This window comes from Anastrepha ludens, chromosome 6 (assembly GCF_028408465.1).
Source record: "Anastrepha ludens isolate Willacy chromosome 6, idAnaLude1.1, whole genome shotgun sequence".
In the NCBI taxonomy this organism is placed as follows: Eukaryota; Metazoa; Arthropoda; class Insecta; order Diptera; family Tephritidae; genus Anastrepha; species Anastrepha ludens.
In genome coordinates, this window is record NC_071502.1 from 101,175,703 (window position 1) to 101,227,782 (window position 52,080).

General features: G+C 35.2%; 4 protein-coding genes across 15 annotated transcripts in view; 2 read left to right on the top strand and 2 right to left on the bottom strand.

Moving 5' to 3' along the window:
- LOC128867723 (mucin-2) overlaps nucleotides 1-1,189 on the top strand; it is a 19,350-nt gene extending 18,161 nt beyond the window's left edge. For both annotated transcript variants that reach the window (XM_054109173.1, XM_054109174.1), the window contains exon 6: nucleotides 16-1,189. In XM_054109173.1, coding sequence (XP_053965148.1) covers nucleotides 16-966 — 951 coding nt within the window. In that variant the 3' untranslated portion in view covers nucleotides 967-1,189. The remainder of the gene's footprint in view (nucleotides 1-15) is intronic.
- Nucleotides 1,190-4,021: 2,832 nt separating this feature from the next.
- Nucleotides 4,022-24,795, bottom strand: LOC128865951 (G protein-coupled receptor kinase 1). 3 transcript variants are annotated; one of them, XM_054106396.1, is made up of 16 exons: nucleotides 24,505-24,795; nucleotides 24,266-24,429; nucleotides 12,866-12,942; nucleotides 12,726-12,799; nucleotides 8,894-8,995; nucleotides 8,753-8,827; nucleotides 8,619-8,680; nucleotides 8,495-8,546; nucleotides 8,224-8,415; nucleotides 7,455-7,610; nucleotides 7,055-7,381; nucleotides 6,013-6,113; nucleotides 5,712-5,930; nucleotides 5,434-5,640; nucleotides 5,208-5,370; nucleotides 4,022-5,129 (listed from the first exon to the last, which is right to left on the bottom strand). In XM_054106396.1, exons 2-16 carry the CDS (start codon nucleotides 24,376-24,378, stop codon nucleotides 4,944-4,946), a joined length of 2,106 nt encoding a protein of 701 aa, XP_053962371.1. In that variant the 5' UTR covers nucleotides 24,379-24,429; nucleotides 24,505-24,795; the 3' UTR covers nucleotides 4,022-4,943. The 3 variants fall into 3 exon arrangements, with proteins under 3 accessions (XP_053962371.1, XP_053962370.1, XP_053962372.1); XM_054106395.1 differs by having other exon boundaries at nucleotides 24,266-24,795; XM_054106397.1 differs by lacking the exons at nucleotides 12,726-12,799; nucleotides 12,866-12,942; nucleotides 24,505-24,795 and having other exon boundaries at nucleotides 24,266-24,337.
- Nucleotides 24,796-30,941: 6,146 nt separating this feature from the next.
- On the bottom strand, nucleotides 30,942-39,393 carry LOC128866170 (helicase ARIP4). Of its 5 annotated transcripts, XM_054106696.1 has the most exons (11): nucleotides 39,157-39,393; nucleotides 35,887-38,288; nucleotides 34,987-35,681; nucleotides 33,827-34,025; nucleotides 33,273-33,756; nucleotides 33,064-33,193; nucleotides 32,724-32,996; nucleotides 32,043-32,539; nucleotides 31,850-31,985; nucleotides 31,475-31,736; nucleotides 30,942-31,411 (listed from the first exon to the last, which is right to left on the bottom strand). In XM_054106696.1, the coding sequence occupies exons 2-11, from the start codon at nucleotides 38,277-38,279 to the stop codon at nucleotides 31,057-31,059; spliced, it is 5,424 nt and encodes a 1,807-aa protein (XP_053962671.1). In that variant the 5' UTR covers nucleotides 38,280-38,288; nucleotides 39,157-39,393; the 3' UTR covers nucleotides 30,942-31,056. The 5 variants fall into 5 exon arrangements, with proteins under 5 accessions (XP_053962671.1, XP_053962670.1, XP_053962669.1 ...); XM_054106695.1 differs by having other exon boundaries at nucleotides 30,942-31,736; nucleotides 33,315-33,756; XM_054106694.1 differs by having other exon boundaries at nucleotides 30,943-31,736; nucleotides 31,850-31,982.
- A 1,714-nt stretch (nucleotides 39,394-41,107) lies between these two features.
- On the top strand, nucleotides 41,108-51,523 carry LOC128868903 (uncharacterized). Of its 5 annotated transcripts, none has more exons than XM_054111476.1 (8): nucleotides 41,108-41,207; nucleotides 42,116-42,666; nucleotides 42,737-43,065; nucleotides 43,130-43,210; nucleotides 43,521-44,794; nucleotides 44,916-45,138; nucleotides 45,210-49,686; nucleotides 50,029-51,523. In XM_054111476.1, exons 2-8 carry the CDS (start codon nucleotides 42,133-42,135, stop codon nucleotides 51,355-51,357), a joined length of 8,247 nt encoding a protein of 2,748 aa, XP_053967451.1. In that variant the 5' UTR covers nucleotides 41,108-41,207; nucleotides 42,116-42,132; the 3' UTR covers nucleotides 51,358-51,523. The 5 variants fall into 5 exon arrangements, with proteins under 5 accessions (XP_053967451.1, XP_053967456.1, XP_053967453.1 ...); XM_054111481.1 differs by having other exon boundaries at nucleotides 42,126-42,666; XM_054111478.1 differs by lacking the exon at nucleotides 41,108-41,207 and adding an exon at nucleotides 41,243-41,412.
- The last annotated feature ends 557 nt before the right edge of the window (nucleotides 51,524-52,080 follow it).

Consider the following 52,080-nt stretch of genomic DNA (forward strand, 5'->3'; position numbering starts at 1 on the left):
TAATCACACTTTCAGGTTGGTGGTTTAAAGAAAACCCGCTTCATTACCGTCACCTCAACCATAGAAAAAACACTGACGCCTGACCCAACTGAAGTACAAATACCAGATGGACCTCTAACCGAAAACATTTTGGCAACGTCAACGAGGGAGCCAAACTTCCTCCGCGATTCCGGCGTCACAACTCTCAAAGCATTACACATTTCAGAGAATGCAGAAACGCCAAGTTTAGAAACTGTGGTGGATTCGTTTAGTACCACTTTAAAGAAATTACGCACTCAAGTTTTACCCATTGTCTATGATATCAACAATGAAACATCGTACGTCACACTCACACAAACTTACGACATCACAAGCCTTATAACCGTGACGAAAACTCTGTCGCCCTTGGAAACGGATATACCGCTCAGGAGTTTTACCGATTTTGGTGCTAATCTAGATGAGGCTGGTTCAGAAATAAACCTAGAATTAGAATTTGGCGATGAGGATAATGCAGAAAATTCTAAAGATGATAAGCCATATCGCGCCAAATTCTCAGACATTGCAGATCTCTTCGGCAAGTCGTCGAATCTTACCTCCGAGGAAATTCAAAGATTAGCGCTGTGGAAATTGCAAAACGGTTCACAACAATTCTCTTCACTCAATGTGCCCAGCATACCGCAATTCACGCCAGAGAGCACACTACCATTCCCCTCGATTGCGCCATCTATAAATCCATTCTTACTGCCATTGCAGCAATTCCAAACGATAACCTCTAGTATTGTGCATGAAACTATTGCGACTCAAACCAATAGTAAAGTTTTAAAATTAACCTTCGGTGCACGAACGGCCTACACGACGATTTTCTCTAGTGAAGTAGTGCCGACACGGGCCACCAGTTACATCATCACATCCATTCCCGTTCAGCCGACACCACCAGCATTCCCCGGCTACTTTCCACCACCGTACCCACAATATTATCTCGGATAAGTTTAGAAATACAAATAGCAGTGGCACTCAGGTGCCCGCTTTTATTTTTGTATGTATGTATATAGTGTTAGCATCATTATTTTGTTTTCATTTGGTCCTCTATAAAAATCCTAATAGATATTCGTCCATTTATACCTTCACAAACAAATCGAATTTAGAAACTATGAGATTCAATGTTATTATATTAAAATTTTTGTGTAATTTAATTCATTTCGTTTCATAATAAAAATTAAAACAAAATTATAATAAATATTTTAATTACTTGTGTATGTTTGTAGTGAAGTGGGCAAATCGAGGGACTACTCCAAGTTACTTACAAGATGAGGATTTACCACTTTCAAGAAAATCCCAAAATTTATCAAATATATTAAAAAGTTTGAGAGTGAATCAAATATGATTCCCAATTTCGAGTGAACAAGCGGTTAACTCCCATGCCGAGCAAAGCATTATATCAAAATTTCTCATACGTCTTAATATATACATTTTGTCAAAAAAGTACCGGGAATTGTTCAATAAAACGCAAAATAATTGTTTAATTATCAAAATTTATTTTGTCGCCTTCAAAATAGGCTCCATTCGAAGCAATAAACATGTGCCAACGATTAGTCCAGTCATCACAGCACCTTTTAAACGCGTTTGAATAGATCTTCTTCAGCTCCTTCAGCGAATTCTCCTTAATGGCCTCTATCGACTCAAAGCGACGTCCGCGGAGTGGCAATTTAAGTTTTGAGAAAAGGAAAAAGTTTCAGGGGGCTATATCCGGTGAATACGATGGTTATTCGATAACATTTGTCGAGTTTTTGGTCAAAAAAGTGTTAACAATATGTTGTGCGGCGGTGCGTTATCATGGTGCAAGATCCAAGAGTTTTCTTTCCACAAATTGGGCTTTTTCCTACTCACATTCTCTCTCAAACGTCGCATAACTTCCAAATAATATTCTTCATTCACCGTAAAACCATTTGAAACGAATTCCGAGTGCACAACACCATGATAATCAAAGAAATCGAGTAGCATGACTTTCTCTTTTGAACGACTTTGACGTGGTTTTTTGGGTTGCGGCTCATGTGAATAGTGCCATTTAGCCGCCTGTTGACTGGTTTGCATGTCAAACTCATATACCCACGTCTCATCACCTGTTATGATGCGCGGGATAAACGTTGGGTCCGAATTCACCTGCTCAATCATGACTTCAGCCACCTTCTTCCGACGAGTCGATCAGCCACACCCTCTCATGCTCAATTGATGGTGTAAGAGTTTGCGAATTGTCAGACACGCTGAGGTCACAAGTTATCTCCCTCAAACTTAAATGATGGTTTTCCAATATCATTAAAGTACAGTTGAAGACGTGAAGATCGGGGCAAATCTTCCACGACTTCTCGGCCCTCTCCAAAAGCCTTATACCACTCGTAGACCCATGTTTTTGATAAAGCACACTGGCCTGCGGTTGACTGATGTAATTTAATGCCAAATGCTTGCGACTATATTTTGAAAACTGGAAATATCGTTAAGAAAATAGCAATCACAGGTAAAAACTAAGATACAGAAAACTTGAGGATCTAAAAATGAAAACATGTAGATTAAAAAAAAAAATAGTTTCTAATAGCGGTCGCGCCTCGGCAGGCAATGGCAAACCTCTGATTGTATTTCCGCCATGTAAAAGCTACTGATAAAAAACCATTTGCAGTTCGGAGTCGCCTTAAAACTGTAGATGCCTGCATTTGTGGAACAACATAAAGACGCACAAAAATAGGAGGAGTTCGGCCAAACATCTAGCTGAAGTATACGCATCAATTATTTACTAGTTTTTATTGTAATTTTTAGTATTTCGTAATAAAACTTTTTTTTTTTTTTTTTTTTTGAAGAGTGCAAAGTGAGTACGTAGTTGGTTATAAATTTTGGTTTAAGTTTTGGTCGTGTGAGCACCGGAAGAGCTGTACAGTTACCCACATTCTCCGCGCCGTCTCACTTTTATCCACCTTGTATTGAAATGATTAGCAAAACCTAATTTGAATAATTCGAGGGAAAGGAAAATTTTCAAGTACAGTTTGGTCGTACGAGTAGTCATTAAATTACGAGTGTCCCGGCTCGTCCCTTATTTTTTATATTTCATACTCCCATTTTGGCTACAAACTTAATGGGTTATATACAGTTAAAAGAAAAAAAGCGAGTTTTCCAGAATTTTTTCTGAGAAAACTTTTAAAAACGTCTCAAAAAAGACGTTTTGCGGTGACCACTATATCTCTGAACTGTTGAAATTGAAAAACCAAACAGATTTCGTTGAAGTAATGTTAAATCTAGTAATTAATCGATGGAATAAGCAAAATAAATTTTTTTTACAAAATGGCGGTTTCTCAAAAAACAAAAGAATCGATTTTTGACCAAAATTTCGGCCTTAAATTGTTTATAAAAAAACATATTTATCGGTGAGAAAAAATCTTCGATTAATTGTAAAAATATATTTAAGAAGCTCGGGTTAAAATTTGAGACTAATCGGTTTAGCCGTTTTCGAGTGACCAACAGTACCGATTTTGAAAACACCACTTTGAGAAAAACGCTCCGCCGCTCCGGCCTTGTACTTTCAAGCACTCTGAAACGCCTTTTCAAATTTGCGTATAACTTCGAAAATATTCACCGGAACTATATTAAATTTTCTGTGTGTATTCTTAAATATACATATGTGCATTAAGAAACTAAAATAAAAAATCGATTTTTTTGAAAATTCTAACTGTACATAACCCTTAAGACAAATTGTATAAACTTTTCTTTCTAGTCAATGTCAATCAAATGAATTATGCAGTTACTAAATTTTACAGTTGTTATTAAATTTCTCGGTGGAAATATATATATGTGTATGTATGTATATATATTGTATGAAGGCATGTTGCATGTAGTAAGTAAGCAAATTACCACTTGTAAACTCTTTAGAACCCAACGATTTTTATACCACCTCTAAAACGCATTGCAAAAATAGTATATTTGCAAATTTTAATAGATTTTCCTTGATGAGAATTGGTAATGGAGAATATTGAATCATAACAAAAACCAGTTTTTCATATTCTTTGAAGATTTTCATTTAGTTAACAAATAATTACACAAATACAATAAAAATAACAACAACTTAAAACACAAATGTACGATTTACAGCAAAATTATGATAAGTTTACATATGTATGTATGTATCATCTACTACTTCTATGATAGGCGTGATTTCGAATAACATTGCAATTGCACATCAACCGGCTGCTAAGCCCAGTACACTTAGGTAAGTGTGTTTGTATGCATGTATTTATATATGCAGATATTAAACCCGCTCAAATGGTGGTTCAACTATAACTACACGACCAGCGGTCAATTTACCATTGATTGTTCTAATAATTGATTTTTTTTTTTTGGTTTTTGTTTTTGTTGTCAAATGCAAATTCGTACTTTTGTTATTACCAACGTTGGGCTATTGCGTCACAAAAGTGTTCAATTAATTAACATTAATCACTTTGATATGCCCAATTCGAATGTACTCGTATGTAAGTGTGTGTAAGTATGTAAGTATGATTTGGCAAGTCAAATTTGGGTTTTGACGCAGTTGCGTTGTTGTTTCCATTTATACGGTTGTTCATAATTTTCAGTCGTGGTATACGTCAGAGTCCTTTGCGCTTTTGTGCAACAATAGTTTCTTATGATATATTTTCTAATATATGTATGTACGTATGTTACGCTTGTTAGATTTTAGTACTCTCTATTTATTTACTCCCGAAACATTAGTTAAAAGTATATTAAACCAATCATGAAAAAATAGTCTAAAAATGTTAAACATTATAATAAAAAAGCGTTTGCTTAATAAACTGAAATACGAGTTGGAGCTTATGCTGGTGTTTCTTCTTTTGCTTCTGCTGATGTTTCTTCTTTTTCTCCTTCAACAACACCATCATCATCAATATCACCTTCTGTCCTAACTTTTCTTTGTGTTCTTCATGTATCTGCTAGTTGGATCCATTTGAAACTTTGGAAATTGGATTACTTCCCGTTAATATATACAAAGATTTATTTGCATCACGTTCGCTGCCATAGATTTTCCCTGCTTTTCGTGCCATAGAACCCAAGAGCTCTTGCGACTTTTTATGAGCTGATCGTAGAGAAAATGCCCACTCCTTTAAGCCGATTTCATCCTGCGCAGCAAAGGGTTATTATGAAAGATGTATAAATAATGGAAAAATTAAGCGAATGTCAATTTTTGTTTTACTCACAGAATTTGTAAGAATTATTCTGCCATCACGAGATCCATCGTTAACGCGAATTTGAATGCACTGTTCCCCTTTGTAATGTACGAAATCAGAGGAAATGTCCTCAATTTGGTCCATAAATATTAGCTCTGGCTTATTGGTACCGCTCTCTGAATACATCTCTAATCTGTAAAGATATTTCTTATTAATCACGAAAATGTTGTGTACATTCAAGTACCCCCCTGCTTACCGATTTGGATAAAGTTTAGCGTATTTTGTTTGCCAGAGTGAGGCAAATGAGCCGCCTAATTTTTTTATGTAACCATGTAAAATGCAGTCCGATTCTTTTTCGTCTGCATCGAAATGCTGCTTTTGCTTGGCTTTTTTCTTTTGTTCTATTTTATCTGTTTCATTGTTAACACTTTCGAATACTGTTTCGGAGATTTCTTGCTGCCACCTACAGGAATTGGAAATATTAATATAGTACATATATTATTAAAAGCATATATCTAATATGTGTGTATTCACCTTTCGGAAATTGTAAGTGGAAAGAATTTGTATAGCTCCTGATCACTATCGGTTAGCTTAATGCCTTTCGTATCCTCTTCATCAAAGGAGCCTATATCAAAAGCATCAGCGGCATTAACTTCGCCTCTCGGTGGTATTAATGGTGGTGTATATTTTTGAACATAGACCTGGTGCCAATCTATACCCGAGAAGAATGGATGCATCTTCACTTCGTCCGCACTTTTTTGTTTTAAGAACAGGGGTTAAAATGATTAAATTTTCAAATTTAATTTACTAAAGTATAATTTCAACAGCTCTTTACCCATTTCCCATGCATCCCAGTCGTTTATCTACCTCTCTCTGTAGCAATGAATCCAAAAGGCTTCTCAGTTCGGGCGTAAAACAGTCGGGTAATTCAACGTTCTATTAAAAAAAAACAATAAACAAAAATGTACTTATATATATATACATATGTATATTCACAATTCAATTACAAGGAGTGTTTGTTTAGCTGCATGAGAACTATCGATATCGATAACGATCGTTTAACAGCTGATAATGGCAAACTGTAAGGTTTCGCAAGTCATCATGAATCGCTTAACCCCAAATACTGGCGGCTTCAACGGTTCCTATTTCTTTCGAAATAAGGAAGGAGCTGCCGTTACGCGTAATTGCGACCGCTATCGAGCTATGGTGACGGACTTTTTGTTTCCAAAAATTAATGAGTTAAACATCGGCGACATTTGGTTCCACCAACGCGGTGCAACTAGCCACACAAATCAATGTGCCTTACAAAACAAGATCAATTTGATGACAACTTTAATTCCAGAAGTACGATTTAACGCCTCTGGACTACTTTTTATGGGGCTATGTTAAGTCATTGGTTAATGCCGAAAAACTAGCAACTCTTGAAGCATTGGAAGTAAATATTACAGCCACCATTAACGCCATACGGTCAGATTTATTAGAAGAAGTAGTCACAAAGTCCTCTGCGTTGGACTCAGATCAGGTGGAGAAGGACTTGGCTTCCATTGGTGTGTCCAATTGGCGCCGGTTAGCACGAGAAAGAAACGACTGACGCGCTTTGTTAATCTCGGCCAAAAATCGTGTAAGCGGTTATCACGCCAATTAAGAAGAAGAAGAAGCCACAAATTGGACTGGTCGAGTAGCGGCGGACATATGCCAGATATCATATTCAAAATATAACTTCCATGAAATTATCTAGCAGAGTATAATAAAAATAAATTCCAACACTATTTCCATTTTGTATTATCATTTTAAGTTCTCAAGCTCTTAAAAAACACCAGAAATTTCACAAATAAAAACAAAACCTACGCAATAATTGCGTTGCAATTAAAACTCACCATCGTCAAGGTCATTCGATCGATTTCGTGTTTATCTTTTGTTTTGTGCTGTCTGAACGGTGAATGGCCCTTAAGCAATTTGTACAGCATACAGCCGAAACTAAACCAATCGGCACATGAGTCATAGGCAGTGCCTTTCGAAAGCACTTCTGGCGCCATGTAGCCGTGTGTGCCTACTGAAGCATGTGGCTTTTTTCGCGAAAAATCACATGCCAAACCCAAGTCCGATATACGAATGTGACCATTCTCATCGAGTAAAATATTTGCTGGCTTTAGATCCCTATAGACTATGAAGCGTTTATGCATGTGTTCCAAGCCCAAAATTACCTAAAATGGCAGGTGGCAATGTTTCGAAAATATGTAAATTCGTGAATGCAAATGCAATAGCCATCAATATTACCTCTGCGGCATAAAACTTCATCTCATCTTCGTTGAAGACACCGTGTTGTGATAGATGATAATGTAAATCGCCGCCATTCATTAAATCAAGTATGAAGCACAGCTTGTCGGGTGTATGAAATGCATAGGTCATGCAAACAATGAAGGGACAGTCCATCTGTGAGAAAAGAAATGCATGAAATTAATAAGAGTTTGATCACAAAATAAAATTATTATTTATAACAAATGGCGCAAAATTAATCATACAATTTTGTTTTGCAATATCTTTTTTACTAAATAAAAACAAAATTATTCTGAATGCAGAAATCTTTAATTTGAACTTAATGGGCTCCATTGCTTGTCTGTTTATATACTACAGCTTACCAGTTTACAAGTCTCAAATATGATTGACATACGATGTCATTTGTAAAAATTATAAATCTTCGGATAGGGTGATTAATTTTGCGCCGCCTTATATGTATTGTTGTTAAACTTGTAAAAACTCATAAAACATTCACCACACACTTTGAGAGAAGATTGCTGAACCGTTCTTATTCGGGTCTACTCTTACATATATAAATATCTTATAGGACTAAAACGAAATAAAATCGCGACACTCAGCATTTAATGAAAGTCGATTCAATTTCTGGTATCACTTCACTCGCTGACGAGCGTATTAAAACAATTGAAAATTTAATTTGAAAATAATATAATATGCAATTATTTTCATATATTTCGGGTACCTTGATTTGATCACTGGTCGAAAACTGTTTGTTTCTATATTCACTTACCCCTGTGCTCACAGCTTGCAACATAGTTCGTTCGTTTAACGCCAGCATTTCGCCCTGTTTCATTTTGATACGCTTTTTATCCAAGCATTTCATGGCATACATTTTGCCAGTGTCAGCTTTTCGACAGCCATACACTTCGCCAAAGCCACCACGACCAATTATTCGGTGAACACTAAAATCGTTCATGGTCAACTGAGAAAAGAGAAATTTGAAATTTTAAAGCAATACTCCTTTCACAGTAGAAGGAATAGAGAAAGATATAGACTGTTACCTGGATGTTAAGCTCTAAATTCTTCCATTGGCAAAATCGTGTGAATTTATCGCTGCAAATTATAAAAATTGAGTATTAGTAAATGCGGAAATATGAATTTTATTTAGCACCAATAATAATTTACCTTTCCAAGAATTTTTTAAATGGCTTTCCCTTCAGGTGGTTAAAAATTTCCTCGATATAAGGCTATGGATATATTTTGAAATAAACACGTAGTAATATTTATTTAAACAACTGTGATTTGAAGACTACACTTACCTCAAACAAATTAACGGGGACTTCATTTTTTAAAAGATATTTTTGTACACTGGCTACGGCTTCCTTGGAATATTCCTAAATGAACACATAGAAAAATTATGCATGGAATTGAGTTTAAAATAATAAAATTTCATCACTTACGTATGTGTGAGAGAGCATTTCTTCCATAATAAAATTGTCATATATTTCTCGAGCCAAATCTTTACGCTCTTCATAACTTTCGGTTTTCTCAAAACTTTTTATCTGCATACAAAAAAAAAAAATAATAATTAAAATTATTTGACTAAAAATATATGCAAGTAGTATAACTTTTAATACGTTTTTTTCTGCGGTAACAAGCAATATCACCTGAGTCGACTTAAGCATGAATTCAGTCTATTGCTCGTGATCATAATTCTTTATTTCATTAAGATTCTATTTCTTCGCTATGAAAAGCCCTCAAATGTAAATGGTATTTCAAAAGTGAACGATAGACGTCAGTAGCGAATAATTCTTAAACGGTTCCTTTTTTATGTCATTTTACACGATAGAACAACGAGTTAAAATTATTGAAATTTATTATAAAAATGGTCGATCTTTAAACGGAAATAAACGTCCGAACGAGTCGACATTTCAAAGATTGAAGAGACATTTCTATCTGGGATAGAAAAAGTACTGATAGACCAAACACTGGGAGTTCTGTTGATAATATTGCTGCTGTAGCGCAAACTGTTGCTGAACAACTTTCAACATCGATATCTCTACGTTCTGAACAATTAGGCATTCATGAATTGTATATTTGGCGGATTTTACCTGTAGACGTGCTCACGGATGACATTTATTATTATTATTCTTTATTAAAATATAATTAATATTATAGATTAATCTAATATAAAAGCTCTAGCTACCAGGGCTATCGGCTCAGTCAAATAATAGTAAATGTAAGTAAATATAAATTATAAGACTAAATAAGTTGAGAGATATTTATAGCTTTAAGAAGATTTGACATTTTTATTATATTTGCTTCAGAAGGAATGGAGAGAATGTTGATTGGATTGTTATGCAGTGTTGTGGTCCGTAAGACGGAGATAGATGGACAATATAGTAGAATGTGGCGTATGGTTAAGCGATAAGTCACACATTGGCTGCGGACTCTTTATCAAATGGTATTGGTGTGTTAAGAGGGTACGGCCTAGCCTTAAACCTACAAAACATCGGTTCATCCAACTAGTAGTCGAAGTTCGCAGTATGGTAGCGGAACCGTGTGGATTTACTTCTTTGTATTCATGCTGGAAGATATACCAATTGGCGCCTAGCTGAGGCTTTATAGCTCTGGACAACATGGTTTTAATAGATTTTGTACTAAGGGGGTTATAAAAGTGCAAACACGATTTTAAGGCAGGATTTGTGGCATAGTCAGCATAATGATTGCCGAGTATGCCCGAATGTCCAGGTATCCACATTAGTTTTGTGGTTGGCGCTTTCTTAATTAAAAATTGTTCATGTGATATATTGGGCATACATCCATTCGAATTATTTCTTTCTTGCAGCATTGAACGCCGATTGGCTATCGGTGCATATTAAAACCTTGTGTTTATTCTTTACAAGATTATACTGGCGTCCTGCGGTAGTAGTCTGTGAGAAAGGGTTTGCCCAGCTTCATTTGTAACAGCAAATGCGATGCCATTGACTTGCTTGGTGCCATCAGTGAAAAGGGGATTCCAACCACTTCGTTTCAGAGGGTGCACTATGCTCCAGAAAATTTGCCGCTATGTTGTGTGGTTGGTGCACTGTTTTCATAAAGCTTTCAGAGTTTAGAGGCCAGGGTGGTAGCTTGGTTTGAGGTATTCTCCTTGGAGATGTCTTCTTGAAAGACCGCATTACTTTCTGTATTCTCTTGTACACGAGTTGAAAAAGAACACTCGAGTAAATGTGGATTTATGTGCAAAGCAACAATATAACTCCTATAAATAATATTAACCCAGTAGAATCCAACTCATAAATCCAATTGATATGAGTTCAATTATGGCACAATCAGCACTGTGATAAATCATGGAAGAGCTTGGAAAATTTCTATCTAATTTTCTTTTTGTTCTCTGCATTTTGCTCTCCGTTTACTTATTGTAATTTTGTGAGTCAAAGATAGTTTATATTAGTACTGCCATGGCTGAGTTAACCAAGTTGGAATGTTCTTTTGCAACTCGTGCACAAAAGAATACGGGAATAATAACAAAACTTAAAATTTCTCTGAAGTACTGAATAATAACTAAATAAATAATAAAACTAAAAACTAGTAAGTTGTTACAAAAACAATAAAAACAACAACTGTAATAGTTTTTTATTAAATTAAACGTTTGTAAGAACTCTCCAACTCAAATAATGTTAATAAAATATACTCGTATACATGTAATATTAAAAAAAAATGTATTGCAGATAAAAATAAAATTAAAGTAGGTACACTGACTCATTTTTCCTAATTAATAATAATTAATAATTGAAGTTTTCTACTTAACATAGGTGAATCAACCTAACCTAAAAGTAAGTTAAGCTTGAGGGATTCCATACGGCCAGAATTTTCAAACAAATCGATTTTTTTACAGATTATTATTCTTTATAGTTTAAGGCGTATTTCTGTGGAAGTCGATTGTAAAAATTCCCCATTGATTCAAAGTTATGGTAGAAAAGTAACTGCCCGACGAGAGTTTGATGCGCACACTTGTTTTTCTCGTTTAAACAGTTTTCAATATTTTTTGATGGTTTTTTTTTAATACTCGCACTGGATTTTTGATATTTTTATTCAAAAATTTTATAAACATACTTAAAGAGTGCCATGTGTAACGTAAAACGCATACTTTTTTTTTAAATGCCGTAAATTGCAAAATTTTTCGAAATTCAAAAATCCGGCTCAACAGACTATAACTACAACTTTATTTTACAACATTTTTTTTACTTTTTATAGATCCATTAACATTTTAAGGAGAAATGATGCAGACCGTGGAGCAACTTTTTTTCATTCTACTTTGGGTCACGTGAATTTTTATAGCCTAATTTTTGTAAAGAAAAATTGAAATACATTTTTTTATAAAGCTTAAGTACCAATAAACAATGTATACATTTTTTTTATATTTATTTCTGTTGTTATTCCTTCTAAGAACAGTTTTTCCTTTAGCGCATTTTTGGCGTTGCTGGACCTACTATGTAACCCCTTCAGAATGCTTCAATTAAAAACTTTAAAATACTGCTGTTTTCGTCACGTCTCCTTTTTTGATGCATTCTTGCTTAATTGAACTTGAAGATTTAAAACACAATTTTCACAATTTTTACAAGACTATTGTATTTTTCGAACTCGCTTGGTTTTGGAGTTATCGAAATCAACTAAAAAAAGTGTGAATTCGTTTAAGTTCAGAAACCGTTGCAAGGAACGCACTCCAGGTATAGCTCCAGCATAGCTTTCGCTCCATTTACGCATTTGATTTGTTCATAAAATATTTTATTTGAATTAATACAATTATTTTGAATTAATTTATGGATACAAAATTGTTTTGAATTATGTCGGAGACTAAAATATATCGCAAACCTGTAGTCTCATCTCATTTAATTTAACTGTTAATATTGGAAAATAAGCTGGCAGTTTAGCACAACTTTTTTAAACAAACGATTTTGTGCTCTATCGAAAAGTGTGGATTTAATCTTTAAAATCCAAAAATGTTTAAATATGAAATAGATATACATTCATATAATATACGAATTTGACCGATCGTGACTAACATTTGAAAGTTCGTCTCAATCAATTCATGTTTACGGCGTTAATCGTGATTAAAGATACAGAAATAAGCAAAAAGTGATTCACTTCGCTCATACGTATCGCCTTTAAAGTTTATATTAAATGGAAGATGACAGATAATCCAATTTTATATACATACTACATATATACAAATGTATATAAATGCATTCCTAAAAACAATAATCATGACCAGAATTAAGTACAACTAACCTGTTCGTAAAATTTAAGCTGCTGTATGGGTTCCTCAGAGTCATTTTCGCAAAAGTCCTTGAAAAGCAAATATCCTAGAAAATATAAAAATATTGGAGCCATTCATCGTTTTAACACAAAAATAAAAATTATATACGCACCTAATATTTGATTGAATATTTTGTGGAAATTCAAATCGCTCTCCTTTTCTAAATACTTATACATAACACTCCGGACGCTATTTAATATAATTTATGAAAATTAATGAAATATGATTAAATATTTTTTGTTTTTTGTTTTTCGAATATACATACATATGCAAACCACACTTCAGACTCAGTCACTATTTATAATTTATAATAATTTCATTGATAGTAAACGAGAAAATTGGGCAACGGCGCACATAAAGGGTTTTCCAATAACAGGTGTTACAGGTGAATGGACTGCGCTATCGAGAGATGATTAACGATTTTTTATGGCCAGAATTAGATGGTATTAATCTGGACAACGTTTATTTTCAAAAAGACGGCGCTACGTGCCACAAAAGCAACGAAACCATTACGGGAAAAGTTTCTGGACCGTGTTATCTCTCGAAGAGGTGATCACAATTGGCCACCGAGATCTTGCGATTTAACACCTTGTGACTATTTTCTTTGGGGTCACGTGAAAGAGAAGGTCTACGCCAACAGCCTAGGGTCGATTCCAGATCTCAAAGATGGAATTCGTAAGGCTATCGAGGTCATAGGGCAGCCAGTTTGCAATTCGGTTATGGAAAATTTCATGAAAAGGATATTATCCTATAAGCGTGGCCGTGGTCTTTATTTGCCTGATGTTATTTTCCACTATTAACGGCATACCTTCCTCTTTGTAATGAAATAAACATGCGATCATTTATATTAAAAAATATCATTTTTCTTTGAATATCAAAATAACACCTCTTATTGGAAAACCCTTTATATCAGGATGGCACAAAAAAACACCAAAAACATAAAAATATACAATGTAAAAAAAAATATTTACACTGTTCTTATAGTTGTTTTTAATTTTTTCTTTATATCGGGTGTTTTTTCAGCTTCATGAGAACTATCGATATCGGTAAAATGGTTTGACAGCTGAGAATGGCAAACTGTGTGATCTTTCTGTTCAGTAAAGTTTCGCAAGTCATCACGAAACATTGAACGTCAGAACAACGGTTTCAAATTGTGGAAAATTACTTACAGTTACCATAATCGGGCCAGTGAGCAAGCAATTCGTTCAGTTATTGATCGTTTTCGCAATAATTTTAATCTGCTCGATTTAAAACCTTCAACAAGGCAAAGAAATGTGCGTAAAGAATATTTCTTTTTGCGCGAAGTGTTTAAAAAGACGCAGAAATGTCGAAAATTTTACGGAAAAAGATCTTGGCTTATGTACCTATAAAATAAAGCTTGTGCAAGAATTGAATCCAAATAGCCATCGTTTGCGTCGCCTTCTTAGTGATTGGGCTCATTTATTGCAAAATCAGTTTGATGACAAATTTAATCCCAGAAGAGGACCTGCTCACTGGCGCCCTCGTTCGGGCGATTAAACGCCTTTAGATTACTTTTTATGGGACTATATTAAGTCATTGGTTAATGCCGAAAAACCAGCAACTCTTGAACCATTGGAAGTCAATATTACAGCCACATATTTAAGCCATACGACCAGATTTATTGGAAAAAGTAGAAAAAATTGGACTAATCGAATGGACCATGTAATTTGTAGCCGCGGCGGACATACGTACATACATACGAAATGTATTAAAAAATAAGGTGCATTTTCAAATTTCGTGGGCTACGTACATTCGACTTTCGATTATTATTCTTTCTTAATGTTGGCACACTCGTCTCGAAGATACAGTATGCAAAGTTCGTATTAGTACACCCTCTTACAAATAAAAATACCTCGTATATTTTCAAATTTACTTTAAAGCAATTGATTTCAATCGTACTGCGGTATTGTATAATTCATAAAAAATAGAATAATAACAAAAACTCCGAAACATTTGCATAGAATTGAAAAAAATAGCTTTAGTAGCAGTGTAGCTATTTCTACTGCAGGCAAAATTCGTATTAGTACACTTAGTATGCGTTGAATTTGTAAACAATTTGTTGGTATTTACCGTTATTTTCGAAACGATTGTGTTAAACATTCAATGTTTAACCTTGGGCAGTTGCGTTTTAGTAGAATTTGTTGAAGTTCGTGGAGTTAGTTTTCAATGCCGCCTAAAGTAAGTGAATTATCAAACGAAACTAGGAGATTAATAATAAATATGAACAAAAACGGAAAGTCTTTACGCGAAATTGCGAGAACATTGCAGAAAAGTGTGTCTACAATACAAAACGTAGTCAAAATTTATAGAGTGGAAGGATTGACAAAAAGCTTCGAAATGTGAACAGGGCAAAGCTTGGACAGAGGCACAAGACTTATTTGAAACGTCTTATCAGGAAAGATCCCACCGTCAGTGGAGTTTCACTAGCTGCAGAACTAGAAAAATACTTTTCTATCAAAGTTACACCTCAAACAGTGCGCAATTATGTAAAAAAATTGAAATTTAGAAGCAGAACTACGGTTAGAAAACCGTATGTAAGCTCAGTCAATAGAAGAAAGCGTGTTATATTCGCCAGGCAATATTTAAACAAAAATATGCGGTTTTGGAAAAGGGAAATTTTTCCGGATGAGTGTAAATTTAATATAAAAATGTCCGATGGCCGCATAAAAATTTGGAGAGAGTGTAATACTAGCCTTCTAAAACGAAATCTGCAGCCTTCTTTCAAGCACGGTGGTGGTTCTCTGATAGTATGGGGATGTTTCGGGGAAACGGAGTAGGAAAGTTGCATTTTATTGATGGAATTATGACTGCGAGGCAATATATTGATATTTTAAAAAAGAATCTACGCAAAAGTGCCAAAAAATTGGGTTGCAAAAAAAATGTATATTCCAACAAGATAACGACCCTAAGCACACGGCATTGGATACAAGGTTATGGATCCTTTATAACTGTTCAAATTATCTCAAAACACCACCACAAAGCCCGGATATTAATCCCATAGAAAATTTATGGTCGATTTTCAAAAAGCAACTGAAACATCATCAAATAAGGAACCGAGAACATTTAAAAAAAGTCCTCAAATCAGAGTGGAAGAAGATTTCTCCAAATCTCACAAAAAAATTGGTGGAATCTATGCCGAAGAGATTGTCTGCAGTTCTAAGGCAACGAGGGTATCCTACAAAATATTAATTTTCTGAACTATCTTTTATTTACTCTTTAAATCATTAAAAATACATGTGTACTAATACGAATTTTGCTCCTGTGAAAAGTGTTAATTTTTTTCTTTCTTATTTTTTTTTTGCAATTCAATACACATTGTGAGCGGTTTTGTTATTTGGCTTTATTTTAGTTAATTATCTATAAAATAAAACGGTTTCAAGCATTTGTTTTAAAATTAATTTGAAAATATAGGTGGTTTTTTTTTATTTATAAGGGGGTGTACTAATACGAATTTTGCATACTGTATGTTCACAGTTTTAGTTTTGCTTGTGAGAGGCATAAATAAGTCAAATGCTTTGCGTGTTCGGCGATTTTCTGCTATCGAAAAAAATGAATCAAAGAAGTTGCATACAATTTTGTGTAAAAAATTGAATTAAGTGCTCAAAAACACTTGAAATGCTGACAGTGGCAGACGGTGAGAGTACTCTAAGTCAAAAAATGTTTACAAGTGGTACAAACTTTTCACACAAGGTCGAAAAGACGTGAAGTCAACCAATGAAAATGTTGAGAAAGTGAAGAAAATTGTTATGGAGAATCGTCGAATCACAATTAGAGAAGTTCCTGAGGATGTCGGCATATCGGTTGGTTCATGCCATGCAATCTTTTCGGAAATTTTTGGCATGAAGCGTGTGGCAGCGAAGTTCGTTCCAAAATTGCTGAATTTTGACCAAAAACAACGTCGCATAAGCATCGCTCAGGAATTGTTGAATGACGTCAACGATGATTCAGATTTGCTTAAAGGGTCATAACTGGTGACGAATCATGGGTATATGGTTATGACATCGAAACCAAAGCCTAATCGTCCCAATTGAAGAGGAGAGCGAAAATCAAAAAAATCACACCAAGTTCGATCAAATGTCGAGGTTTTACCCACTGTTTTCTTCGATTACCATGACGTAGTACATCAGGAGTTCTTACCACAAGATCGTACGGTAAATAAGGAAAAAAACATCCGGAGTTGTGGAAAAAAATGCATGACTTTTTCATCATGATAATGCACCTGCTCACTCATCTTTGCTTGTGAGAGATTAATTGGCCAAAAATAACACCGTTACCGTGACTCAGCCACCGTATTCACCAGATTTGGCGCCCTGCTACTTTTTCCTGTTCCCAAAATTGAAGAGAGCTATGAAAGGACGGCGTTTTGCAACGATTGAGGACGTAAAAACCGAATCGCTGACAGAGCTCAAGGACATACCAAAAAGTGCATATCAGAACTGCTACGAGGTTTGGAAAAAACCCTGGCACACGTGTATTATATCTGAGGGGGACTAGTTTGAAGGAGATAAAATAGAAATTGATGAATACATAAATATTTTTTGAGAAAATTGAAGATCCACCTTATTTTTTCAACACACCTCGTATGCGGGATATAATAAATTTTTTGAGAAAAATGAAAATTCACCTTATTTTTTGAACACACCTCGTATGCGAATATTTCCATCACTCAAACTCATTTTTTTTATTTAATAAAAAAGTTATTTAAAAACACCACCTTGAACTAGTCCACTATTACAAAAAACAAAAATTTCACTTTTTCGAGCCTATTCGACTAATTTGATTTTCTTTTAAATTATTTTGATTGCTTTGATTAGTATGCCCAAAAAAATGTATACTCGTAACAGCAAACATCAAATTCCTGATATAAAACATATGTTCAGACACTCATACATGTACACATTTAAATATTGTATTATTTGTGTTTTTGTTTCAACATCATAATCAAAATTGGGTATTTTACACCATTGATGAGTCATTAGAAATATTAAGGTATAAAAAACTTATTGTTATGTTCGCTGTTAGAAACATACATACACACACAAATGCATCCCCACACACATTTTTTCGCACAACATTCCTGCACTAAAATCTTGATAAATTGAGTTTTCCAGAATGAAAAGTGTTACTTTTATAGGGAGAGACAATGCATACATAGTACATACACACAAGGAAAAAAACATCCTCATCCAGCAATGCATACATTCATACGCACTTACAGGCCACATCATTTGCGTTTAAGATATTTAAAAATCTTGCATAAACATACACATACCATGTGCATACTACGAGTATATATAATTTATAACCACAAACATACATCCATACGCGCATCCTATTATCAAGCATACATATGTACATACCAATAGTTCTGCGAACAAAAATAACTTCTTGTGTATTGATAAGCCACAAAAGTGCATACGAGTATGAATTAGGGATATACATTCATGCATATGTATGTGTTTGTATTTAGGTGTGAATCTAAATATACAATCCCGATCCCGCACAATCCAACTGTTAAATGTTTTATACCATTAAAAAGGTAAGGAAAATATTTTATTAAACATTTAGAAATTCCCTAATCGATTAATGCTCTCAACCGACGAAGGATCATCCTTCTACTAGTATACCTACAAACAAAAACAAACGGTCCTTCTAGAATACCAAATTTCCAAAAACAAAACTAAAATATATAATAAGTATAATATTTACACATAGTTTTGGGCGTTTGGCAAAGCAAAATATTGGCCTCTGGTGACGCTCCAGCATGCTTGTCCAGCAGGCTTATATGTGTGCGTGTCGGGTGCTTGACGCTAATATCTAAAATTTTTGATTTTCATCATTCAAAAGCCGACAACAAGTATGTGTGACACGAAGCAAGTACGAGTGTCACCCGACACGCACACATATAAGCCTGCTGGACAAGCATGCTGGAGCGTCACCAGAGGCCATATGTGGTTTTAACAGATAAAAAGGTCCTCATACAAAAAAAATATTTGCCGTTCGTAGTCGGCATGAAACTGTAGGTCCCTGCATTTGTGGAACAACATCAAGATGCACGCCAAAAATAGGAGAAGGAGCTTATATTATATTATATATATACATATATATATATGTATAAATAACGGACTTTGTGTTAAAGTCAATAAATTCTAATCTATCGTATAAAAAATTTGTGTTTTATTCAACTTTTTTAAGCTACAGCTATAAATGATTAAACACGCAATTTTGTGCCTTGCAGAAAAAAATGCCGATTTAAGCTGTTTTATCAAAAGTGCACATATAATAGCATATTCCTAACGACTCGCCTATGCCCAAACCATCATGAGAGAAATGGTAGTCGATCCCTCGAAAATTTAGAAAGAGCAGCCTTAAAAAAGATTTCAGTTGTTTTAATTAATATTTATTTGCCAATTAATTTGCGTATTTATCAGTTAGTTCGAAATACTATATATTGAAGTTCTTGGCTAGCAACTGTTTTCAAAACATATACAGTGACTCACAAAAGTATTTTGCATGAGAAGACAAATAAGTTCACGCTTCAATTCCTGTATATTTTTTAAATTCATTTGTTAATTATTTCATAAATTCTTAAACATAAACCTTATATCTACATAAACAATGTATTAAAACTTTAAAAGAAAAATATGTTCCAATGTAAACGTAAAAAAAGTAAAATAAAATAGAATTCATTGCTCACAAAAGTATTTTGCTTTTGACTAGGTGGTGTACAAATATACTAATTTCTATTAATTCAATATTTCGTATGATAACCATTATTTTTGGAAACTGCTTCCAAGCGCCTTGGCATAGATTCTATTAACTTGCGACAAAAGTCAAGAGGTATTTTTCCCCATTCTTGGAGTAAAACATCTTTAAGGTCACTTTTTGACGAAATTTTGTGTTCTCGCACTCTTTCTTCGAGATAGGCCCACAGATTTTCTATGGGGTTGATATCGGGACTTTGGGGAGGTGTTGGCAAATGTTTTGCATTAAAAAGTATCCACATTTTGACATCATGAGCTGTATGCTTGGGGTCGTTGTCGTGTTGAAACAAAAAGTGGTTAGACGACATTCCCATTTTTTCTGCACTGGAATGTAAGTTGTCTTTGAGAATAGACAAATAAAGATGTTTATCCATCGTTCCATCTATAAACACCTGCTTTCCGACTCCTTGGGCCGACATACAACCCCACACCATGACGGAACCTCCACCGTGCTTAACAGTGGATTTAACATTTTTAATCGCAGCTCTTCATTTGGCTTCCGCCATACCATACGACGTCCGTCCGGACCAAAAATGTTGTATTTGCTTTCATCACTAAATATGACGGTTTTCCAAAACTCAAAACTTTTGGTTTTATAGGTGTTGGCGAATAAAAGCCGCTTTGCTTTATTGACTTGTGAAATCAGTGGTTTTTTCCTTGCTGCACGACCGTGAATATTGTTGCTTCTGAGGGCTCTGCGCACTGTCTCATCGGATACTTCAATCTGAAAGGTTGCTTTTATTTTGTCATTGATTTTTGGGGCTGATAAATGTGGGTTTTTGCGATTTTCTTTCAATATTTGGCGTTCTTCTCTCTCAGTTAGCAACTTTGGTCGACCAAAACGGGTTAAATTTTCTAAATTACCGCGTTCTTTACACCGTTTTATTACATTTTCTATCGTTTGGCGGTATCGACTAAACATATTGCAAATATATTTCGTAGATTTTCCTTCATTATGGAGATGTAAAATAATTTTTTTTTCAGCTGTAGTTAGTTCTTTACCCTTTGGCATTTCCGATATGCACAGTACCACAATTACAAACGAAATGAACTCAATTACAAATAAAATTGATTATAATACGCACTTCACAACTTCAGCGAAAACAGAAAAAGTAACTTAACTGCGTCCAGTAACGGTATCTATAAACAATAAGCAAAATACTTTTGTGAGCACACATTTTCATTGCTACGCACGTTTTTTGTTATATGCACCTAACGGTACAATTTTTGTGCATGATGTGTAGCCCAATTGCTAAGACAGTGCTCAATAATGCGTGTAAGTATTAACATTTTTATTTTCGGATACTTAGTACATACAAAATCTTAAATTTGTAAATACGCGCTATTATGCAAAATACTTCTGTGAGCCACTGTACATACATACCTTCTGCTCAAATATGAACGAGACGTTATCAATAAAACGGTCCGCGGATGGCATATGGCAAAAATACATTTTTTGTTTTTTGGTAGGACTGTTATAAGCTTACATGGCAAATTTCAGCGTGATATGTCACATAGTTGTTTTCTGTGCTACTGTAAACAAGTCAAGCTCGAGTGTGTTCTTCGAATTCTCTTTTATGACTTCAATTGTCTCAAACTGTTTTCCACGGAGCGGCAACTTGAGCTTGGGAAACAGGAAAAAGTCACATGGAGCCATCATATATGAAATTTGCCATGTAAGCTTATAACAGTCCTACCAAAAAACAAAAGATTTATTTTTGCCATATGTCATCCGCGGACCGTTTTATTGATAACGTCTCGTTCATATTTGAGCAGAAGGTATGTATATATTTTAATACCGTACAGGATGGAAATTTCATAAATGCGACCTGCGAACAACTTATTTAGACAGGCTTTCCTAATCCCACCCATACCGGACTTTTCGCCAATTTCTTATTTTGGCTTCCAAATACTCGTATCCGTCTGTAGCATAGGTATACTCGTACATAGGAAGATGCATGTATTTACATGCATACGCACATATGCGATCATGAAAATAGCAGTTCCGTAAATTTTTTTGATTGTTTTTAGTATAAATTTACGTTTATTGTTCTAACTACAAAAAAACATACAAAAATACATAAATTATTCAACCATTAAGCAGTGTTGCCAAATTTTGAGTCTCAAAACTGCACTAAAGATTAGGTTGGGTTGCAGCGATTGTCCGCCATGGGGCACACTCAGGCTCACAGCCGATTGTGATGCAGTGTGGAAGAGCAACAAACTTGGAAAAAAAGCGTTCTCCCACCTTAATTTTTTTTAATCAAGTTTACTTTTTTCATAACAGTGCGTATTTAAAAAAAAGTACAAAATAAATATATACATATATGTATTCCTATATCAAATGATTCAAAAATACAAAATTTATTTGTCCATAATAATTCTGTAAAAAAATTTACCCTATATTACATATTAATTTCAAAGTCTATTTCCTCATCATTTTCATTTTGAGACCATAAAATTGACTTCAAGTCTTGTCTTGAATTTTGATAAACATATTTCTCTTTTTATTCCGCTTTTTTATATGGAGCAAACATTTACTGAAAAAAGGGGCAAGCGGTAACGAATCTAGCTTTTGAAAGTATTCATTGCGCTGAAGATGCACTCAACTTTTGCATTTGGGAATGGCAAGGGCCGAATTATCAAATATTCCACATTCAGATGGATTCAGACTAGCTGAGTATTTTATTTATTTATTTAATTTGGTCTCAAAATTCTGAAGCAGACACAAATATTTAAAATTATTTAATGTTTTTAACTTTGAATGAGAAATGCATGTGGATTGAATTTTAATTCAGAAAAAAACACTAAAAACGGCACTAGGCACAAAGTATTTTTTTTCAATTTCCAAAAAGCACTACGACTGATGACTAATGCGCCACGGTGGCAACAATGTCGTTAAGCCTTGAGGTCTAAGTTTTCTTTGACCACCCATGCTGTGAGGATCATAATTGAAACAAATTTTGTTATTAGATAGATAAATATGCAAATATTTAGCTGGTGGTCGCTCCTATTTTATAAGGTGTAAAAGATTCATGACTATATCTTTTCACAGTAACTCAATAGATGAAAATGCGTCTTTACTTTTTGTTATTCGTACATTTTTGAGAAATATAATAGAAATTGTCAGTTTGTGTGGCACATCTCTAGTCCACCATAGCTCTCAGGTACCATTTTAAAGAAAGAAAAAGGAATTTTTTTAAATAAGAACATTATGGGTTGGTAGTTCTAGCAACAAACATTTTAATTAAACATCGAAATATATTTTTGTAACCAGTGTTCTATTTTACTATTAGTCCTAAACTCACTTTTAAGATTTCTCATTATTGTCAACGTTAACGTCAATTTATTAAATGCAGTTTTCCATGACTGTAATTTGAAAACTGGGCATTGTGGTTATGTAAAGCATGCGTTTTGTCTGGCACGTTAAGGCTCCATTATTAACATTACAGATTTGATACAGATTTTGGAGATTTCCAGAAATGAAATTTTTTCTGCTAATGTAGAATAATAATTTGCATTCTGCTTTCAAAAGTGCCTGCAATGTAGAAGAAAAATTTGCATTCTGCTTCGCCGTAGTCAATAATACGAAAACTTTCGTTAATAAAAATAATATAAAAAATCGTTTTGTAAGTTAAAATTTTACACATTCATTTATTCTAAATAAATTAACGAGAAAATCAATTGCTTTCCAAGTCGTAGTAGTTAACCTTGTGTCAATTATTGATCCATTCGGTAATACTTTTCCAGTTTATATTTTTTTAATTAAAGATTTAACCAGTTCAACATCATTTGTCTCAAAAAATCACATATTTTACTAAATTATTAAATAATTTAATTGTTTGAAAATCATTTACAGGTATTTGGCATTTGAAATTTGTTTTTCGTTTAAAAAAAGAACAACAATGCGAAATCTTCAAATCAAAATTATTATGGAACTACTATTTTTGTATGCGCAAATGTACATATCAATATTTATCCTTTGTAAACTCCAACTATGTTCATACACAATGCATACTTACATACATATGTGTGCATTATCAGAAGCAAAGTGAAAATATTTTGTTGCGAATGCAGCTGCTAAATGCAACAACAATATTTATATGAACTTGATACTCGGATAGATTGAGACCACCTACGACACAACATATGCACATACAATTGTACATATATACAACTGTAAATACATCTGTAGGTTGTGTGGCTTATACATATGTATGTATGTATATAAACTGAATATATGTACATAATTTTTCATTTTACACACCATTGAACTTCTGAAGTTTTCGATTATCAACTACTGGACAATTGCATTTTTTTTTTTTCATGTTTATATACATATGTACAACAATTGTACAAAATTATATGTAGATATGTACATTTGCACATTTCGAGTACGTACACAATACAGAACACAGATAGCACTTTAATTGCTAAATAGCAAACCAAAGCGAAATACAAAAATCAAACAAAATGGAATATAATGAAAAGTAGATATGTATGCAATTATATTGAATTTTTCGATTAGTTAGTCAGCCATTCGTACATTTTGTTTGGTATAAAGTAGAAATATTTTTGTGGTTGGTTGTGCTTTGCATGCAGATTTGGGCGTATTTTGGGGGAATACAACCTGCACTAACTAACAAACGTACATTCATTCATATCGTACATAAACACAAACATAAGTACATACATACATGTACGTACATATGTGTGTGTACACATACCTGGGGTCGGGCAAAACAAGCCTTTTGCTAGCTCTTGCTGCTGGTGTGCATTTGGATTTCTCCATGGCCATCAGATAGCTGACGTCCGCCAGCACAGCTTCCAAATCCGCCATGTTTGCGAGTGTCGGACCTCGTTCCTTCGTTGGGTGTACTGTATAATTCCACTTGATAAAAATTCCTTTTCACTTTCTTTTCACAATCCCGATTAAAAAATTACGAATACGAACACAACAACGTACCTATTGAAAAGGTACCGACGACGACGATCTCCCAACAAATGAAAGAGGTTTTATTTCTTTACATGTTGCCAATTCTTTGTTATTTTTTTTGTAATTGCATGTATTTTTTATTACACTTTTTAAAGAAAATTTTACAAACTACTAACAATCACAAATATATTTTGCACAATTGGTTTCAAATTATATACATAGCACACTCAATTGATCAAAAAATATATATTTTAAAAATCTAATGTGTATCAATACAATACATCCAATCAGAATAGGATACTAACTTCGCAATGAACCAATTCGAGAGCGTGTACATAATAATGGCACTAGTGGTGAGCGCATGTCAATGCATGGTTGTATTCGTAGTTGAATTGCTGTACGAACATTGGTATTCACTGTAGGGTTAAAGAAGGGAATAAATATTTTCGGTATTTTTTTGCCAAAAAAGAGGTTATCTTCGATTTAATATCGTCTACAATAATTTCAATGTTTTAAATATATACCTAGGGCGATAGTCTCAGCTACTAGGGCCTTTCGTAATAAAATAAATGTATAAGTAAATAAAATAAATACATGCATATAAACTTTGTGTAAGCAGTATGACCAACAGCTCATCTTTTATACTGATTAAAAATCTAAGGCGATATCTATTAACAGTATGTATATCATTACACCAATTGTTTTTTTACTTTTTCCTAAGGAAATATCTACCTTGAAGCCATTTTTCTCATTTTCTTTATATTTTGAGTCATGGGAAGGATATCCTTTCAGCAAACAAGCGATATATAGATTTATTTCGCAGTTGTTACGCCGTAAAAAAAATTAATTTTTACCACTTTTAAATTTTATATTTTCTAGACTTTTTCATACTTATCCTTTCACAAAAAAAAATATAAAAAAAAACCCGAAAGTATAATTAAGCATATGCCGCCTTCGAACGGCACATATGTATGTATGTAGATTTTAGAAAAATAATTGCATGACAAAATCATTCGAAGGTTTACCTTTGCTTACCCGATTTCAGGAGAAAATTTGTTTATCAGTTGAAATTTTGGTATCTAGCGGGCTTCGAACCTGGGAAAAAACTTATCTGTGGACTTTTGGCGAAACCTCATATTAAAATTTAGTATTTTATTCAACTATTATTATGATGCTTACTCAAGCTAAATATGGAAAATTAAATGATAAATATTTCGATCGAAAATCAAGTAATTTAATGCCTTACACAAAAAAGTGCTAAGTTGTTTCGTTAAAAGTACACAGAAATAATAGTCTCGGCAAAATCTTGTCTGCTATAGTGGACGCCACTTACTAGTTATTACTTCGAATATTAACTTTGTGTGTGGTGAATTTCTTCAATACACGTCCCTAATCCTTCTGTGGCCTTACTCTGCCAGAGTGAAAATTTGAAATGTGTTCAGCTTGAGAGTAGGGTTAAATTTTCACGTAAAAATACAAAACAAAAACCTGCTCATATAAAGTATAACTTAGACCCGATTTACACGAGGAGACATCTGGAAGGGAAACATTTTGTTCAAGGGCGAAGGACGGTCGGGGAAGAGAGAAGGGATTTTGTCTCCCGTACTCGGCGACACGCTTTGCTCTTCTTAAAGCTCTAAAGTTAAGTTAAGAAAGTTCTAAGTTATGTGTTGGTTTTCAATCAAACGGAAGAAAACAACGATGACAAACATCCGAACGCTGCTTGGGAAATGCACGATTATTTTTGCTAGTAAAGTAGGTTTAATTTAAAATAGTTAAGGGACATGTTTATGTTGATTTCTAATTTTTCCCTGCATTTCTAGATACTCAAGTTAATTTTAAGTTAATTATTTACATATGAAGTATTTTTTAATTTATTTTTTTATTCAAGTATAAGAACCTATAAATATATTTCAATAAAAAAAACAACAAATTATTTATTATTTAACCAGTTTGCATTTTTCATTCATATATTTAATTTATTTGCTTCATTCGTTTTCTTCTTTTGTGGAAGAAAGTTCTAAGTTATGTGTTGGTTTTCAATCAAACGGAAGATAACAACGATGACAAACATCCGAACGCTGCTTGGGAAATGCACGATTATTTTTGCTAGTAAAGTAGGTTTAATTTAAAATAGTTATGGGACATGTTTATGTTGATTTCTAATTTTTCGCAGCATTTCTAGATACTCAAGTTAATTTTAAGTTAATTATTTACATATGAAGTATTTTTAATTTATTTTTTTTATTCAAGTATAAGAACTTATAAATATATTTCAATAAAAAAAAACAACAAATTATTTATTATTTAACCAGTTTGCATTTTTCATTCATATATTTAAGAAACTGTTGTCGAACGCTCTCTGCTTTACATGTAAGCGCGTGCTAGAATACATCCGAACCAGACGATGCTAAAGTATTAAATGTCAAAATGTCGCGGAAACATTTTTGCCCGTGTGTACGCGAATGAAACATCAAAAGAGAATTTCCAGTGTCTCCCTTCCAGATGTCTCCTCAGGCAAATCGGGACTTAGTGAATAGATTAATAAAAATGTATATAGGTTTTTAGCTTCAAATTAAAGATTTTCAATTTTAAATTAAATTTTTTTAAATTCAAATTGAAGATTTTTAATTTCATATTAAAGTTTATGAAATATGATATGATAATTACTTATTATTTTTCAAATATGTTTATTTTGCTGATAATAAGGTTAAACACTTGTTTAAAGTTTAGCAAATGCAGTAATCACAAAATAAAACCTTTTTTTGCAATCGCAGTAAACGCAGAATAAAAATTTTCTTTTCTTGTTGTGTACCACAATTATTATTTATTTTAAAATAAATATTTGAAATTCAAAATCCTTAAAACCCTTAAATATGTTTATGATAATAAACACCAATACATCACCTGAAGAAGTAACTGTTGAAGATAATACAGGAAGTCCGGTAAATAAACGGCATTATCAGTGAATAATGCAGATCACAGAAGATTTTGATGATAGGAATTTAGAAACTGAAGAGAACTTACCTATTCCTCGTTGCAGAAACCGCAGGGGAAATTATGTTAAAACGAGTATTAACAAAAACGGAGATTTTGATAAAATGCTATGAAGAAGGTAAAGCTATTGCAGAGTCAGCAGAATTAGCTGGAATTAATAAAAACACAGCCAATTCTATAATTAGAAGGTATAAGAAGGATGGATGTGAGACTATTAGACGAAAGCGTGGTGGAAAAGAAACTAAGTAAGAAAATCCATCAATTACTTTAAAAAATATATATTTTTTTTTAATAAAAACGCCAACATGACCACAACAACAGTATTTAATGCATTAAAAGCTTTAAAAATAACATTAAAAACCGCCATAATCAACCTGGACCGTTTAAACTCCAAATCAACAATTGAATAACGCAAAAATTATGCACTAAATTTTTCACAAATATTTTTTATTGATGAATCCGGTTTCAACTATCATCTTCGCAGAAATAAAGCTCGATCGAGGATTAATACTTCAGCCCCCGTGCAATAGTTCCAACAACAAGAGGAAGAAATGTTTCATTAATTTTAGCCATGAACTTAAATGGTATTATACATTCTCAAGTAATTTCTAACTCAACAGTAAATTCAAATGTTTTTATTACATTTATTGATGGATTATTTAATAAACTTGCTGAACTAACATCGTAGAAGCATGGTTGGTTCTAGACAATGCCACTCGGGAAGTACGCGAAGAGATTAGTGAGACTAATCATGCGTTGATTTTTCTATCACCATATTCCCCAATGTTAAATCCTATAGAAAAGGCATTTTCAAAATTAAAATTGTCTACACGAAATTTGTTGGCCGATCCACAAAATAATCAAAATTTGGTACAGATTATTGAAGAATCAATGACCACAGTTACTTCTACTGAATGGAACAATAATTACGTTGGCATGTCGAGGAACCTACCGCTGGCTGTAGCAGAACAACCGTTGAATTAAAAGCTTTGCCCAAATTAATATACTTACTTACTTAGGTGGCCATAACAACCCGTTACCGAGTTACGGCCGACCTCACTAGCTCTCTCCAGGCGCCTCTGCTCCGCGCGCGCCTTCTCCAATTCTGTACACCAAGCGAGCATGGGGTTTCCTCCACCTGGTCTTTCCACCGGAGCAATGGTCTTCCTCTGCGTCGGCTCCGTTGGACTTCGCCCTCGAACACCTTCTTTGCTGGAGCTTCTTCATCCATACGCACGACATGCCCTAGCCAACGCAGGCGTTGGATGACGATGCGTTGAACTACGTCAATGTCGGCGTAGAGCTCATACAGCTCGTGGTTCATTCTTGAACGGTAGTTTGCGCCAACGCGCACAGGACCGAAGATCTTACGAAGAACTTTTCTCTCGAACACCCCAAGAGCGGCTGCATCGCTTTGTGACACTACCCATGCCTCTGCGCCATAAAGCAACACGGGTATGATGAGCGTCTTGTAAAGTGTCAGTTTGGTCATGCGAGAGAGGGCTCGACTACTCAATTGCTTACTTAGCCCATAGTAACACCTATTAGCAAGAGTGATTCTCCGTTTGATCTCCAGGCTGATATCGTTGTTGCTGTTAACGGCGGTGCCAAGATAAATAAATTCTGGCACCACTTCGAAAGTATAGTTGTACGCAATGACGTGTGTTCCTACACGCCGTGTGTTCCGCGTTGTAGACAGCATATACTTCGTTTTACCCTCGTTCACCGCCAGACCCACTCGTGATGATTCCTTCTCGATAGCAGAAAACGCAGCCGTGACATCTCGCTTACAGCGGCCGATAATGTCAATGTCATCGGCGTACGCAAGGAGCTGGACACATTTATAGAAAATAGTGCCATTGCGATGCACACCTGCTTTTCGGAGCACCCCTTCCATCACGAAGTTGAAGAGGTTGCATGACAGTGGATCGCCTTGTCTGAAACCTCGAACGGTACTGAATGGCTCGGAGAGGTTATTTCCTACCTTGACGGAGCTGGTTGTGTTGCTCAACGTCATTCTGCAAAGCCGTATGAGCTTCGCTGGTATACCGAACTCAGACATGGTGGCATACAGGCAATCCCTTATCGGGCTATCGAACGCAGCTTTATAGTCGACAAAGAGATGACGGGTGTCGATTTGCTTTTCATGGGTCTTTTCCAGGATTTGGCGTAATGTGAAAATCTGGTCGATGGTGGACTTACCACTTCTGAAGCCGCATTGATAAGGCCCGATCAGTGTGTTGGCAAACGGCTTAAGTCTTCCACATAGGACGTCCAAATTGCTTTGGGTATATTCAGAAACGCATTATAAATGCGCAGTAATTGCAGCGCTGGCAGCACTGCCAATGTGACAAGTGTTGCAATTGATAGATTGGCAGTATTAAAATTTTTCCTGCAAATAATGCGCGACGTTTGATACAAAAATGGCGTTTTCGAACGCGATGCATTTGCAGTACTGCCATATTTGCATTTCTGAACGCATTGCCAACACTGCAAAAGTACGTTGCGCATTATAATGCGTTATTGAATATACCCTTTATTTAACTTTTTTGGATTTTTATCCTTGTTAGTATTCATTTTTTATTGTAAATATTCAATATTATATCAATAAACTTTAATTTGAAATTACAAATCTTTAATTAAAACTTTAATTTCCTTTTAAAAAAATTTAAAAAAAATTTAAAAAAGAAAAAAACTAAATAAATAGAAAAAAAAAAATAAATAAAACTAGATAAATGAAAAAACCAAATAAATAAAAAAACCAAATAAATACAAAACAATAGATAAATGAAAAACTTAATGAATAAAAAAACTACTCAAATAGTAAAATATATACATTTCAATAATTTTTTATTTATAAAATAAAAATATAAGGAATTCAAAAATAGAGAAAATAAATAAATAAAAGAGCAAAAAGAAAAAAAATTTGTAAATAGAAAATAAATAATAATAGATAAAAAACATATAAAAACTAAATAAATAAATAAAAGTAAAATAAATAAACTAAATACTAATTAAAAAATAACTAAATAAAAAAACAATAAATAAATCAAAAATTAAATAAAAAAAATAAGTAAATAGAAAATTACTAAATAGAAAAAAATAAATAAATAATTAAATAAAACTACACAAATATAATATATTAATAAAAAACACTAAATGAAAAAAAAACAAAAACTGGAAGTAAAAACATAAGTTAAAAAAATTAACTAAAAAATAAATAAAACTAAACAGCACGGAATTTTCAAAGCTCATTAAGCTCATAAACTTGCCATATTAGAAGAAACGACCCAACTACCGGTACGATCCGCATTTATATTTAGCCTAGCACTGTAACGGTATTCACCAAAATGCTATAATTGCAATAAGATACATTTTTAAAATTTTTTTTCTCCCACTCAACATTTTGTACAATATATTTCTAAAAATCTCCTAAAACTACTCAAATAAAAGTCAGAAAATTTTTTAGTTAATTTTTGTTTAGTTTAATTCTATATTTACGATAATACCATGCAATTAAATTAATTAATTTAAAACCTTTCTGTGGCTGTATGGTGATATTTTTTTCTTATATAACTACAATATTTATAATTTGTGATGCCATTGATTATGCTGAGCACCATTCTGAGGATAAACGGACGAGTGTACCGGATTGCATTGCTCATTTATAGAAGTTGGCGCTATTAACGGTGACCAATGCATCTGGTATGGATTGGAGCCAATTGGTGCTGACGATCCATTGCCATATGAATTAGCAAAATGTGAAAAGTAATGCGGATGGTTGTATGAACTGTAGGCGGCATAGTCTGGAAAATGTGTCGAATAATCACACGGCGCAGGCACATTTTGACCACCTCCATGCATAAGGCCTGCACTATTCTCCTGCACCGCACCAAATGTGTCGCCAATAAGACTATGACTTTGATTTAAATTTTGTGAACTATGAGAATTTTGCGCTAAATTACTATAATGTTCATTATCTATATTATAATTTGATCCGTACAGGTGGAGTTTTGGCTGTTGTTGCTGGTGGAATAGTGATGAATAGGCCGACTGTGAGTAGGGTGATTGATGTACAGCATTTAAGTGACCATGCTTCAATGATTGACCTTGTGATGATGCAGATGACGATGATGATGCTGCCGAAGATGAAGATGAAGATGAGGGCGAAGGCGTATAATCAGTAGGTATTGGCATATCTTTTTGTAACTTTCGTTTATTGTAATTACAAGTCTGAAAAGACTCAGTCGGTGTCATCATGTCGCCTGGATGAAGAAAGAATTTTAAGTTAATTTATATTTATGATTAAAATTATTATATATTAAAAAAAAACATTAGAAGTTAGTTTTTATTGCATACATTTGTGCTTTTTTCCTACCTCTTTGATTCGCATATTTCGAAAGGTCAGGAGGGGTGAGACCACAGAATGGTGGATAATTCCCCATTTGCTTATAAGGATATGGTGCTGGATCAACCATTGGTTTATTAGTATATTGTGGTAGACATTTCTGCTGCTAAGATTGAGTAAAAAATTTGTAACATGTCTCCAAGTAATTTAAACCAACGTATACCTGATTCAAAAGTGTTGTCTGTGGTGGGTTGTTTTTCTCAGGGTTGTGCTTTGATGGAAGTACGGCTTCTTTCTTTTCCTTCTCCTGCTCATGATGTTGCTCCTGCTGCTGCTGCTGCTGCTGCTGAAGGTGATTGCCATCATTCTTTTTCAAAGTTACACCCTCTTCCATTTGCTGATGTTGTTTCAGTGCTAGTAATTTTTGGCTACTCCTCGCTGCGTTTGTAAATTCTTGCTTGGTGGTATTATCGTTTGAATGCGTTCCATAAACTTTCTCCACACTCTGTGGATTCGGTTTATGTTCAACCTTTTTCATATTATCAAATTTACTATTGATATCGTCCTTTTGCATTTGCAAATCTGGTTTATACGGATTTGGCTGCGTGAATTCTTTGCCTTTAGCTGGACTAGATTCCAGTGATTTCTTTCCATTATCCGTACATTTTTCATAACCTCCTGTTGGTTTTTCGTTGGTTTCAGTGCAACTGTTTTGAGATCCTTATGAATAATAAATAATTGAAATGTAGTTAATTTTGATGAAAAAATATTGATTTGAATTGATTTCAACTTTCAAGTTACAACACTCTATTACTATTTTTGATTTATTGAAGCATGTGTTCAAGCTGGCATGTTCACTGAAAATGGATATTCCACTTCACAAATCTGTTTTCTATAACCTTACCTTTTGCTTTGCAATCGCGCTCTTTTTGATTCCCATTTTCCGTCTTTGCATCTTCACTCTTCTTCTCGCTATCGCCTTCATTTGTTATATCAATAACTTCATCCTTATCCGTCTTATTCACCTCTGCCGCTTTACTGGACGTCCGTATTGCAATAATTTTTCCACTTTCCAATTGCATGTAAATACCTTTCGCTGACTTCAAAACCATTACACGTTGACCGGATTTCAAAATTATATTCGATTTGTCATTTGAATGAGTGGGTATAACAACGTCTGAAAGAGAGAAAAGCGTAATTGTTTCTTAAATGGATGTCATGCTAATGAAATTCTTCATACATACCCAACGGCAAAGTCATTTCTTGCGCAGTCATGCCTTGTCTCTGCCAAACTTCTGCTGGTATCCAACGTGTTGTGCGTATACCACCACTCTTTGTCGCTGGCATAGTTTTAGTTGTTTGCATTGGACGTATCTGAAAAGTCAAATTATTTTAGTATACTTCTTTGGTTTTATAGTATTTTATTTCAATTTTGTATGCATTGCATTTTTACCGATGCAACTGGCCGTGTTACAATACTGCCATCGTTACGTACAATGCGATACTGATTTTTAACGGGCGCACAAAAGTTTTGTTTAACGCTAGCCTTCTTCTCCATCTCATATCCCCTATGAGCTTGTCTCTTCTCAGCCTGCGACAGTTTCTTTTCTTTTCGGTCGATCAGTAAACTTTCATGGAAGAATGGCTCTTTAGATAAACTAGTTTTGTGCTGTTCGACTATTTTCCTTATTAGAACATCCTCAAATGAGTCAAGTGGTTGTATGAATTCCGGCACTTCAGACTGACTCTTGTCATCCTCATCATAATCATGACAAAGATTGGTTATATCTCTTATGGAGAGATGCGCATCCGGATTGCATTCATCAACAACTCTATCGGACATTCCCTGTTTCTTAATTTGCCTATCATAAATTTTCTTTTCTAAACACTTATCCATTACTATTCTATAAACGAAACACGGCTTTCTTTGGCCATATCTAAAATAAAAAATGTTTAATTGTACAAATTAAGTGGATTCCTTATGAATTTAGTAGCGTCAAAACATACCGATAAATTCTATATACTGCTTGTGTGTCGTGACAGGGATTCCAACTAGCATCAAAAACTATAACACGATTGGCTCCAACAAGATTAATACCTAGTGAACCAGCTCTGGTCGAAATCAAGAACAATTTGACGCCCGTATTTGAATTAAACTCATTTACGAGTCTTTCACGTTCTTGGGAAGTAGTGGAACCGTCTAGCCCTGAAAGAAATGGACATAGTTTATTGGTGAGATGATATAGAAATATGATTAAAATACAGTTAAAGGGTAATATAATACGTGTACACATTTTTAGATCAATAAATTTTAAAGGTTTCTTAGAAAAAATTCTGGAAAATTCGCTTTTTTCGGCCTTCTAACTGTATATAACCCGTTAAGGTAGACAGGCGCATTTGATAATCCCACAGTTAGGAAATCAAGGTACGTAACCTTAATCCTCCATCATAAAAAGTTGTTAAAGCAAAAGCAGAAGCACTTAATTTGTACTTGTACATGTATCGGGTGTTTTTTAGCTGCAGAGAACTATCGATGTCGATAACTTGACAGCTAAGAATGGCAAATTGTGTTGACAATTCTATTCAGTAAAGTTTGGCAAGTCGTCATGAATCGTTTATCGCCAGAACAACGCTCAATTCGAAATGTCGAAATTTACTTAAAAACAAAGTAAATCTGTTAGAGAAGTTCATAAAGCATTTCGGTCATTTTACGTGCTGTTTTATCCACTGCCGGCATCATCGATCCTAACTTCGTTCGAAGCTGCCGTTACGGTGAATGGCGAGCGCTATCAAGCCATGCAGACTGATTTTTTGTTTCCAAAAATTAACCAGCGAAACATCGACGACATTTGGTTACAACACGACAGCGCAACTTGCCACACAGCGCGCTTAACTATCGATTTATTGGGCTAATCGAATGGACCATGTAACTCGGAGCTGCGGCGAATATCATATTAAAAAAAATGCCACCACATTATAATAAAAATATCCATTCCAAAAATATTTTTGTTTTGCATTATTATTGGAAGTTCTCAAGCTCTTAAAAAAACACCCGATATAAACGAGCGCTCTAAATGTTGAATACTTTAGATGATGTTATCGAATTATAATTAACAATGGAAATGTAAACAATCACCACAATGCATTTCTTAATTCAAGTTACTTACGAAAGTAGGACACCCCGCGACCCCAATACATATCCGAGTCCGGCATGCGCGTCATTTGCAAAAATGTCTCTATCAAATTTAATGTCAAGAGACTTTGACTAAATAAAAGCACTCTATCGCCGAGCTGAACACTTTCATTTAGAATGCAAAAGAGTATTTCCATTTTTGGTGAATTCTCCAAAAGACCGGGTCGATACTTTTTCATCAAATCGATAGCCCACTCATGAAGTGTCGCATCATCTGTTTTCACCTTGCCTTCCTTTTCATTCCCAATCGAATTCGCACTGGCCAACAATTTCACATCTTCTATCAATGCATCTGCACTGGTAGCTCCTGTTCCATCGCCGCTTGCATTAGCTAATATTGAATTGTTATTGTCACCTTGTAGTGCTTCATTTTTGATGACCGGACAGAGAGTCATGTCTATGTCAGTTTCTACGGTTTTTATTTCTTTTGTGTCCAAATCGACAATCTGTGAAGAGCCTCCGCCTTCATTTGTTTCGTTCGGCGCTTCTTCAGCTCGTTGTGGTACCATACCAACATAGTTCGGCTTCGACAAGGAGTCAATATTGTCGGTAACTGATTGATAGGGGAAATAGTTTACATTGGATTCTTGCCAATAATTATTGCCATGGCCTCCCAAATACGAAGGTACATCATTTTGCTGCTGGTTGTAGTGATCCGATAGGAGCGAGCTGGAAGATATAAAAATAATCTTTTTTATTCTGCAAAAAAATATTACTTCTATTATATGTACATATTCAAGAATGTTAGAATACCACCGATTTTGCACATATTTATTTTGATGAAGACCATTACAAATTTGGTTCAAATTTGTTACCGGAACATATGAATTTTTAATTTAAGCCACACGCATAAGCAAAATGTATATTCACTTACCTCTTCATCAAATTGGTAAATTCAGTGTTTGGCTTGTTCGCTAACGCCTGACCAACACGTTGTGTTACCTCTGCTGGCGATTGCTGTTCCACCTGCTTACACTCTGGTGCTGGAGAATTTCCTTCCGAGCTAAGACCATCTTTTGGTTTTATATCTTGGACAATTTGCTCAGTACTAGCAGCCTCGAGTGATTTATCCTCATGGGGTATTGGTTTTTCTGCTTCACTTGCAACTGGGGCAACAGCAGGAAGAACAGGCGGTTCACCGATCACCTCAGTTTCTTCCATTTCTAACTCCAAATCGATTTCTTTTCTTTTTAAGAAGCTATACAGTACATCTGGGTGATTCCATATTTTACAACAAACTGCAAATGCTTTCAACGGATTAGGAACAGACTTGGTACGCACAATGTCATTCATGAATGTGTCGTAAAGTTGACGCTGAAACGGTGTCATACGGGTTAGTATAACATACTCCAATTTTTTGGGCAGTGTCTGTTGTAGTACAACATGAGAACGTCGCTGTACAAAACCGAGTAGCAATGAGTGCAGCACATGGGCACGATAGCGCATTAGCTTGTGATCCTCGGGTGTTGAGTCAATACATTGTCCATTCTGTATAGGACGTTCGAACATGTTGCAAAACTCATTGCGAGTACCAAGATAATTTGGGCGTACAAAATCCACCATACACCAGTATTCGAGGAGGTTATTTTGCAATGGATAACCAGTTAATACAATTCTGCGTCGTGTGCGTATCTGTTTAAGAGCAAGTGATATGCCAGCATGAGCATTCTTAATACGATGTCCTTCATCACATATGACCAAATCCGGACCGGGTTTAACTAATGCTTGGTGCACACTCTCCATTAAGCGCCTATTCATTTCGGTGCCACTCCTCTCACAATTCACTGCTTTGTTATTGCGTCGCTTACGTGTTGACATTAGTTTTAAAGCCAACAGTCTGAACAGTTCATAACCTATTAGAAGTACGCCACCTTCCTCAGCCCACTTAAGTATAACTTTGGCGCGAGCGCTCAAAGTTTTATGTTGATCGTTCAGGATGAAAACATCGAACTGCCTGGGTCGCACATGTTCCGGATTATCGGAGTATTTCGGTAACCACATATTGAACTCGGATACCCAATTTTGCAATGTATTGATAGGCATAACACATAGTACTGTTTTAGATGGTGTATGCCGCAGAAATATATCACAGAAACAAATCACTTGAAGCGTCTTTCCCAAACCCATTGAATGCGATAGTATGCAACCAAAGCCGCTAGAACTCTTGAAACGTTTCGTCGATTCAATAATGTTATCGAAAAGAAATCGCACACCACCAATTTGATGGGGTTTTATAGTTCGTGCTATTTGAGGCGCCACGAAAATATCATCTTCGCCTTCTGGGTGACCAATATTGACCAAAACTCGACCTTGTTCGTCGGGCACATTGTATGCATCTTTTACATGTAAACCACTATTGCTTGGGTCGTCAACCTCTTCTTCATCCTCCAGGTCCTCTTCATCATCGGATAACATAATACAATCATCCTCCGAGGAGCTATCTTCTATTGTAACCACGTCACTTATAACTTGTTCTTCCGCGGGTTTTACTGCATCATCATCATCAATTGGTGTGGGTGATATTGGTGCAATGTCTTTGCTTAGAACTGTCTCCGTTTCGACTTTGCTAGCCAATTTATCACCAACGCTAGCAATTGATAACGCTTGTGGGCTGGCATTTTGTTCCGAGCCTGTTGAAGCTGTGTCTATTTCTTCAAATGGTGTTTCACTGGTGACTTTTGCGAATGTTGTACCACTTTGTAGCAGGGAAAGTACTTTATTTTGGGTGCGCACAAAACTTCTGTTAACGGCCGCTTGACGTTGAGTTTCTCGTATGATTTTTTGCTGCTCAGCTACACGGGCCAAACGTTCGGATTCTTCACGTTGAGCTGCGAGCGTATTTGTATCCAATTGATTCTCGTCAAAGACGTCACGTATATTTTTGCGCATGTTTGCAGTCTTTTTCTCCTCAGCAGACATGATGTTACCTGATTTCTTTGCTTCAACGATTTCATCGTTTTCCGTTTCTTTCTTTCTTTTTGGCCCAAAGTGGTCATTGGAATAGCCACTATCCCCAACACAGGGATAACCTACTGTCTCAAGCGCATTGGTTTGTTGTTTCAACAAATCTAACGATTGCTTTGAGTTCATTTCATTCAACAGAAGTGCGTCCGGGTTTCTAAGATATTGTCCGAAGGGATCTTCTGGGTTAACGCTGTTAATGTCCGGTCGCAAATATGGCTGGAATGGTTCAGTAGGCCTGTTTGCAGGGGGTGTGTTTAATGCAGCATTATCGTTGTACGCATCCATTCGATTTTGGGAATCCATTACAATTGTCTGCAAAATATTAGTTATCAACATGGGGTTAACGAAAAGCAGATAAGGATATATAAACAATGAACGACTTAACATAACATAAATGTGTACATTTAATCCAAGTTTAACCAATCAAATTTTATTACTTGTAACATACAAATATATGGCAGGTGTCGTATGAATATTTTGGATCATTACTTGAAACAAATACAAATCTTCACGCAACTGCTTTTGCATAAGGCCAACGAGTTGTACACACGGACACATTAACAAATACGCACATATATGCTTAGTATCACATCGAAAAAGGAGTGCCGGAATGTAAAACTTAATAATTTTACAAATCCTTTGCATTTTATTTGCTACACTTATTTCGATCCGTAAATGATTCAACTAAGCACAATTTCCATATATATTGGCATCTCACTTTAAAACAAATAGCGCTGGAATCTTCACAGAAAAACTGTGTCGTAGCGCAATTAAAAACGAAAAATATGAGAGAGGAGTTTTGAAAAGGTATATATTTATTTTTTGCTACTCACAAAGGGCAAGCTTGATCACAATTTTTAAGGCAATCGCGACGATTAGTTTAAGAAAGCACATGAAAATGAAAATTTTCTTTTACATACATAATTGAAGATACATATGACCGTACATAAGTAAACCTAAACTTCGCTTTCCACCGCATTCTAATCATAATATACACACATTATGTTAATACATATATTAACATTTACACATGTAAGTATAATCAATTTGCAGGAATTGCCCATAAAATAGTGACTTTGGTAGAACAAGTAAATGAACCGACGAAAGACACTATATCCATTCGTTGTTTATAAACAATTAATATTAACACTTAATTTACAATAAACAACAAATTATGTACCTGTTATTCACTAGTGTATTTCAAAGGCTAATTAGTACATAAAGAGTCTCCACATATTTAACAAGAAATAGGCAAACTTATAGTCGTTGTAACAACTTATATTTTTATGTAGAAATTCTTCAAGTTTTCGTAGAACATTTTCTCAATTTAAATCAATTACAAGCAGAAAAATAGGATAATCCAACCACAGTGACACTTTTCTTTACACCAAATCAACTGTTGACAGATGTTGGATGTGTATAGTAGAGAATTTCTAACAGGAAAATATGGATTCGGATACAGAGTGTTTGATTGTTGTACAATACTAATTAATCAGCCGGCAGCACTGAGACTTATCGATAAGCTTTTAAATTATTAATTGTGACAGCAATATTTATTTAATTAAATTAGATTAAAAGTGGTAACGGAGCATAATTTACATATATTTTTTATCAAACTAACAAATTGCTAGGTAACTATTTTTATAGTTATAAAATTTTACACAATAAATATGGTGTTTGCTCAGAAAATTATACAATAAGAGTAACTTTTTAGGTTTATAAAAACGAAACATGTTTAGACCTTGCTTCTAATATGATGCTGGTGCAGAAAAAATTAGGATGAGATTTTAATTATGCAAAGATGTTTTCCACAGGAATTATAAAATTGAGTATATTAATGATATATGAACCGGATCGTTGTGAAAATACCTCCAAAAATGTTGTCTTTTATAAATGAAAAGTTTCAAAAACATTTTTTTTCTGTTCGAACCGAATTTATATCCAGCCAAGCATTCCCCACTCCAGCAGCATTCCCCAAGGAATGTGTATTATGTTACAACAACAACAACAACAATAAGAAGAGATAAAGCTTAAAAGACCTGTATAAAATTTTTTAAACATTTTATCAACAGAATCAAAATTATATATTCGGAGTATTTTCAAATCGACCCACCTCACGTAAAGTTAGAATTGTATGCGAAATATTTTGGCGTAAGTCTTAAAATATAATATTATATTTCATAATAAATAATAATAAGTTAAATATAATATATTAAATATAATATTATATGTATATTATATAATAGTATATATTATATTCCTTATTATATATTTATATACAATATAATAATATTTTATAATTTCGATGGAAAAACAGTATCTAATTTTTTATATGCAGAATGTGCATTTTAACATATGTAATAATGTAATGTTATTCATCTAAATGTTTAAATTTACGAAACATGTAAATTTAAACTTTTACACTCACTGTTTCATGAACACACTTCGAATAATACGTACGAAATTCGATTAGACAGGGTTTCTCTCTGTCTTCGTTTAAATTTGGGTACTAATGGGCACTTACACATCTTGTGTGTAAAATTAAATTAAATTAAATAAATTAAATTTAAACTTTTATGCGCACTGCTTCATGAACACACCTCGAAAAATATTTAAGAAATTCGATTAGACAGGGTTTCTCTCTGTCTTCGTTTAAATTTACGTACTGATAAGCATTTATACATCTTGTGTAAACCACTTCTCATAAAAATTTTGACAGCCGTTGTACGAGCTCGTACGTTTACGAGGTTGCGTTTTACGAGGCATTTAGATGAATACCCATAACGAAAATTGTACATAAATAAAATACTTGAGAGCATCCCTGAAAGTTATAAATAACTAAGTCTGCTGTTACACGGTTCAACTCTTAATCCAAGTATATTTGTTTATTATCGAAAAAAGTCAGAAGTAAAAACGTATATATACACGCAAATATTATATATCTTTTTTGACTTCCGTTATAACGAATATTATATAAAATTTCGACAAGATATATTATTATTTTGTTCTAATTGAATACAAAAGTGATCGGTTAACGGAAGCACAATGTATCGATAATTATGGCACGCGCGAAAATTTCGACTATTCCTATCTGGTAATACGGTTTTCCATAAAAGTAATCTTATAAGTAACGATCTGATAGTAAAACGCATCTTGGCGTGCCAGAATTCTTAGAAAATACGTTTTATTATACATATAATTATATTGGACTATAATTTGTAAATTTATAAGGTATACAAAACATACCCTTGTTAAAATATTGAAAAGTTCCATGTAATGTTATTACGAATTGATTTTTTCCTGTTTGAATATATGAAATGTTTGTATGTGTACAGCGAATGTTTCGCAGTTTTTGACTTGTAGCAAATTTGACGAGTTATTGCCAACAACATATTTGGGTATAAAAAATTGATTAAATCGGTAATTTCTTACGCGGGTAAGCTAAGAAATCGTTAAATGATATTTCTGACTATAAAAAATATATGTTTCTAATGTGGGTAAGTTTGGATTGGCTATGAAAAGTTTTAATGCTGGTAGAATATCCAATTGACCTACATCCGTACATACATATTCATATATTGTATGTGCATACAACTTCATCCGGTACACGGAATATCTAAACGCGTTAGCATACCTAATACCTATATATATATATATTTTTTTTTTATTGACTAAGTGCAAGTGCAGTGCCGATGAAACACTTGTGCTATTAAATATGATATGCATATAGTAATCTATCTACGTACACTGGGCATACATATTGAAATTAGTTTTACTTTTAAACAGCAATTTTATGATTGCTTGAAAATAAATGACTTAGTTCATACATAATCTGGAGAAAATATGAATTTTCGCGATTTTTATACCCATAAAAACTTAATGCGCCTTCGTATAGACTTAGTAAGTACGTGAAGTTAGTTGTTGCTGTAGCAACATGAAAGATTCCCCATACGGGTGTGAGAGGCGCTGAATATGCATTGTTCCCCAGTGGGCTATGTTTTCTAAACGCTATTTTTCTGGATATTATTGATTTCACAAAACATATTTGTCTTCTGAAACCCCTCCATGACCTTAGGCTATTTTCCTAAAAATTCTTTTGCTTAATCTCTTTTTTCCCTTTTTAATCATGTTTTATAAAGCTCCTTTTAGACACAAAATGAGGGAATCTGCTCATGACATAAGTTTAGATACTTGGAAGCAATGGATTTTGGAAGCTATTTCAAAAATACGTTCGCAAAAGCAACGGCCCAGCGTTCAACGCATTTGCCAAGCTATTGGAAGTCATCACAAGTTTCACGAAGATATAGTTGCCGAAAAGTTGGAGGAAGCGGTCGAGTCAGGCGCCGTTATTAAAGTATATAACAAAGGACTACATTCCTATAAAGCTCCTATGGCAAAAAGAAGAATTAAAGTTGAGAAAAATAGTAATTTATGTAAAATTGTTGCAAAAGCCGTGCATGATTTAGGAGAATGTGAAGGATCAACAATAAAAACAATAGAAAATTACATACAAAAATTCAATAATATCGACCTTGCTCCAGATGTAGACTTTCGGGCTATTATAAAAAGTTCGATTAGAAAAGCAGTAGATGCAGGTTTCCTTGTACAAGAAGGAAAATTGTACAAGAAGGGAAGATCACTTACCACTCCACGAAAATCATCATCAACACTGGAAGTATCAGTGACAACTGTAAGCAAATATACTAGTAATTACATTAATGGTTTTATTTTATGTAACAGCTGCAACTTTTTCAATTTAGGGTGATGATAAATGTTCTTATTGTTCCGGAGATGCGCAGAAAAATCGCAATGGAATACCGGAGCCATTGAGTTCGTGCAAAAAATGCGGAATGTCATTGCACACGACATGTGCAAACATCGCTGCTAAATGTAAATCACAATCGTATGTCTTACTATATATGTTGGTAACTAAAGGTTCCATATGGTACTGCAAAAATTGCACTGAATGCAGTGTATGCACTTACACTGACCGTGGACCTTGTTTGCTTGAATGCTCAGCGTGCAAGAAAATGTATCATCTAACTTGTTTAGATACTATACCAGATAAAAAACCTAAACATCCTTACAGGTATTTTTTGGCGGCTGTATCTCTAAGTTGGTACATATATTTTTCTAATAATCTTATTTTCCAGATGTAATAATTGTATTCTGCAAAATTTCGATGTTATTAAGAAAGAAGTAACGAAAAGAGGCTTGGAGACAGCTAAAAGTCGGTAAGTCTACTTAACTTTTAGAGCGATTTATGGTATGTGAGTGCTGGGTTCTTAAACCTTGGTATATTTTCAAGAAAAATAATTTGTTCGATTTTTATAAATTGAGGCAGGGTTGCCAAAAGAATAGGATATTTAGCTACTAACAATTTCAATGGTGAAATGAAAGGTGCATAGAAATTTTCCATCAAAGAAGAGAATTTGTTTAAAGTATTTAGTAGTATCTTGTGTTTGAGCTTAACATTTATTGAAAGTACCGAATATATCTTAATTAAGATTTTTTTACGTAATACAAAATTTGGTATTATTTCAGAAATCAAACCGCAAGTGAATTATCCAAGACTTCAAGAGGTGTACGTCAAGTGATGCCGTCAACTTCCGAATACGCTGGTCTTCGAAATAAAGAATGGATTGGTGGCAAGCTAAAGGATAAGAGAAATCTAGGTGGGGCTGCAGGGATTTCATGTAAACGGCAAATTATAGACGAAATCGATGATAGCCCTACCACATCAAAACTTTCCAAATATGAAAGTTCTAAAGAGCTATACAAAGACATTTCGTTAAGCCAAGCAATTAAATCAACACAAAATTTACAAAAGAGCATTGCACAAAATTCACATTTGAAAATGTTTAAACAACGAAAACAGTTTGCTGGTTTTCTTAAGATGGATACTAGCGAATCCAAACGTGCGAAGAAGAAAACCCCATCTGATTTATCTTCGTCGAGTTCTTCCAGTGATAGCGATGAAGATGATAATTTGGAATTCGATGATGACAATCAAGACGATAGCACATCTTCGGGTTCCTGTTCTTCGAGCAGTTCGGGTTCGGATTCTAGCGAGAGCAGCAGCGATAGTTCCGAATTTGATAACGAAGAGGATAATTACGAAGAGAATGATGACGATGATTGTGACTCGGATAAAAGCGAGTCCAAATCGAATTTATTCATTTCACAAATTCCCGTAAAAAAAGAAATAAATGTGCCTGCAAAAAACTATACGTCACAAAATACTAAATCAAAAGATGAACACTGGGGCTTTGCTGCTGTTGCTAAAAATCGTGTTGATATATTTTCACAGTCGCGAAATTTGGATGCAGATGGTTTTACATTAAAAAAATGTGGCAACCTTTTAGCTGGCTTCAATAAAAATTTAGTCAGCGATGAACTTAGCACGAGCAGTAAACAAATAAATTATAAGTCACTACAAAGCATTGGCAATTTGGAAGCAGAACAAACAGAGAAAAGAACACCGAAAGCAACTGCAAAAAAGGAGGATTTGTCGGAGAGCATTACTACGACAGAAGCGGCAAGTGTTGATAAGTCTCACATGAAAAGCGTAAAAAAGACCGCGGAAAAAGTGCAGAAAAAGAAAATTGCCACGCTAAAATCCGCACCCTTAGACACGAAACGTACCGCCTATAAAAGTGATGACGATGAGGTGCCATATTTGAATGAAAGCACTGTAATCAAATATCAATTAATGGAGAATACAAACTACGCTAGAGGTGTGAAACCCTTTGCGAATGATGAGAGTTCCTCAAATGAAAAAGTGGAATATGAAGAGGAGTTTCCAGAAAACCCGTTTGGTATGTATCATAAATAATATTATTACTAAAGAAATACATAAATCAAGTAAACACATTATGTAAAGTTGTTATGGTTGTAATAATCTCTGACATCTGAATCGGAATTTATGGTTTTATGTAGAAAATCAACCTCTCCCAAACGGCGTAGAACAAAGTGATATAACAATATATAAGAAAATTCGTGAGAATGCAGCAAAGAAAGTGACGGAATTAAAAAGTTTGAATGCCCTAGCTACCGGTGGTGTTACTGTCGCGGCGCAAGAGAGATGCCCGTCTGCTATTGAAATCGGAAAGTGGCACATTGAAACCTGGTATTCGAGCCCGTTTCCACAAGAATATGCAAGGTAAGTTTATTTGAACAAAGTATTTGGCTGCTGGTGTCTTCTTATAACCAGCCCTTTCCTTTTTCTTTCAGATTACCAAAATTATATTTGTGCGAGTTTTGTTTGAAATACACAAAGAGTAGATCGGTTTTGGATAGGCATCAAAACAAGTGTCTCTGGAGGCAACCACCAGGCACAGAGATATATCGCCACAATGATATATCAGTCTTTGAAGTTGATGGAAATATCAATAAAATTTACTGTCAAAATCTATGCTTGCTGGCAAAGCTATTTCTGGACCACAAAACCCTTTACTATGATGTGGAACCATTCTTGTTTTACATATTAACTAAGAATGATAAGAAAGGTTGCCATCTTGTGGGCTACTTTTCCAAGGAAAAACACTGTGCACAAAAATTTAATGTGTCTTGTATTTTGACAATGCCGCAGTTTCAACGACAGGGTTTTGGCAGATTCCTAATAGAATTTAGTTATTTGTTGAGTCGCGAGGAGGGTCAAGTTGGCACACCGGAAAAGCCTCTATCCGATTTAGGTAGACTTTCCTATTTCTCGTACTGGAAATCGATAATTTTGGAATATATATACAATCACAGAAACGATGGTCGGATCACTTTCAAAGATATTGCCAATAAAACAGGACTAACCGTTTCCGATATAGCGTTAGCGTTCGAATTACTGAGTTTTATAAAGTTGAGGAAAAATGAAGATGACATACGATATCAAATAAATATCAAAGTCGATTGGGAGAAAGTGATATCTCACTACAAAAAGTTGCAAAATTCCAAGCGTATACCGTTAGAAACAGATTGTTTGCGTTGGAGCCCGTTGCTGTCGAAGACTTTAACTGGCGATGGCATAAAATCGTCTGAAGAAAGCAGCTTTTTAGATAATTCAATCAGGTCTGAACAGACGGCAATGGAACGTATGAGGTCACGGAAATCCAACTCGATGATTTCTAACAATTCGATTTTTATAAAAAAGGAACTTAATACACATGAAGTTCCGCAAGGCAGTAAAAATAAACTTTACAATTTTACCAATGAAAACAAAATGGCCAGCGCAACTATTGAGCTGAATTTTCAGAAGCGAAAAACCGCGGAGTTAAAAAACTGCAATACCGATTTAAAAAACTCCATGCATGAGGTGATAGACGAAAGCAATGAACCGCCGAGTCAAAACGAGCCCGAGAAAAGTAAAGTTAACGAATCGCCTACTAAAGCCGAAATCGACACCGATGCCACTAAAGTTGGCACAAATTCCAGCATAGAAGTCAGAAGGAATCCACGAAAACGGCATCTGAGTAAAGATGATTCATACACAGCGGCAAATAATCCTGAAGAGCCGGAAGTTATCCAGAAGCCTGATAAGAAGAGAAGAATACAAACTTCACCGGTTCAGCCAGTTGTGGAGAAGCCGAAGGGTGAAGTGATGGAGGTTACTAATGCTGAGGATGACAAATTGACAAGCCGTGCACAGAGATTAGCAAATCGCAAACAGAGTACGCCCGTTGTATCCACCAACAAAAGAAAGCATTTTGACCGTCAAAATGAATTGAAAGTGAATATTAAACAAGAAGAGGTGAACAGTGCAGATAAGATTGTACTGGAATCTGAAGCTATAGAGCCTGAAGCGACGAAGTGCACTGAGATAGTTCAGAATGAAGATAAACCTATAAAAAATAATGAGAAACCTATAACAACGGTGCCTAAATTAAGAGGCAAAAAGAGCAACGAGAAAAAACCTAATGACATCTATAACGAAAGTAACGCAGGTGTCTCCACAAATAAGACCACACCTAGTGAGGTCAAAGGCGTTGACCAAGACAAGTCAGAACAAACAAACAATGCAGATCCCCATGCCAGTATTACTAACGAAGTTCTGGTAAATGATGTCGAAGTAAAAGACATCTCGAATACATTTGACAGCAAACAGCAACAACAACAAAAAGAACATGAAGCGCATGCACCGAATATAAGTAAGACAGAAGTTCCTCCAACATCTTCGGGGAACGATGAGAAGGTCTTGGAAGCTGTGGCAAAAAAGACAAAAAAGACCTTCGCTGAATTAATGGTAGAAAATATCGACACAAATGTTGCAGTGCCAGAAGTGCCAGTGGCAAATACCAATTTGGATGATGATAAAACGAAGCCCCAGCATGAAAATGAGCCTAAAGACGAGATAAACCAATCCAGCGAAATCACAGCTACTGGTAGTACACATGCTACCGATGCTAAAACTATTGATGATAAGGTAAAAGTTGACGAAATGACAAAAGAAGACGTAGCGCATACTATAGAAAAGGAAATACAGAAAGTCGAACAAAAAGGAGAACCTGAAGTCAAAACTATAATTGATGCAACCACCAAAAGTGAGCCACCAACAGAATCAACACTTGTCAAGGAGCCATTATGTAAAATAGAATGTATCGAGAACGAAGCATCCCCCAAAATGGTTGCACAAATTTCGCCAAAGGACATTATAAAGGAAGATAACGCGAATTCGCCGTGCCTTATTGCAGAGAACAGCAAAGATGAAGAAAGAAAAGAAGTTATAGAGAGCAAGTGTGAGACAAAAAGTTTGGTGTTAGCACAGCCGGTACCACCTCCCGTTACACCGGGAGCTGTGCCTGTGCCTGTGCCTCTGCCTCTTCCTGTGGTGCCTGTGTCGGCACCAACGCCAATATCAGTACCCGTACCAGTAACGCAGCCAATGGCAACATCTGCACCTGCACCGCCACCGCCACCCTCACCAACACCAGCACCAGCACCCGCACCAACACCAGCACCGGCTCCACCCGCTTCGGCAGTCGCTGCACCAGTCGTGCCGCCGCAGTTACAAATACCTAAGCCGGTACCAAGTGAGGCAACCATTTGTAAAGCTGATCATATACTAGAAATGAAACCTATCGTGAATATTAAGACAACCTCGTCGCCGCCGACTAAAACGAGTGCAGAAATCGTTGATAGCAAAGTTAATGAAAGAAAATTAAAAATTGCAAATGAAGGTGCGGTTGAGAGGAAGGAAAAAATGACTACACAGTCAAATATACATGAAAATAGTGAGATGAATAAAATTAAAATTGCTCAAAAAATACACGAAGCAGCCGCAGCGGCAGCTGCAGCTAACCTAGAATTGCAAAGATCGCAAATACAAGCGTCAACAAAAAAGTCAGTGAATTCAGCAACAACGGCGAATGCAAGCACCATAAATGCCGGTCGTAGTGAAGCTGGCAGTTTTTTGAAATCTACGAAGGACAAACAAAAGTCAATTATTGCGCATACCGACATTAAAATAAAAGAAGAAGATAAGCAGGTACAAGTGATAACAAGTAAGACCGTCGATGCTGCTCTGTTATCCTTGCATGAGAAAAATCCCTATAATACAGCCGAACATCAGAAAATGCAGAACTCTATGGATTTAAATAAAATCGCACCACACTTTCCAATAAATCAATTACCCAACTACCCGAATACGCCACAGTATTGGCAATGGGATTACTATGGTTATAACTTTTCCCCTTTGGATGCTGCCAGTCAGAAGAATCAAAACAAATTCGCAAAGGACTTGGCCACTACTATGGCTTATTCGCACAATTTCACCCAAAATCTCTATCAGTCAGCTATACAACATCACGCGCATCAGCATATGCAACAGCAACAACAACAACAGCAGCAACAGCAACACACTAAGGACAAATTGAAAGGCGATAGAAAGATGAGTGTTTGCAAGAAAGAGGAAACTGCAAAGAATAGCACGAATTCGAACAGTCAAAATTTTAGCAGTCGCGAGGACGCACATAATTGTGGGTTTTCGAATACGCAATCGGCTAGCTATGGTCAGAAATGCAATAATGTACAATCGAAGTCACACAAAATGTCCTCAGACCAAACACAACACATCAAATCGTTAAACCTCTTGCCCAATTCCAGTTCCAGATTTTATAATCCAATTCTATCTTCAGTGCCCATCCCCACCAATGCGCTATCCCAACAGGCATTGTGCCAGAAAGCTAGAGGGGAACATAATTTGAGTGCCGCTGAGGAGAATAAGGTAAAATTGAGCGGTCACAATGCTGCTACCCAGCAGCAAAGCGTTTCTCAAGATATTGCAACACCACTGGCGTACAGTTCAGGGTCATCGAATCACACAGCGAGCAATTTGCATCACTATGATTGCGGCATGACTGTGCCCATGAATATGGATTCGCCCACAAGCATTGGTAGCGATATACAGCAAAATACAACAGAACCCATTCCTTCGACTACACCACATATTCAGCAGCAGCAACAGCAGCAACAACAACAACAACAGCAGCAGCAGCAACAACAGCAGCAGCAGCAACAGCAGCAATCGCAATTTTCAGATTGTTCCATGCAAAGCCATTCGGGGAATACACCTATGCACATGGCCATACAAACTTCACACATTCAACAACAACAACAACAAGCTAATCTCAACTTAAACATGCAGTCTAGCAGCTCGCAGACATTAAACTCGCTCACAAGCGCTCAGCAGCATACGCAGCAAAATAGAAAAGTCAATCAACAGGTATTTAGAAAAAAAAACTAAAACTGTTAAACTAATATCTGTAAATCTGATTATGTTACGTAAGACTGTTAAGCATCAGTTACAATTGATGTCACCTTAAAATTTCCAGCTTTCCTCATAAAAACAAGTACGACATTTTTAAATAGTAAAATGGGCGATTAAAATAATGCCTTACTTTAACTTATTCGTCATATTCATTCAGAACAAATGGGTTCTTACGGTTTTACGCCCTCGGTCCATTATTAGAAAAACATTTTTTCTATTCTCATTCATTTTATTGATTTGAATTTCTTTTTTTCTAAATTAATTAGTTGACATTTCCTTCTCTCTCTCTCGCTATAGGCTGATCTGGTAGTCAGCAGTTCGAACCAGCGAGCGTCTACGCCGAAAGCGATTCGTGGCACAAATTCGTCTGGGGGCAATCAACAGCAGCACCGCCAGCCGAAAAGTACTACACCCAGCAATTCAACAGTGAATGTATCTCAGCAACAACAACAGCAGCAGCAACAACAACAGCAACAGAGTGTGAACAACAATCAACAAAATCTGCTCCAATCTCAACAGGAACATTTACATAATATGCAGCAATATTCACAATTGAGTGGCCAGCATCATCATCAGCAAAATATGCACATAGATTATATAACATCGATACCTCCTATAGGGCAAAACTACTCTTCGAATGCTTCAAACTCATACGATATTGTTTCTATGCCAGCTGTTATACAACAGCGTATGGCCATAAGTAACACCTCACATGCGCTATCTAGTCCCCATCAGCGCTCAATTGATCAGTCCTCTTCTTCAGCTTGCGCTGTCAACAATTTCTATTTGCAAAACAATTTAGCTTCGAATGAAGCAAGCTCGTCACGTGTGCCCGTGCCGGCCTCTTCGGCGGCAACAAATTCGAATGGCGGTGTGATTCATATCAGTCCAGATGCTTCTGCCAGCTCTTCGAGTGGCACTGGAGATTCACAATTGGCGCAGGATAATGTTTCCGAATCGTCGTCATCTAATGCGGGCACTACACCCACACAAGTTGGAAATCTTTGTAGTCTATCTAAGTTACAACAATTGACAAATGGTTTGGATATTCAACCATGTAACACCTCCCCTGCCGGTCAGGTGAATCTAACGCCCCCTCCACATCATCCGGTGTCGCACAACTCAATGACGCCACCGCCTCATCTATTGGTGACACAAAATCGGAGCTTGGGCACTCCACCCAATATGTTGCAACCGCAAATCAATCCACTACAGTATCATAAATATTATTCAAGTAACATGAATATAGCACCGATTGCGACAACACAAAATGTGAATAGAAATACGCGTAATACTGCATCGGCACCGGTGCAGCATATTGCAGTGTCGTCTGTGACGACCTCGTCTACAACCAGTCGCACTACAAATGTCCACATCAGTCCAAATCTTATGGCACCATATGGCGCAATAAATAGTTATCGCATGACTACACCGCAATCGGCGGCCACACCAACCTATGCTACTGGCGGTGATTATTCCAATTCGCAGATTCCAATGCAAATGGGTGTTATGAATATGCAGTCCCAATATCAAGATGCCTGTGCCATTCAGAGGGCACAACAGAATTCGATGTATTCATCTTACCCTCCCACATATTTATCGTTGAACGGGGCTATGCGAAGATAAAGTATTTAGTGTATAGTGAATGCTTAAAAGTTTATATTTATATACTTACTTAAATATGTTTTTGATCACGTAAATGTAAACACTATAATTGTATATTTCGTAAAAATAAAGTGAATGATTCGATTATAATTATATGAATCAGAATTATAGGTATTTTATGCTGGAAGTGTACGATTTTAATTCCTGAGAGAGAGTTGCATATACAGTAGAATCCGGGTTAGAGTGAACTAATTCGTGCAGGATCTGTTCGCTCAACTAAGTTTGTTCATAGAACTTTAATCAGAAAATCAGGTCTTTAACTGTTTAAGTTAACTCGTTCATATTGTATTTAAAATGTCATATCATATTCAATTCAAACATTTTTTTTATTTAAAATTAAGTTTTCTTTTAATTTTTTGTTAGAGATGTTGGTTTGGTTTTTGTGTTCACTTTATAGAGTACTCAATGAAAGAAATTTAGTGTTCGCCAATTCATTCAAGACGGTTTTAAAGGTTTATCAGATTGAAGGCACTTTTTCCAAGATGGTTTGTTTTTTAACAGATCACATGTGACTACTGTCAAACCAAATACATAATTTTCAGTATTCATTTCATTGACATTTCATCATTGAAACACTTACGCCTCAACAACGTTTACAACAACAACAATTTTGTTCAGCAATGATGCCCATTTTTGGCCATTCAAGAACAGCCATTACATCCATTGAAAACAACCGTTTGGTGC

Bases quoted from the DNA above. Each gene is read 5' to 3' on its own strand.
- LOC128865951 (XM_054106396.1), bottom strand. From the start codon at position 24,378: ATGGCGGATTTGGAAGCTGTGCTGGCGGACGTCAGCTATCTGATGGCC. The intron at 8,996-12,725 runs GTTAGTTGTACT...TTTTGTATGCAG, and splicing joins AGCTTAAATTTTACGAACAG to ATAAAAAGTTTTGAGAAAAC. The intron at 5,130-5,207 runs GTGAGTAAAACA...TTTGCTGCGCAG, and splicing joins GAATAATTCTTACAAATTCT to GATGAAATCGGCTTAAAGGA.
- LOC128866170 (XM_054106692.1), bottom strand. From the start codon at position 38,279: ATGGATTCCCAAAATCGAATGGATGCGTACAACGATAATGCTGCATTA. The intron at 35,682-35,886 runs GTAAGTGAATAT...TATATCTTCCAG, and splicing joins TTTACCAATTTGATGAAGAG to CTCGCTCCTATCGGATCACT. The intron at 33,194-33,272 runs GTAAAAATGCAA...TTGACTTTTCAG, and splicing joins TAACACGGCCAGTTGCATCG to ATACGTCCAATGCAAACAAC.
- LOC128868903 (XM_054111476.1), top strand. From the start codon at position 42,133: ATGAGGGAATCTGCTCATGACATAAGTTTAGATACTTGGAAGCAATGG. The intron at 42,667-42,736 runs GTAAGCAAATAT...TTTTCAATTTAG, and splicing joins TGGAAGTATCAGTGACAACT to GGTGATGATAAATGTTCTTA. The intron at 43,211-43,520 runs GTAAGTCTACTT...GTATTATTTCAG, and splicing joins TTGGAGACAGCTAAAAGTCG to AAATCAAACCGCAAGTGAAT.